At 48.0% G+C, this 69642-nt stretch overlaps 5 protein-coding genes across 11 annotated transcripts in view; 3 read left to right on the top strand and 2 right to left on the bottom strand.

The window, feature by feature from the left end:
- LOC136762798 (histamine H2 receptor) overlaps positions 1–2262 on the bottom strand; it is a 2707-nt gene extending 445 nt beyond the window's left edge. The window contains exon 1 of the mRNA XM_066716337.1: positions 693–2262. Coding sequence (XP_066572434.1) covers positions 693–1816 — 1124 coding nt within the window. The 5' untranslated portion in view covers positions 1817–2262. The remainder of the gene's footprint in view (positions 1–692) is intronic.
- Positions 2263–9412: 7150 nt separating this feature from the next.
- On the top strand, positions 9413–48801 carry dock2 (dedicator of cytokinesis 2). The gene is made up of 51 exons (XM_066717138.1): positions 9413–9591; positions 10720–10803; positions 12635–12675; positions 13876–13931; positions 15460–15556; positions 15820–15968; positions 16399–16534; positions 17458–17615; positions 17759–17840; positions 18229–18364; positions 18528–18603; positions 18832–18908; positions 19289–19539; positions 19662–19760; positions 19862–19934; positions 20240–20343; positions 20600–20786; positions 20886–20983; positions 21134–21223; positions 21375–21475; positions 21888–22022; positions 23309–23417; positions 23629–23699; positions 24725–24831; positions 26112–26272; positions 26471–26566; positions 38745–38840; positions 39228–39322; positions 39999–40077; positions 40280–40380; positions 40621–40679; positions 40859–41007; positions 41188–41273; positions 41386–41542; positions 42231–42271; positions 42972–43062; positions 43309–43428; positions 43524–43613; positions 43707–43811; positions 43945–44086; positions 44368–44449; positions 44942–45026; positions 45164–45250; positions 45365–45541; positions 45794–45877; positions 46081–46218; positions 46428–46552; positions 47084–47267; positions 47398–47500; positions 47900–48057; positions 48241–48801. Exons 1-51 carry the CDS (start codon positions 9549–9551, stop codon positions 48298–48300), a joined length of 5511 nt encoding a protein of 1836 aa, XP_066573235.1. The 5' UTR covers positions 9413–9548; the 3' UTR covers positions 48301–48801.
- LOC136763267 (inhibitory synaptic factor 2A-like) lies at positions 26774–35784 on the bottom strand. Its single transcript, XM_066717140.1, has 4 exons — positions 35131–35784; positions 30805–32575; positions 29566–29640; positions 26774–27736 (listed from the first exon to the last, which is right to left on the bottom strand). Exons 2-4 carry the CDS (start codon positions 32025–32027, stop codon positions 27541–27543), a joined length of 1494 nt encoding a protein of 497 aa, XP_066573237.1. The 5' UTR covers positions 32028–32575; positions 35131–35784; the 3' UTR covers positions 26774–27540.
- Positions 48802–52060: 3259 nt separating the features above from the next.
- Positions 52061–58702, top strand: LOC136763264 (eukaryotic peptide chain release factor subunit 1). Of its 5 annotated transcripts, none has more exons than XM_066717137.1 (11): positions 52061–52168; positions 52571–52679; positions 54003–54178; positions 54952–55091; positions 55347–55485; positions 55564–55754; positions 55923–56052; positions 56306–56461; positions 57547–57611; positions 57739–57886; positions 58137–58702. In XM_066717137.1, exons 2-11 carry the CDS (start codon positions 52594–52596, stop codon positions 58217–58219), a joined length of 1314 nt encoding a protein of 437 aa, XP_066573234.1. In that variant the 5' UTR covers positions 52061–52168; positions 52571–52593; the 3' UTR covers positions 58220–58702. The 5 variants fall into 5 exon arrangements, with proteins under 5 accessions (XP_066573234.1, XP_066573231.1, XP_066573232.1 ...); XM_066717134.1 differs by having other exon boundaries at positions 52084–52172; XM_066717135.1 differs by having other exon boundaries at positions 52111–52214.
- Positions 58703–60919: 2217 nt separating this feature from the next.
- Positions 60920–69642, top strand: part of LOC136763263 (F-box and WD repeat domain-containing 11-B) — a 9045-nt gene continuing 322 nt past the window's right edge. The window contains exons 1-14 of one of the 3 annotated variants that reach the window (XM_066717130.1): positions 60937–61043; positions 64039–64140; positions 65498–65560; positions 65653–65872; positions 66098–66284; positions 66461–66551; positions 66690–66827; positions 66975–67093; positions 67205–67454; positions 67569–67687; positions 67787–67897; positions 68010–68088; positions 68558–68722; positions 68856–69642. The exon at positions 68856–69642 is cut by the window's right edge and continues 322 nt beyond it. In XM_066717130.1, the coding sequence (XP_066573227.1) occupies positions 61005–61043; positions 64039–64140; positions 65498–65560; positions 65653–65872; positions 66098–66284; positions 66461–66551; positions 66690–66827; positions 66975–67093; positions 67205–67454; positions 67569–67687; positions 67787–67897; positions 68010–68088; positions 68558–68719 (1680 nt within the window). In that variant the 5' untranslated portion in view covers positions 60937–61004 and the 3' untranslated portion in view covers positions 68720–68722; positions 68856–69642. Of the gene's footprint in view, positions 61044–64038; positions 64141–65497; positions 65561–65652; positions 65873–66097; positions 66285–66460; positions 66552–66689; positions 66828–66974; positions 67094–67204; positions 67455–67568; positions 67688–67786; positions 67898–68009; positions 68089–68557; positions 68723–68855 lie in introns of all 3 variants that reach the window. The other 2 variants (XM_066717131.1, XM_066717132.1) reach the window with 2 other exon arrangements.

Below are 69642 nucleotides of genomic sequence, written 5' to 3'. Positions count from 1 at the left end.
AAACCAAAGAGCCCCAAACTGTCCGGCTCTGCAAAACTTAATTTTACAAATGCGTGAAGGCTTTTTTTTTTTAAGACAACACTTACTGTGACTGACTGGGACTGAAAATCAGCCCTGGCATTTATAATACACTGGCGCAGATTCAAGCTCTGGGCACTTTTCCAAATTATGTTTCTATGCTTAATTATGTTTTTTTTGTTGTGTTAGCATACACATTTTTATTGTATTTCAGTTTGTATTTGTTCTGATTTGTATGTGTTATTTATGACATTGTAATGTTACTAATTCACAAGAAGCCTTGTTTATTAACAAAACTTCAGAAATGTCCACAGAGAGGGTGGTCAGTTGCGGAATTGTCCCCTGGGGGGCGAGCACATTGCTGAGGGGGTGTCGTGGAGAATGAGGCTGTGGAGTTTAGGAAATCTGAAATCTGTAACAAAAGCCTCGGGAGAAAATGACACTAAATATAGGCTGGGATTAATAAGAAATTTGACATTAAATTTAATGTTTTATTATTTATTTCCCAGCAGCCCTTGAATCCACTGGCCCTTCTGGCATTTTCCAGAAAAGACAGGTGGCCAGTCTGAACCTCCTTACTGTTTAAAGACAATTTATTGTAGCTTAAATTTAAACTTAAAAACTGATGGAGTGAAAGAGACAGAAGGAAAGATGGACAGGAGAGAGGCAAGTACCTGTATGGGCTGGTCTTCCTTTTGCCATTCATCTCTCCTAGTATGAGGCCCCTTTCCTCTGGCAGGCCGTCCTTGCAGCCTGGGCTGTGGGTTTGCAAGCTGCCCCAGAGAGGTTTTCCCTGGCTGGGGGGATGAGAGCAGGCAGGGGCTGGGCCCACATGTCTGCAGCGCAGAAGCCTGCTGTAGGCCAGGCGAAAGTCCCGGTTCAGGGCAGCGTACAGGATGGGGTTGAGAGCAGAGTTGGCGTAGCCCAGCCATAGCACCACAGTGTAGGCTGTCCCGGTGTCCAGCTGCTCCCCCCGCAGCCCCTTGTATGTAAAGTGTGTGAAATAGGGGAACCAGCAGACAATGAAGGCCCCCAGCACGGCTGCCAGCGTGACGGTCGCCTTGTGCTCGCGCAGAGCGGGGGTGCTTGCAGCGGTGCTGGCGGTTGGGGCAGAGCAGCAGGGCGAGGTGTTGATGCGCTTGGCCTGCTCCCGTGCAATCCTGAAAATGCGGTAGTACGTCGCACACATCACAGCCAGCGGCAGGTAGAAGGTGCCGAAGGCATCGACCAGCACGTAGCCCAGGTTCAGCTGGAAGATGCACTTGCCCTCGCAGGCATAGGGGCCCCAGTTCTGTACAGTCAGGTTGCGTGTGTTCCAGCCCAGATGGATGGGCAGGAAAGATACCATGAGTGACACAGCCCAGATCAGGCTCATGGCCAGTGCTGCACGCCCTGACGTCACCAGCATGGAATATCGCAGCGGAGCTGTTACGGCAAAGTAGCGGTCCAGGCTGATGCAGAACAGGTTGAGGATGGAGGCAGTGCACAGCATGACATCCAGGCTGATGTAGATGTTGCAGAATTCGGGTCCAAAAGGCCAGTGCCCGAGCAGCTCCGGCACGGCCGAGAACGGCAGCACCAGCAGCCCCAGCAGCAGGTCGGTCACCGCCAACGACACAATGAAGCAGTTGGTGACACAGCGCAGCCGGCGGCTCACGCCCACTGCCAGACACACTAGCACATTGCCACAGACCGTCAGCATGATGACCAGGGCCAGCACCACGGACAGCAGCGTGGTGAACAGCACACTGTGTGGGGGGGGGAACCCCAGGCTGCTGTAGTTCTGGCTGCTGTTCATGCTGCGTGCCCAGGTGCTCCTGTCCCACACGCTCTCCCAGGCATTGGGCTGCTGGCTCTGCAGTTTTTACCTGTGCTTCCTGGCAGGACTCAGCTAGACTGAGTAAGGGATGAATGGATGTCAGTGGGCCTCAGAGCTCCTCTGTGCTGAAGGGTGCAGCAACTCCACAGCCTGTATTCACAGCAAGCAGCACACTGGAGGGAGGTGGAGGGGGTTCTCAGTGGCCTCGGTATCCCCCTGTTTTCTGTAGGGCTCCAGGACCAGACTGGGTAGAGAGAAGAACAAGGGATACATTTTTCAGAGATACTGAGAGAACAAGACAGGAGTCTCCTGATGTTTTACTAACTGGTATGAAGGTCTAGACTGAAAACCTCAGAGCAAACCCTAGGGTCTCCTTACGCCACCGGTTCTGGTCTCCTGTGACTCACACACCTGTGTTGCGCACCTACCTCCACACAGCCACTCTGCATTCCACCACAGCACTTGTGCAACTGCCCTCTGGGAATAAAGGTATTTATTCTGCGAAAGTCAACACATTTTTAAATTCTTATAGATAGATTTAATCTGGCCTGTTTATGTTATACAACAGAGATTGGTAAAGTGCAAACAGATCTTGGCTCAAGCGGAAGGAAAAAGTGGTCTGTGATTTATTTACTGACTTAATCTGTAAAAAAAAAGCTGTAATGTATTAATGGAAACTTTGGCACAGCTTCTGCAATGGACTCTGGGCTGAAAGATGTTTGCCCTGGTGCAGAATTTGCTTTATCTTTAATTTTCTAAAATTCCCAAACAGTTGTTGAACTTGAAAGATAGATAATTTTAAGTTACTCTTTCTTTGAGAGAATTAATTTAGGAAAATAAAGCTACTCCTAACTGTCCAGAGCTGCTGAGCACAGAACAGAAACTGTACTACCTTATTTATCTATTTTCTTTCAGTAAAAACTTTCTGTAACTCAGGGAATATCTGCTCACTGCTGTAAGAGCCCCCAGGCCCCCTTCCTGTGGACACTGTTCAGCCCCTGAACTGCTCTCTGTTGATATGACCAGAGTGCATGTACTTTTCCTCCATTCTTACATTCACCAGATCCTGTCCTTCCTTTTGAAAGCATAAAAGATCAACCATAGAGACAGGCTTGAGAGCCCTGTGCCCTAGGCCCCAAGAGACAGGTGTGAAAGCCCTGTGCCCTAAGAGACAGGTGTGAGAGCCCTGTGCCCTGAGAGACAGGTGTGAGAGCCCTGTGCCCTGAGAGTGGCTACGCTGCAGGAAACTGGCTCAGTGTTAACCCTTGACCCTCAGACCCCCCAGCTTCTCAGGGACTCTACTGGGCCCAGATATAGCTAGCTGAGCTGAGGTGGGAGGCAGTCAGTGACTAGTGGCCCCTCAGCGACACAGAGGGTGTTACTTTGGGGACTGTCCTTGGCAATCACACACTGAAGTCAAACGCAGTGGCTGCATCACCGACTTGCCCAAGTAGACAGTGTCAGCCAGGAGAGCAGGTGTGCATGTTTGATAGTCAGAGTGATCAATGCAGTGCTGACTTCTCCCACTACACAGAGGAAGGAGTGCAGACTCTCAGACGGGAGTTTCATACAACCAGGTGAAGGAATGGCTGATTTTGTTCAACCTCCTTCTCACAGTGAAACAATTCTACAGACACAGCCTGGCCTGTCAGAGGGGCCCGAGGACTGTGAGATGAGTCTGGATCCTTTGAGGCTGAAAGCAGTGATGTTTTAACAGAACACACCGACAACAAAGCTACTGGCCCAACTTCAACCTCTGAGACTGGCAAGCATCAAACATGGACAATTTGGCCTGTCAGCAGATCAGTCTGCCACACACAGCCACACTCACCCCAGCAGGAGACACTCTGTCCCCCTGAGGCACTGTGGCACCCAGACACTCCCGATCAGTAACTCTGCCACCATTCTTATACAGAAGATGGTCAAATTACACAGCAGCAAACTACCATTCCTGCCTCATGCTTTCGATGGGTTCTGCACTATAGCTGCACTTTAGTGGTACTCTGCACACTCAGGCACGGACAGGCTAGAGAAGGTGTCATTATCAATCCTCCATAAACATTGAGACAGCCATCCAGGTAACACAGGGTACACTTCAGTAGTAATGTGGATCTTACCCCAGTGTGGCCGAGTAGTGTGATCTCGCAGTGAAGTGGCAGCAGGGTTGCAGTGAGACAGACACCATGTAGCCGAATGCACTGACACAGAGGAAAGTCACAAACTCCTCTGAAGGAGAGAATGAGTTGAGAAATATTTTAATTCCCACTCTGCAGAGCTCAAGGGCAACACTCAACCTCTCCATTGACTTTATTCAGAGTTAGTAAAACAAACAGCGGGAGTGTTTATTTTTCATCTTGCCCAGAGATCAAGGGCAGATAGTGATGGAGGTGTGATTGTAAAATTCCTGCACACTTTCTACTGCTCCTCAAAGCAGCACAGGGAAGTGTTGGAGAGGGGGAGAGGAGGACATTGGATAAAGGTCAAGAGACACAGCCCCACACAGTCTGTGAGACAGTGAGTGTGAGTTTGCAAGGTGGTGTGTGGATGTATATTGTGCGGTGTTGTGTGGTAAATGTGTACACTTGTGTTTTGTCCACATTTGGAGCTGTGCAACACTGTCCATACTGACCAGAATACTGTCCCCAATGTACACTGACCAGTATGCTGTCCCCACTGACCAGAACACTGTCCCTACTGACCACAACACTTTCCCCACTGACCACTGACCAGAACACTGTCCCCACTGCACACTGACCAGAACACTTTCACACTGCACACTGACCACAACACTTTCCCCACTGACCACTGACCAGAACACTGTCCCCACTGCACACTGACCAGAACACTTTCACACTGCACACTGACCACAACACTTTCCCCACTGACCACTGACCAGAACACTGACCCCACTGCACACTGACCAGAACACTGTCCCCACTGACCACAACACTTTCCCCACAGACCACTGACCAGAACACTGTCCCCACTGCACACTGACCAGAACACTTTCACACTGCACACTGACCACAACACTTTCCCCACTGACCACTGACCAGAACACTTTCACACTGCACACTGACCACAACACTTTCCCCACTGACCACTGACCAGAACACTGTCCCCACTGCACACTGACCAGAACACTGTCCCCACTGACCACAACACTTTACCCACTGCACACTGACCAGAACACTGTCCCCACTGACCACAACACTTTACCCACTGCACACTGACCAGAACACTGTCCCCACTGACCACAACACTTTCCCCACTGCACACTGACCAGAACACTGTCCCCACTGACCACTGACCAGTACACTGTCGTACTGCACACTGACCAGAACACTGTCGCACTGCACACTGACCAGAACACTGTCCCTACTGACCACTGACCAGAACACTGTCCCCACTGCACACTGACCAGAACACTGTCCCCACTGACCACAACACTTTACCCACTGCACACTGACCAGAACACTGTCCCCACTGCACACTGACCAGAACACTGTCCCCACTGACCACAACACTTTCCCCACTGACCACTGACCAGAACACTGTCCCCACTGCACACTGACCAGAACACTGTCGCACTGCACACTGACCAGAACACTGTCACACTGCACACTGACCATAACACTGTCGCACTGCACACTGACCAGAACACTGTCCCTACTGACCACAACACTTTCCCCACTGACCACTGACCAGAACACTGTCCCCACTGACCACAACACTTTCCCCACTGCACACTGACTAGAACACTGTCCCCACTGCACACTGACCAGAACACTGTCCCCACTGACCACTGACCACAACACTCTCCCCACTGACCACAACACTTTCCCCACTGCACACTGACCACAACACTGTCCCCACTGTGCACTGACCAGAACACTCTCCCCACTGTGCACTGACCACAACACTGTCCCCACTGTGCACTGACCAGAACACTGTCCCCACTGTGCACTGACCAGAACACTGTCCCCACTGTGGGGAGCTCCTCATCACGGTACTCTCTGAATCTCTACCTGCCCCAGCTACTCCAGCCTGAGCAATTCATTCAGATAATAAATCCTTCTCTCACAAAAATGATCCTGTTATAGAATAACATGAATAAATGATCCTGTCTAGAATAAGCACTGACCAGAACACTGTCCCCACTGACCAGAACACTGTCCCCACTGACCAGAACACTGTCCCCACTGCACACTAACCAGGACATAGTCCCCACTGTGCACTGACTGATATTTAAACCTATTCAATAATACATAATGCAGTACTGTCACTTCAGATACTTTTAATTCTAGATTTTATTACATGGCATTCAGATTAGCAACTAGTCTTTCCATTGAACTTTGAAACCCCATTCTGTCTCAACACGTCCAGATGACCATCAAGCCATATGCTCACCCTACAGTTATCTATATTAATGGACATTGTATATATTCCACACTTGTTCGTTAGACACTGCTTATTATTCAACTTCCTTTTCTATTGTACACAAAAGAGTTAAAATAAAAATACAAATAATGTTACAGCACATTTTGGGCAAAAGTAAATGAAACGTCACACTTTCAGAAAATCATATTTATATTTCCAATTGAACACACACACAAACCCACTCTCTCACCGACACTCACAGACTCACTCACACACACACTCACCCATGCACACACACTCACAGACGCACACACAGAAATATTCACACACACACACACACACACACACACGCATACACACGCACACACTTTCACAGACACTTACAGACTCACACACTCGCACACACTCTCATACACTCACCCACTTACACACGCACTCACACATAGACACACACATACTGTTATTTATCTCACAAAATACACTGGTAGTTTGTCAGTGCTGACATACGAATGACAAGAAAAAATCGAAACTAAAACAACTCCTCTCACTCTTGCCTTGTCTTGCTTCCTCTCTCTCTCTCTCTCTCATTCCTGCTCCCTCTCTCCCTACCTCTGGCCAGACCTGCAGTATGCAGTCAGATGCCCTGTAGGCATCTCAGTCTCCACTCACCTGTCAATCCCTGGCAGTAACCTGTCCCTGTGCCTCTGTCTGACTGGACGCTGTCAGGGCTCTCTGAAGCAAGCGTGAGAACGGTGTAGTGTGTGTGTGTGTCCGTGCGTCTGTGTCTGACCACCCCCCTTCTCTCCAACCACTCTACACAGAGTGTGTGAGTGTGTGTTTCCAGCGCCCCCCCCCCTCTCTCCGCAGCCCCTCTAAACAGGCAGAGTTTAAATTGGTTCTTTATAAAAGCAAAGACTCTGCACTCTGATTGAAAACAAAATAAAGAAAACAGCAAGGGAGCAGGAGCTAATCTTTAAGCCATGAAGGGGAGGGGGGGGCATGGGAAGTGAAAAGGAAAGTGCAGGAGAGAGGGATGTGAACGTAGTGATGTACAGTGCTGAGAGGAAGTCAGGAGAACAGACTGAGCTAGTGGAGAGGGTAGGAAGCGATTAAGCGGTGTTCTCAGTTCCCCATGTGGGAGGAGAGAATGCCTGAAGAGGAGCTCTCGTTTGGAACACTAATTGCAGAATTTATCATCCTACCAAACTCCGCTTCCCATGCAATTATTTGTAATGTACTTCTCCGCAGGAGCGTCTCTGTAGACAGCAGCTGACCCACTCCAGCAGCCCCTGGATGAATTCAATACATTTGCTCTCGATTCAGCCCTCCGTGACATCACCCAGCCGGAGCCAGGGGACAGGGGGAGTGGCTGCCTGTGTAGTGCCCGGCTCTGTGGAAGTGTGCACGGGGTATGACATACAGATTTTGCGTATGAGTGTGTGTTTGAATGTGAGTGAGTGTGCGCATACAGGTGTGTGTATGTGAGTGAGTAAGTGAGTGTGAGTTTGCATGGTGGTGTGTGGGTGTATACTGTGCGGTGTTGTGTGTGAATGTGTACACTTGAGTTTTGTCCAGCTCCTGGGAGACTTACATTCCTGAATGTCTGCATGCAGGACTGTGCCCTCTCCCAGGCTGCCAGACTTCAAGGCAGCCCAGTCCTCCAACTGTTTGGTGATTGAGTAGGATAGACTGAACCTGATTAGGCTGTGGTATCCATGGTGAAGCAGAGATGTGCTGTATGTGCAGCTGGTAAAGGATTTCACTGGAAGGCTCTGAACCCAGGCTTCTCCCCATACCATAACCCCATACTGTCTCAGCCCTGACACACTACTCCCCACTGTAACATGCACTATTGTCCAGCCCTCATGGGTCTGCTGGGTGCATGCTGCTCTAAATGAGGAAGCCCTTCTGTGTGAACCAGCCAGCTCCTGTCAGCAGTGATGGGCTGTGATGAGTGATGATGCTGTAAACTGGGCTATCTCAGTCTGACAGCACACTGCCCTAGAGACACAGCACTGGGACAGTCAGTTTACAGTGCTGTGTGGCTGTATCTGTTTCTGCTCCTCTCCAGCTGTGCTGTTTCCAGTCAGCCGTGCCGTGATGAACAGCCTGACCCTGACCTCTGACCCCCTGTTGTAAATATTTACATTCTCTCAGTTTCAATCCCAAACAGAGAACTACCCACTTACACTGTCCTGTTACTTCTGTCAACTACAAGGGAGAGAGAGAGAGAGAGAGAGAGAGAGAGACAGTGAGAGAATAATAGCCCAAACTATTATAATTATTTATTAGTAAACACCCTTATTAACATACATATTGACACACAAATGGACACATTGAAACACATACACTCATACACTGTCACTCACTGAAACACTGACACTATTTGTCACTAAGCAACACCAGTGTCCTTCACAGTGAGTAGCTCAGTGCAGCTCAGCTCAGGCAGACAGCGAGAGGCAGACAGCGAGAGGCAGACAGAGAGAGGCAGCCTGCCACGACATGAGGGACAGTGTGACACCCGGCCTGTTACTTTTTAATGGGGAGGAGAGTGGTGGATTCTGTATATTATATTATTTTGTTTTTTGATTGATTGATTGATTGATTGATTGTTTGTTTGTTTGTTTGTTTGTTTCCAGTATTTCTGTGGCTGGAATATTTGTTGTAAACTTTGGCAACACCAGAACATCATACCAATAAAGCTCATTTGAATTTGAATTTGAGAGGCAGCCCCCTCTGCTGGTCAGCCTTTGCCACAGCAACACCCATGCTTAGTGAAGGGGAGTTGCTTCCTCATTGAGGATCTCCACCCTGCACATTGTTGTCACTGCTGCTGCACCCCGCTCACACACACACACACACACACACACTCACATTAACACACTCACACACACACTCTCACTAACACATACACACAGAGAATGAGTGTAGAGTGAGCGTGTCTGTAATCCCAGTCACAGGCTGATTGAAAGCAGGATGCTGCAGTACTGCTTCAAACACAGGGCAGCCCAGTCAGTGCAACCAGAGCAGCTGTCATGGTCATCAGATACTGAACCACAGATTTAAAATAAGTAGCCTATGACGAGCTACCGGGGGGGCAGAGAGAGAGAGAGGGAAGGAAGAAGAGGAGGAGGGACATCTCTCAGAAAACACAGAAGTGAGGCTCAGAGAGGCGGAACGGAAACTTGTCACAGAGAGAACGAGTGAGAGAAAGAGAAGAGGAGAGAGAGGAAGAGAGAGCGAGAGGAAGAGAAAGATTCGGGGGAGAGAGAGAGAGAGAGAGAGAGAGAGAGAGGAAGAGAGAGTGCTCTGGCTCTGGCTTTTACCCATCATGGCACCATGGAGCTGCACCACCAAGCAGAGACTTGGCGTAGGTAAGACTGCCCGCCTGCTCTCACCCGCTGCTGCTCCGTCTCCAGAAAGTTCTGCTTCTCTGCAGCACTTCCTTGTGCACAGGATGTGGGCAGGTGTGGGCCAACTGAACCTGGGGCTCTGAGAGAACACAGTGATAGAGTGGAGCAGGGCCGTGGGAGCGTTGTGTGTGTGAGTGGATGGGAGGCACTGTGTGTGTTGGGGGGATTGTGGTGGGTAGGGTAGGGGCAGTCAGTTTATCAATCAATCGATCAGTCAGTCAGAGTAGACTTTCTGTAGACTGATTGAGTATGGACAGATTGAATGTGGACATTTGAATGTGGACGGAAGGAGTGTGGACAGTGTGAATCCTGTGAGATACAACTGGCAGAGATGTCAGAGCTCGGGCTGGGTGCCAAATAGACAGACACTCACAGATTGCCAGGCAGCACAGAGCACTCCCTCTGAAGAAAGACAGACACTCACACAGCCTGCCAGGCAGCACAGGGCACTCTGAACTATACCTCTAGAGCTCTCTACACTCCACACAGCTGCTGCCATAGGCTCCTATTGAGGAACAGAATCAGTACAGCTTGACAGTATCATAATACATTGCATTACTTTACAAATGCAATGCAATACACACTCACACACTCTGTATACTACTCACATAATGTACACTAAAAACACACTGTGTACTACACACATACACACACCAATCTGTACACTACACACAGACCAATTACTTTACACTATACACAGACACATACACATTTAATACTATGCAATGATACACAGACAGAGACTGAACACTGTACTCACCCACACTCACTGTACACTATACACCAGTACACACAGAGAGAGACGCACAAAGGCATACAGACAGGCACACAGACAGGCACCCACCCTGCGCGCTACAAGCTGCGCTGCAAGCTGCGCTGCACAGGAAGTGATAGAGGAAGTCAGTTTCACTCAAAGAAAAACAATCCGACACTGTGTACGCCACACATTACATTCACACTGCACACACTACACTCATACTACACACACTGCACTCACACTGCACCACATACAATATGTGAGTGTGGTAAGAGAGGGAGAGTGTAAGACTTAACATGAGGCTGTGTCTGACTCTGCCCTCACACTTTCAGCAACATACAACTTCAGAGGCTCAGGGGAGAAGCAACTGTCCCTGGAAATTGGGGACACCGTCCACATCCAGGAGACATGCGATGGTGAGTGTTCCTCATCCACAATTACACCTGTGGCAACTGCTACTTATTCTGATTCTATTTCTGTCTGATGTTTCTCATTATTGTTGCTGTTATTTTACAAAACTCCTGAATGTGTCTCTTGAATATGTTTATTTAATACAGTTTTTCTCAATTGCTTAGACAATTCCTGGAGCAACTCACCATTTTCTCAAATCTTCACACACAATTTTAAAAACTCACACTCAATGGTACAAACATCTAACTTCTGGGTTCCAATACAAACTGCCTTCAGACAACACACACAAGCTGTCAAAAACACAGACTACATGACTGTTTGTTACACTCTCGAAGGATTAATTCAAAACACTGCTACCAAAATGTTTAGAATAGGTTTTCAGAGAAATAGGCTCTCCACCGCCATGCTGAGAAAAATTCCTCAATTCCTCGATTCAGAAATGGGGAATATGCTGGCAAAAAAATTATGGTGAACCTGGGGTGGTCATTAAACCAGGCACGAACCAGAGCAGCCCGATGGAAACTCACGTTATCCCAAATGACAACATATTGGGTTTGCTCTGGTTTCCCTGGCTTCCCTTCCTGTTGAAGAATGTTATTGTGCAGCTGATCTAGAAAGCCGTGTTGTATGGACCCACTTTGAGATGGCGGTGGAGGATACCACGATTGCTGATGGTTGCACATAGGGTGACGTTGCCTCCCCTCTGGCCAGGAACCCTGCCTCGTCGATGAAGATGTACTTCTGTGGGTCAGTCATGGCATCCAGCTCAAATATTCTCTACAGAAGTAAAAAAAACACATATTGTACTGTACTGCAAATACAGTACTGTAGTGTACTACTGTATTGGAATGAAAGATTGTGTACTGCAGTTACTGTAACATTACTATACAGTACTGTATTGATATGCTGGAGAGATGGGCCATACTCTACTTACTGTACAAATTCTGTAGAGTATAGCAATTACCTGCACATATTGGAATCATTGCTCCTTAACTCTGTTTGAATTCCTTTCAAAGGGCACACAGTACAGCTGCTTTGTCCTTATGTGGTTCTTCTGAACGATCCGGTCAATGGTGGAAATGCTGATGCAGTCAATTCCTTGGTAGACTTCCTTGGTAGACTTGGTAAATGGATGGCATTATTGGCAATCATCATATTCACCAGGGCAGTCTCCTGCTCAGCTGTGACAAGTCTCCGCCTACCTCCAATAGATAGCCACCTCTCAGTTCTGCAAAAATTAAATTTGACCATTACTGACCTATGGTCATCCATTACTGTGGTAAAAACTACACTGAGAACAAAGTGGAGATTCGTATATGCACTACAACATTACATGTATCACAGTAACAACAAGGCAAATTACTTGTTTTCCCTTCTGAAAATATGGACAGTCCTCGTCCTCGTGTGTGTGTTTTTGGGAACAACGTAAGAGTTTGTGTTTTTGTGCTACATTAACCAGTTATTGTGTTTAAGCAATCGAGAAAAACTGTAATAAAATAAATAATTTTCTTTTTTTTAAGTAAATGAGGACACCAGGCGAAGCAAGGAGTGAAAGAGACAAGGAGACAGATGGATGAGAGTGAGAAATACAGGGAGTCAGAGAGGAGAGACTCTGAAAGAGATAGGAGAGAGAAATACAGGGAGTTTATGAGGCAATGAGAGAGAGAGAAAAAGGAAAAGAGACAGAGATAGATAGAGAGAGGGGTTGATAAGAAGGGGCTCCTTTTAGCGTTGTGCTGCGTGGTTAGCATGTAGAGGGGGCAGAGTTGGGGTTGGTGTTGGGCCGTGGGGGGTTGCGTTCCTCCCTGACTGACTGCCCTTATCTTGCTGTTTCAGGCTGGTACAAAGGCTACCTGGCCAAGAACAAGACCCAGAAGGTGAGTCACTCTATGCCTCAGTCACCCGGGTGTGAGGGGGCAGTCATCTAAGTATAGGTGCTTTGGGTGATTGGGCCACTATCCAGTGTCACTGTCCAGTCTCAGAATCGGCCTGCAGTATTGAGGGCTGTCCTGTTGGGATAATATTGTCTGTGTGTAGCTGTGCTGGGAGAGAAACTGTACTGGAAGAGACTGTGCTAGGAAAGCGGCTGTGTTTGCTGACTGAATTGCAGAAGTGGTATGAGGTGAAGGCTCTCACAGGGCAGTTATTCACAAGCAGTGAGTGGGGAAACATGTGGCTGTTCTTCCACGGCTGTTAGGGAGAAGGACAGTGGGGCTCCTGTCAGAGGTCACAGGGGTCAGCACTGGGGGAGTTCTGTAGCCCTGGAGGGTGGACATTGTGCACAGCAATGAGATAGAGAGGTGGATGGATAGTGGCTACACACACATACTCTCACACTCACACATATACTCTCACTCACACACACATATTCGCATACACACTCTTACACACACACGCACACCTACATTTTTATACTGACAAACTATAGATTCTATCCCCTAACCCTAACCCTACCCCTAAACATAACCCTCATATAAAACTTTCTGAATTATTACATTTTCAATAAACCATCATTTAGTATGTTATTTAAGCAATTTGACTCATGGGGACTCTTGACAAGTCCCCACAAGTCACATTTAGATCATAATAACCTTGTAATTACCCATTTGTAACCTAAAATGAAGTCCCCATAAATCACGAAAACCTGCACATGCATTCACACACACACACACTCACACAGACACACTCACTCACTCACTCAAACTTATCTACAGGACAGGAAGGCAGTGTATTAATAGAGTATTAATAGAGGCCACGGTGTCGGTACAGAGCAATTCAGCAGGCAGCTCTGTGGTCTGGTCCTCAGTCCAGCCCAGTTCTCCTCTGTGCATCTGAACCACAATGTTAAATTGAAGGGTATGTAGAAGCTGAGGACTTTGCTGGCTGCTTGGCTTGCTCTGTGGTGTTTAGTGTCCTGTACCATACTGGACTCTGTCTGGAAGGGACAGAGAGGTGAAGGGAGAGGGACAGGGAAGGAGAGGCAATGAGGGAGGGAGAGAAAGGGTACACGATAGCAAGAGCAGGGGCAGTCTGTCAGGGTGTCTCTGAGGGCAGTGTGACAGTGTGTGTCTCTGCAGGGTGTGTTTCCAGCCAACTACATCTACCTGAAGGAGGTGATCATCGAGAAGCGTGGGTGAGCATCAGCACACTACACAACACACACAGCATTAGGGGCGCTATGATTGGGCTATAGCGGGCCCTCCCGGTTTGATCACTGCACAACCCTAAAATGATGAGTGCAAAAATGTTATTTCAATATTAGAATCTCTTGAATAAACAAAACAAATGAAAATGTCTCCTATCAGTAAATACAAATATTAGAAAATAAAAATTAATTTCATATTGACCATTCACAAATCACACACAACCGTCTTAACCAATCACAAGAGTTGTTTGTTTACTAAAAGATGGTTCAATATTTTCAACATTCTCCCAAGCGTACAAAACGAATGCTGGGGGGGATGGGGTAACGCATCTATGCATTTCAACATTATTGAAAATGTCGATCCACATCAATATAAATATTAAAAGCGACGACGTTTATTCATTGAACTTAATTAATACAAATCTAACCAAACTAAAAAGTGACTTCTGCGCAGTAGGTGACCTTATACTTCCAGCTACAGTGGCGCGTCTCTCCCTCTGCATTCCTACTTACAAACACCTGTCAGCTCAGACTTTACCTGGGAACCCGTTCATTCCTGCAACAACATTGACAAGTAGATTCAATTCATTTCACTAGCAAAACTTCAGTGGATAGTAATTATGTCGAAATGTTTTCCTTATATTATGTATAGGTAAGTAGTTATTATTGCTTGGTTGTATCAGTCTGGCAATGCACTCTTATGTTTATGTGTAAAACTATTTAGAGTTTTCGGGTGATAAATGCGTGACATGTAATTTAAATTAACATATTTAATATATTGGTCCATTTGACCTATTTTGGTGCTTGTGGCCTAATTTGAAATGTCGGCGCTTCTAGTTAAACCATAACAGAATAAGTAGACTATTAGACATTTGATATATATATATATATATATTGAAGATCGCTGTCGGGTGCAGCGTTGTTAGCCTAGTCTAAAGAGCCGCAGTTTGCCGACCTCTGGTCTATCTATGAATTAGATCTGAGCCCACATTTAGCGATAATGAGGTTAATTTAATATGCGATTTAACGTCATATTGACATGCCATTGTGTCTTTTAGTATTTCAATAATAATGTATGCAATATAATTAAATATGAATTCGATCTTTTTATATTAAGAAAATCTAGTAGACAATAGAACATCAATATTTGGGGGGGTGCAAAAAAAGAGTACCATGTGTACGCTTGGGGAAATTGAAAATGTTGAACAGTTCCAACACACACTGATATTTTCGACCAATTGCAAACGATCACGCATTGGAGGCAGTCGGTATAATGTTCCCTATTGATTTGTATCTTATCGGATTTTAAAATAGGCTAAATATTGCTAAATCACATTTTGAAACTGAATCAACATATTTCAATCTTGAATTCCTCTGTCCCATCCTGGCACCACTTCTGACACACAGTACACAACTCACATACAAAACCTGTGTCTACAAAACACACAGACACAAACAATGCACAGGGTCAGTTGTGCTGCTATCCCAGTGCTGTGATGCCTGTCTCTGCCTGCAGGGGTCAGGATGTGGTGTCCTCAGCAGAGATGCCCCTGGTGCAAGAGGTGACCACAACATTGCGGGAGTGGGGCAACATGTGGAAGCAGCTGTTTGTGGTAAGAGCTCCTCACACTAACACCTGCCAGCATAGTGAACACAGAGAGACAGGCAAGTCTGTGTGTGTTTGTTAGGATATTCTCAAGTTGTTGTTTTTTTGTTTTTTTTTTGTGGTTTGTGTTTTGCAACTATTATGATTACCTGAAAGAGAAAAAATAGCAAAGTACAATGCCCTGTCATAGGTGTACTGTGAGTAAACTGATCACTTACCTCTGATCACTGACCTCTGCTCTGACCCTTGACTCCTGACCTGTGCCCTCAGGCCAATAAGCAGGAGAAGGTGTTGCAAGTGCGCAGCCTGCTTTGGGAACTGGCAGAGTGGCGCTCGCAGCTCCTGTCGGGCACGCTGCCCAAGGACGAGTTCAAGGAGCTCAAGCAGAAGGTCACGTCCAAGATCGACTACGGCAACAAGTACAGTTCCCTCTCTCACTCCCTTCCTCTCTCGTTGCATCTCAATCTCTCTGTCCAGGTCTGTGAGTTTGTGTGTGAGTATCTGTGTGAGTGTTTTTGACTGTGTGTGTCTGTGTATGTGTGCAAGAGATTGTGTGTCCTTTATGTGAGAGAGGGGTAGTGTTTGTGTGTGTGTGTGTGTTTGAGATTGCACGATGGATCGAATGGCCTCCTCTCGTTCGTAAACTTTCTTATGTTGTGTGTGTGACATAGTGTGTCTGTGAGAGAGAGAGAGAGAGAGAGAGAGAGAGAGAGAGAGAGAGAGAGAGAGAGAGAGAGAGAGAGAGAGTGTGGGTCTATGTGTGTATTTGTCTTTTGCTAAACAGTGAAAATACTCACATGTAACAGAGTTCGCCCTCTGCCTCCCCCTGCCCCCCACCTCCCATCTCAGGATCCTGCAGTTGGACCTGGTGGTGCGTGATGATGATGGGAACATACTGGACCCTGACAGATGCAGCGTGATCAGCCTGTTCCGCGCCCACGAAGTCGCCACCGCCAGAATCGCAGAGCGAATCAAGGAGGAGATGGTACTGCAGCGTCCCCTACAGGGCATTCTGCAATCTGCACCCACACAGACACACTGACACTGTCACATTGATACTCACATACACTCAGACCAGCTGTCAATCACCCTTAAAAGTAAATATCAAGTATCAAATAGTAATTACAATTATTTACAATATTTCTTGATTTATTGTCAGAAATTGTACTGTGAAAAAAATCTAATGATGTCCCTGAGTCCTGGCTTTTGGACACAATGTTATCTTCTGCAAATGAGCCCAGGTGTTTCCACAGTGGTGATGTTATTTGATTGGGCTGTATTAAGCACTTTTTTGCTGAGTCATTGAGGAAAGTAAAGTAACTCCAAACTGCGCACTAAAATGGCATTTTAAAATCTGCTTTTATTAACTTAATACGATATTGAATCTGTAATTAGATTGAGAGACTGGAACTAAGAGCCTGGGTTCAGTGATTTTATTCCCCCTCTGTATTGACTGTTGATTGTTTTACTACACTCCTTATTGTTTTATTTCCCTGTCCTGGAGGCTCTCTGGGTGACTTGGAGGCTGCAGCACTGCCGTGATGGACACTTTCTCTGTTTTTTGTTTGAACGCTATTAGGGGACTCACTCGCGTGGAGGAGAGTTTTTGTGCTGAACCACATTTACACAACTCAGAGTTTCCATAATAATGTGATTCAGTGGGGAGCTGCCATTTCTGTGTGTGGGAGACTGTCAGCGCAGTGGTGTCTTCATATTTTGTATTTGCACAATTTGTTATACTGTACGCTTTCGGAAGTCAAATTCTCATATTTAAGTACCAGGTTTTGTTAATGTTTGTTAATGTTGTTAAACACTGACATGTTTGACACTTCCCTCTAAATTCTCTTCCCCCCCCACCTCTCTCTCTCTCTCTCTCTCTCTCTCCCCCTTCCTATCCCTCTCGCCCAGTCTAATGTCCAAGCCGATCACTCTGGTATGTCCGCACGGATCCAGTCGTCCCCAACCCACAGCCTGTATGTGTTTGTGCGTAACTTCGTGTGTCGTATCGGTGAGGACTCTGAGCTCTTCATGTCTCTATACGACCCACAGAAACAGACCATCATCAGGTCAGAGAACACTGTCTGTCTGTCTATCTGTTAGTGTGTGGTTGTTTCAGTCTCTGTGTGTATATAAGTGTGATTGTGTCAGTGCCAGAGTGGCAGTCAGTGGCAGTGAGTCTGTGTGTAAGTGCCAGTGTCTCTCCCTGCAGTGAGAATTACCTGGTGCGTTGGGGCAGCCGTGGTTTCCCCAAGGAGATCGACATGCTCAACAACCTGAAGGTCGTCTTCACTGTGAGTAACCAGCAGGGGGAGATAGCACACTCTCAGCCCACAGGGTCGCAGAGATATAGGGTGACTGAGTGAGTGATAGTTGTGAGTGGGTGTCAGTGTAAATGATAACATCAATAATGAAATCAAGTAAACATAAATTTAGATTCAATTATGACATTTGACCTGGAATATTGAATATGAAAAGGACAATGAAAAGGGTGAGCGACAGCTCCCTGTGGGCCTGTGTAGAGCACAGTGCCTGAGCACTGGACATGTCTGTCAATGCTTTGGCAACACTGATGTCAATTAATCATGCCAATAAAGCACTGAATTGAAATTAATTGAATTGAATTGTGAATTGTGAATAATTGACTGACTGACTGACTGACTGACTGACTGACCCCCACAGGATCTGGGAAACAAGGACCTGAACCGGGAGAAGATCTTCCTGGTCTGTCAGATCGTGCGTGTCGGACGCATGGACCTGAGGGACTCCACCAGCAAGAAGTGCACCCTGGGACTGAGGAGGGCCTTCGGGGTGGCAGGTAGGGGCAAAGATTGTAGTAGTATATGTCTGCAGCTGTGAGTCAGTCGTTCTTGTCACACTGATAAAGGTTTTATAGAGTTTGAATTCAAATGTACTTTCTCCCTCTCTCTCTCTCTTACCCTATTTTTCTCTCCCCTCCTCCTATCTCTCTCCCCTGGCAGTGATGGATATCAGTGACATCATCAAAGGGAAGCTGGAGAGTGACGAGGAGAAGCAGTACTTCATCCCCTTCCACCCGTGAGCTCACCCTTCTCTTCATCACCTTCCCTCCCATCCTCCCTCCTCCCTCCTCCCTCCTCCCCTCACCCCTATTACCCCCTCCCTCTTCATTATATTTCCCTCCCCTCCCCTCCTCCCCAGCACATTGTCCACTGACTCTCTCTCTCTTCCGCTCTCCCTTTCTCCCTCTCTTACTCTCCCTCTCCCTCTCCCCCTCCCCTTGTCTCTTTCTCTCCCTCTCTGCAGGGTTGTTGCTGAGAATGACTTCCTCCACACACTGCTGAACAGAGTGACAGCCTCACGTGGGGACAGTGGAGGACAAGGTATCCCCATCTCTCTCAATTCAATTTTATTAAATTCCAAATGCCTTATTGGTATGACTCAATTAATTGGTGTTGCTACAATGCTACAATGGTAATAATAACATTCAAATTTAACAAAGTGTGAAACCCACTGTGCTCACTGTGGGCTCATGGTGTCCCTCAGGCTGGGGCTGGCAGACATATACTCTGCAGTCAGAAGAACTGAAACATTTTCTGGTCAGTCATTTGTGGGAAATGGCGGATTGAAATTCTAAGTTGATCAAAATCCCTGTCTCTCTCTCTGTCTCTTCTCTTCCATCTTTCTCTATTTACTCCACATCTCTCCCTCTCTGTGACATCATTACATCACTGCCTCTGTATCCCCCCCCGCCTTCTTTCAGGGCTGTGGGTGACGATGAAGCCCCTGGTTGGCGATATAGTACAGATCCGTAAGGAGTACCCCCACCTGGTGGACCGCAGCACAGTGGTGGCACGCAAGCTGGGCTTCCCTGAGATCATCATGCCTGGTGACGTGCGCAACGACATCTACATCACCCTGCAGGCCGGCGACTTCGACCGCTACAACAAGACCACACAGAAGAACGTTGAGGTCATCATGTGGGTCTGCGACGAGGAGGGCAAACCGGTGCCGGTGAGACTGTGTGTGTGTTTGTCTGTCTTTCTTTCTGTGTCTTAGTGTGTGTGTCTGTGAGTCACTGTCTGTGTATCTGTGCGTCATTGTCTGTGAGCCACTGTGTCCGTATGTCTTTGCAGAGCGCTATCTGTCTGGGAGCGGGAGACCGTCCGGTGGACGAATATAAATCAGTGATATACTACCAGATCAAACAGCCACGCTGGATGGAGACATTCAAGGTGAGAGTGAGAGGTGTTTGAATGTGTCATATTACCGTAGAGCAGTCCACCAGCTGCATCACTGTGCCTGTCTGACCACCATGCTCTCCTCCATCCACCAGGTGGCGATACCCATTGAGGAGATGCAGAGGATACACCTGCGCTTCATGTTCCGCCACCGTTCCTCCCAGGAGTGTGAGTGCAGCACACAGCCTCCCCCCTCTATAAATCTCTCTCTCTCACTCTCTCGCTCCTCCTCTCTGTCCTATCCATGTATGTGTCCATCTCTCTCCTTGTGTCCCTCTCTTCTTCTCCATCTCCCTGCCTCTGCCTCACTTGCTCACCCTCTCCCTCTGTCTTTGACTGGAAGGACACAGACTGTGTGTGTACACGAATGAGTGTGTGTATACAGAATTTTCTGTGTATATGTTATAAGTCTCTCTCCATCGCCCACCTCCCTCTCTCTCTTCCTCTTCCTGTCTTCCACTTTCTCTCTCCAGCAAAGGATAAGAGTGAGAAAAACTTTGCAATGGCGTTTGTGCGCCTGATGAAGGAGGATGGCACGGTGCTGCGCGATGGCCCCCACGACCTCACCGTCTTCAAGGTCAGCAGGATCACGACCTCTCACTCTGGCTCTCTCTCATCGCCACCTTTCACCTCTCCCAGAAACTCTCACACCTAAAAGTTACACAATCCTGTGCTCATTTGCAGCACTACACAAGTTTTGCATTCCTTCTTATGCTGCACTCTCAACTCTCCCTCTTCTCCCTAATTTCTCTTCTCCTATTTCCTCTCCCTAATTGCCCCTCTCTATCCCCCCTGCTTCTATCTCCTCTCTCTCTTGTCCCTGTCCTGCTCAGGGGGACAGTAAGCGGATGGAGGATGTGCACAGTTACCTGTCCCTGCCCTCCACGCGGCAGCAGGTGGAGCTCCACAAGGGGGTGACGCTGAGCCGCAGCTCCAGCAGTGTGGGGGGGCTATCCATCAGCTCCAGAGACTCCTTCACCGTGTCCACTTTGGTCTGCTCCACTAAACTCACACAGAATGGTCAGCTCCTCTCACCTCACCTCCCTCTCTCAGTGAAGCTGTATTAACTCTCCTGTCTCTCAATGGGGCTGTATTAACTCTCCTGTCTCCGTCTCTCAGTGGGGCTCCTTGGGCTGTTGAAGTGGAGGACTCGGCCAAATGAACTGAAGGAAAATCTGGAGAAACTGAAGATCATTGATGGGGAGGAGGTGGTGAAGGTCTGTGTGTCTGCTTGTGTGTGTTTCAATGCGTGTGTTTCTGTCTGTCTGTATGTTTGCTTGTGTGTGTGTTTCTGTCTGTCTGTCTGTCTCCACTCTCATCCTCTCCTCTTTCTCTCTCTGATCCTCCCTCTCTTTTTTCTGCCCCAGTTCCTGCAGGACACTCTGGATGCTCTGTTCAATATCATGATGGAACACTCCCAGACTGATGACTACGACATCCTGGTGTTTGACGCTCTGGTGAGTGCGTGTGTGTGTGTGTGTGCGTGTGTGTGTGTGGGTGTGAGTGTGAGAGTGTGAGTGTGCTTTGTCCATTGGGAGATAAAGTGCAACACAGATTTTTGGGCTATGGTGTTGTCCTTACACTGCTGCCCTGTCTGCTTCCCGGCAGATCTACATCATCGGCCTGATTGCAGACAGGAAGTTCCAGCACTTCAACACTGTCCTGGAGGCCTACATCAAACAGCACTTCAGCGCAACTTTGGCATACAAGTTAGTCCCTCTAACCATCTGTACGTTTGTCCATCTGTCTCAGTGCCTGTCCTTGTGTCTGTTTGTCTGACTATCAGTGAGTATCAGTTCCTTCCTTTTCTGATCACTCAGTTCTCCCTCTCCCTCCTGCTCCCTCTCTGGCCCCATCCCAGTCTCTGTAAGTGTGCAGTTCCCCAGGCAAGCCACAGAGAGGCAGTGATGGACAACAGATGACGGATGAGAGAAAATGAACACACTCTACTGCTGCCCTCTCATTGGATTTTTGGACTATATGAGTCCCTCTGTCCTTCTTTTTCTCTTTCCTTCTCTCTCTCTGTCTCTCTCTCTCTCTCTCTCTCTCTCTGTCCCTCTATCCATATTTCTCTCCCTCTCTGATGTTCTGTGTCTGTCTCTCTGTCCCTCCCTCTCTCAGGAAGCTGATGTCAGTGCTGCGTGCGTACCTGGACAGCTCAAGCCGTGGGGAGCAGTGTGAGCCCATCTTGCGCACGCTCAAGGCCCTGGAATACGTCTTCAAGTTCATCGTCCGCTCTCGCATGCTGTACTCACAGTGAGTGCCAGGGGTCAGCTGGGGTCAGCAGGTGTCAGCAGGTGTCACCAGGGTGTGAGTGAGTGTGTGAATGTGTGTAAGTGTTTTTGAAAGCGTGCATGTGTGAGTGTGTGTGAGGGAGTGTGAATGTGTGTGTGTGTGAGTAAATGAGTGTTTGAATGTGTGTGAATGTGTGTAAGTGTGACTGGGTGTGTTTAAATGTGTGTGAGTGAGTGTGTGAATGTGTGTAAGTGTGAGTGTGTGAGTGAATGTGTGTGTATGTATGTGAGTGTGAGAGAGAGAGAGTTTCTTTGTTAGTCTTTGTTAATTGGTGATGTAAGGGTGTCATGTAAACCCATGGGGGGGTTTAGTCATAGTGAACAAGAGCGGGGAGCAGAGCATGTGCTCTTATGTTTTAAAGTTGCCGTTCCTGCATTTGTTTTTGCTCAGGCTGGCCTAGCCTGAATAGCACTGCGAGAAACCCTGCCTACTTTACTGTACTGTAGTGTGTCTCTCCAGGACCAGGGCTGGAGACCCTTCTGTAGTGTACTACACTGTACTATAGATCTCCAGGACCAGGGGTGGACACCCATCCCGAACTGTACTATACCAGTGTTCAGTGTGCAGTGCTCAGTGTGAGGTGTGCAGAGTGTGGGCTTGCTCTCTGTCTCTCGGGCTGCTGCTGGACCCCTCCCTTTAGCAGCAATAATCTTGCTGGGATCAAAGCCCCCCTTCATAGGCCCTGCTCAACTCAGAGTCCAGGGGGGGCGTGGGGGGATTAGGAGGACAGTACTGCAGTAATCATTGAGGTGGGGGGTGGCTGCTGTAAATATTACTGAGTCTCTGTCTGTAATCCTCCAGGCCTGGAATCATATAGACTGACAGTAATGAACATCTGGACACAGTTAATACAACATAGAGAGAGAAGGAGATAGAGGGTTGGAGGAGGGATAGGGAGGGAGGGATGAAGGGGGAGGTGGAGAGAGACACAGGTATTATGTGTTCTTTGTATCTGTTGTGGCAGCACTGGTCACAGTCACGGCAGAACAGCCCCATGCTGTGAACTCAGAAGAAGACAGAGGACAGGAGAGGGAGGGAGGGAGGGAGGGAGATGGAGGAAGGGGATTAAACATTTTTACTGTCCTTACTACAGAACTGATTGTGTGTCTCTGTGCAAGCTGACTGATGCCCTCTGTGTGTCTTTGTCTGCATCTATCTGTGTGTGTGTCTGTCTGTCTATCTGTGTCTATCTGTGTGTGTGTGTGTGTGTGTGTGTGTGTATGTGTGTGTGTGTGTGTGTGTATCAGGCTGTATGAGGGGAAGGAGCAGGCAGAGTTTGAGGAGTCTCTCAGGCGGCTGTTTGAGTCCATCAACAACCTGATGAAGAGCGAGTTCCCCACCACACTGCTGCAGCAGGTGAGTTACTGCCCCACACTGCCCCCTGCAGGCCCAAACTAAACTAAAACTACTGACTGCCCCCTACAGCCCAACACTGCCCAGTACTGCCCCACACTGGCCCACACCGCTCCCTAGTGCCCCACACTGCCCCATGCTGCTGTTACTGACTGTGTACAGAACATTGCTACTAACCATGTCTTTCTCTCTGTCTGTGTCTGTGTCTGTCCAGGTAGCTGCTTTGAAGTACCTGCCCACAGTGTTGCATGATGTGGAGACGGTGTTCGACGCCAAACTGCTAAGGTACGTCACACTGACCACCACACACTTTAGCACTGGAAAAGGGCATTTGTTTGCCAGATATTTAAGCTTGGTAAAGCGGAAGTTAGGCGTGAGATTGTGTCATGACATACAGGGACACAGAGCACCCGTGGTGGACAGCGCAGGGCTAGTCTGAAAACCTCCTGCTTAAATAAATTTTCTTTCAAGAATTACAACACATATGAGGCAGACATTGACCTTGTGTTCCTGCTGACCACATTGCTGGAGTCAAAATGCAGCCCCAAGCTCTCCCAGCACACTGTACAGAGGACACTGCAGAGACACACAACATGCAAGATTATACTGAAGCCCTGTAAGCTTCAGAGCTTTGGAAAGTATGAATGTATTTAAAGTATGATTACGCAAAAAGGATTTATCCTTCCACTAAATACTATAAGGTTGTAACTTGCATTCTCTAGTATTACAACTACTAACCTGCATACTGTATCACTGCATTTGACCAACTTACAGCCCCTCAGTGTTTCACTCTGTCTGTCAACTTCAGTTTCATTAAAAGGTGCTTTATTGGCATGACTTACAATTAGCAGTGTTGCCAAAGCAATTATACACTACATACACACATACAGTATAAATATAATATTTCACAGATAAAGTAAAGATAAATAAAAACATTAAAGGACAAGAAAAAAACAAAAGAACAAGATAAAGAAGAATTAACAAAAACTATATGAGGGCATCTGCTAAGAAATAAATAATACATTGAATGGAAAATAATCTTGTTGATAAAATAAATAATAATCAAATAATTAAAATTATATATATACAGGCACACATACATATACATACACATACATTTCCCTTTTTTTCATTAGCAAACACAGAAGTAATAAGAAAATACATCACACTAATAATGCAGTGACTATAAACCGCACATTTCCTCCCCTCCCAGGCTCTTGTGCAGAGTGTCTCTCCCAAAGTTGAATACAAACTTGGCATAACTAAGCTACATCAGTATTGTCAAATCATTGTCTCTCTCTCTCTATCAGTCAGCTGCTATACGAGTTCTACACCTGTGTCCCTCCTGACAAGCTGCAGAGGCAGAAGATCCAGTCCATGACCGAGATAGTGGGCAGTCGACTCTTTAAGAAGCAGGGTGAGTGTGTGTGTGTGTGTGTTAGCTGGAGTGCTGGGTGTGAAAGCCATAGTGACAGCCAGGGTAACAGGCTCTGACAGCAGCTGCAGCCGGAGCCCCAGCTCTCAGTGTGAGTCAGCGTGGAGGAGGGGGGGCAGCAGCAGCATCCACCTAACCCCCTGTTCTCCTGCACCTTCGACCAGCTCTATTGGTATAAACAGAGAGAAGGAGAGAGCAGACACACTTAATCATGGAACGTCATGTAACAACAAACTCCCAATCTCTCATTTCAATACACACACACAAAGTCACGCACACTCACTCACACATACACAAACTCATTCACATACCTCACACACCTACACACACACACAGAAAGGAGGATAGAAGTTCTGCTGTGTTCAGTCCCTCTGTCTGAGAGCGGCTGCTTCTCTCCATGTCTGACCTCTCTGTCTCCCCATCTGTTTCTCTGTCTCCCTCCCTCTTTGCTCCCATTTTCTCTGCCTGTGCCATGTCTATTAACAGCTGTATATAAACACTGTCCCCCTCATGCTCCTTAGATTGCAGCCAGGGGCACAGTCGTCCTGCAGAAGGCTGTGTTTATACTGCAGGGCAGGGAGTGTAATGGGCCCTGTAATGGGGGTGCTGGGAGGGTTGAGGGGGCGGGAGTGGTTGTGGGGTGTGAACATAAATAGGAGGGGTCTTGGGGGGGGGGGGGGGGGTTGTACTGTGACTGACACTGGTGGCACAGAGCTCTGGCACAGAGGAAGTGTGGGTGGATGAAACCCTGGGCGGGCAGATACAGCCAACCATGTAAATCCTGGCATGGGGCTCAACTCTGCCGGTCTCAGCACACAGAGTTCCATGCAAACAAAGATATTCAGATATCTGGACATAAATATGCATAGCTCTATAGCTGTATATTGTGCCTCTGCCACTGTGCCAGTCTATGTGGGTGATCTGTGCTGCACTGTACTCTGGTGTCCATAGTGTCAGGGAATCCAAAACTGGAAAATACTTGCTTTCTGTGTTGCTGTATTTTGGGAACAGTGCAGTGGGTGGGGGGGCCGTGCCAGTGCAAGATGTGTCTGGGGTGGCCCAGAGCGGCGACTCACACCCCATAACGAGCCGCAGCTAACAAGCTATCTCCTGCCTACTGACTGACAGTGCTTAATGACTGATCGGCATGGCAACGCTGGCAGTGGGGTTCACGGTTGGCTGACCTGTCAGAGAGAGAGAGGGAAGGGGGGTAGAGTAGTGCAGTGTGTCAGAGTGTATTCAGTGTTGTTGTCTGTGTGCAGAGTGCCGTGACATCTTGCTTCCCATGATGCTACGGGAGCTCAGGGTGGTTCTGTTGCGCCGGGAGGAAGGGACAGTAGAAAGTGGGCGGAGCCTGGAGGACGGGCGCAACTGTGTGGCATTACTGAACAACATCCTGGAGGTGCTGAGCGGCTCTGACGCGGTGAGACCACAACACACTGACACACAAGTGTAACACACTGACATACAGCTGTAACACAGCTGTAACACTCAGTAACACTGGCATACAACTTTAACACAACTGTGTGTTTGTTGACCCGTGTATGTTGTGTTGTGTGTTGTTGACATGTGTATATTGTGATGTGTTGTTTGTTGTTGACCCATGTGTGTTGTGTTGCAGGGCGAGACGTTCCAACACATCCAGGAGATTGTGGCTCATTTGTTGCCCACTGTGAACCGCACTGTCATCACCATGGGCCGAGAGCACGCTCTCACTGTGAGTAAACACACACTCACACACACATACACACTCACCTCACACACCATCTCTCTCTCTGAGTCAGACCTCCCAGCTCATTAGCAGGGACAGAGACAGGCCTGTGGTGCAGCACAGCGGGGCTGAGCTGGTGGGGACTGTAAAGCTCAGCAGACACACAGACACACAGCCTTACAGACAGACATAGCACTGGGCTCCCAGTTCAGGTGGTTTGCAGATACACTTTATTGGACATTTTGCTTCAGTAACAACCAGCATTCAGAACGCCCTCTGAGTGACAGAGAAAAAACTAGTCTGTGAAATCGCCTATAAAAATACAAGGACCTATGACTATAAAGCCTAGGTACAGTTTCTGTGTCTCTGCCTTCCTGGTTACCAGTTGCCCAGGGCACCGACAGGAGAGCATGGAGACAGACTGTGGGGGAGGCAGACACATACTACCTGCCCAGGGCACAGACAGGGCAATGCAGGGACAGACTGTGGGGGAGGCAGACAGATTGTCTACCAGGGATATGTAGTATAGAGTAGTGTGTGTTGTATGTAGTGTTTATTCTGTGTATGCAGAGTGTAGTTTAGTGTGTATTCTGTTTGAAGAGTGTAGTTTTGTATGTATAGTGTGCTGTGTGCAGTGTGTATTCTGTGTAGAAGAGAAGGGCAGGTGTTGGTAAGTTAATGTCTTTGCCTGGCCTTCCGTCACTGTGGAACCAAAGTTACGTGTCAGTCATAGATTTCACCCGACCGTCAGTCAGATGTGACGCTGTGGGGATCCAGCACAGCGTGAGTCAGTGTGGGTGACTCCACTCCTTGTTCCACAGCACAGTGCAACTCTGCCCCCTCTCCCACAGTGAGTCCTGTGGGTGCTCTCAATTGGGGTCACCAACTCTTGGGAGCCTCTGAGTATTCTGCTGTCCAGACCAACAGATAGGCAGACAGACAGACTGGCTCTGTGTTCATTCCTCTCGAACCTGGAGCATCTAGAGCCACCAGAAGCACTTCCTGCGTAGTTTCTTGGCTTTGCTCTTGACTCCATGGGGGGCGGTTGGCGGGGGGGGTGGCGTCGGTGGTGAGGGTGAGGGGGGAGGTTGTTTGAGGGGGCCCTCTGCCTCGCCCATCAGACACTGCAGCACCCCCTGGAACCGGCCTTCCTGCTGCCTGAAATCATGCTCCACACTTAGAGAGAGAGAGAGAGAGAGATCAGATATATATCACCAGAGATGCCTCAGTGGTGTGTGAGGCAGAGGATGAGTGAGAAGCTGCTGTTCTTAGTGGGAAACAACATCCTCTAATTATCCACCTGTGCTCCTGAAGAAACTGATGGGAGAGAGAGAGAGGGGGGGGGAGGAACAAAGGGGGAGGTGAAATAGAGGATGAGAGAGGGACAGGAGAGAGGGATGTGTGGGGAGAGGTGAGTCCTGGTGGGAGACAGAGAACGAGAGAGAGAGAGAGAGAGAGAGAGAGAGAGAGAGAGAGGAGTTGAAAGGACCATGTGTTAGGCAGGGTCACAAACAGTACAGCTGCACACACACAGCTCCACACACTACACCCTACACACTACACACACAGCTGCACACACTACACCCTAAACACCACACAAACAGCTCCACACGCTACATACCATAGGCACAGCTGTACACACTACATACCACACGCATAGCTGTACACACTGCATAACACATGCACAGCTCCACATGCTACACATCACACACACATGCACATGCTACACCCTACACACACACACCCCACACACAGTTCTACATATCACACTTACATTCGTCTCTCTCAACCGCAGTGTTCCCAGTCTCCAGTCCCCCAGTCCTTCCCTCTCTCTCCCTCTTTCTCCCTCTCATTCTCTGTCTCCCAATCTCTCTCCCTCTCGCTCTTGGAGGGGCTGGTTTGGGGGCGTCTCCGTCACACAGATTTAACTCGAAATGACAATTGAAAAACATCCCTAGGCAGCCAGCATCAAACCCTCGTTTCTGAAGCTAAAAATAAATTTCAGATAAAGTGTCCTGGATTGTAAGTTTCTGTTTTTTCCTCTACTTTGAATTTGGCCTGTTTGCAATTACTGATCTTAATGCTATGTCTGTGTGGCCAGGGGGGTCTGTACAGCACTGTAATAATCACCCCCTTCTGTGCTAAAAGACTCAACTCCTGGATGACACTTTGAAGCACAAACTGCAACACCTGCACACCTATATGACACAGGAATATTGCCTGGCTATTGTGTGTGTGTGTGTGTGTGTGTGTGTGTGTGTGTGTGTGTGTGTGTGTGTGTGTGTACTGGTCTGATTACATTTACATAAACACATGAGCAAACATGGATCTTTAGGCAAGAAAGGGGGGGCAAAAAGAGAGGTATGGAGAGCAGGGGGTAAAGAGAAAATGAGATTCTCTGTGCTTCTCTCACAGTGCCTGTATCCCAGAGACCGGGGATAAATTCCCCACCTCAAGCAGAACAGAGTCAGAGCCAAAGAGACAGTCGGGTCAGGCAGGCAGCACGCCCAGATTAATCAGTAGTGAACAGAGCGTGTCGGACAGAGACTAGCTGTAGACAACACACTGATAAACAAGAGAGGGGTGGGGGGGTGGGGAGAAAGAAGGGTAAGGAGGGAGAGCAGAGCACAGGCAGGAGCACAGGCAGGAGCAAGAGGCATCAGAGGGAAATAGGGAGAGAGAGACAGAGAGAGAGAGAACATTACTGATCCTGGCTCTCTGAACACTGGAAGACAGATCAATTGTGTCTCTTTTACGTCTTCAGAAAAACAACAGAAGCTTTAAACTCCTTGGAGAGAAACCATTCTATCCCTCCAGGGGAGATTGAGGGGAGGAGGTTGAGGGACACAGCAAGTCTGTTCCTGTCATTCCTTCACACAGACACACAGTGAAATTGTCTGTCCATATAACAGTCAATCCGTTAAGTGTTAGTTAGTAAGTCAGTCAGTGTGTAAATCAGTCAACCACTGTGTTATTCAGACTGTCAGTGTGTCAGTCAGTGTCACCTGTAGATGATGCAGGCTGTTTTCTGGCAAGTTGGGCAGTTGTTAAGGTCCTGGCCAGTCCGGTATGAACAGCGTCTACAACATAGAATTCCAAATTATACTACAAGCGACACCGCTCCCATCTTACAAATTTCTGACAACTTCAATCTCCATGGTAACCGATACAAATATTTTATATTTCCAAAAAACTGCAGCAAGAGTGTGCAGTGTATGGTTGCCATCGAAAACCAACAAAACAGACAAAGCAACAGAGGATGTCTATCCATCATCCAACGTGATTTTAAACCCTTGAAAATACTAAGCCATATTTATACTCATTAAATTATTTTTGGGTAAATTAAAACAGTCTAAATTACATTTTATCAGTTGTATCAGTGTAGTTAATTTACATCTTTATTGATGCAAATAACCTATGCAAGATGGTGGCTGTGCACCTGAGTTAAGAGCCACAGCACTTCTATTGTTCATTTCTATGGTTTACCACATAAACACACTGTCACTACAGTACAGACACAAACATACACTGTTTCTCTCTCACACATGTACACACTCTCTCTTACACACAGGCATCCATCACTAAAGCAGTTAGGACTCTCAGCTGGTGACATGCTAGGCTTGGGAAGTTCTTATGACAGCAGTAATTACACATCTGATATGATAATCTGTCAGGGATTAGCTCTCCGTGCCACAACACACAGGCCCAGGGGGCCTCAACAGCTATATCTGAGGGGACAAGTGCTCAAAACTGAAAGAGAAAGAGAGCTGAAACTCAGCACTCTGTTCTCTGTTCTCAGTTTTATTTTTTATTAATTTAATGTATTTATTTAATGTTATTAAAAAATCTCCGTAAAATATCATATTCCCATGTAAGTATGTAGTGTATAATTGCTTTGGCAATACTACTAATTGTAATCATGCCAAAAAAGCACCTTAAATAAATATTGAATTGAATTGAGAGATAGAGGACAGAGAGAGAAAGAATCCTTCTTTTCTGCTATCTGTTGAGTGTAGTCTGTAGTGCTGTGTTGAGCAGTGTTGAGTAGTTCTGCTGTGTTGAGCAGTGTAGTTGTGTTGTATTGGGTTGTGCAGTTTCAGGCCATGCATGTGTGTTGTTGTGTTCTGTCACATTGACTTCTCTCAGTGATGACAGTGGCAGTCGGGATGTGCTATAAGTTTACTGTAGCTCTTATGTGCATACACACTGATACACAACATACACATTCACACACACACGCTCACCCCTGGTTCAGAGCCTGGTTCCTCTCCAGGTCCTGGATCACATTCAGCAGCACCCTGATCTTCTCCTGATTGGACAGCAGCCTCTCCTCCACCCTCTGCAGTCGCCCATGCAGACCCCCCTGCCCCCTCTGCCCCCCCCGGACACGCTTCCCCGTCAGGCCATTCTGCTTGGGGAGTGGGGGGGGTGCATGATCCATTTTGGGGGGGACTACCTGTATGGGGTGGGTGTGTTCGTTTGTGTGTGGAGGGGCAGTGCTGGGGTGGTGGAGGTCTCTCGAGGGCAGTTTAGATTGGTGTGTGTTCCGAGGAGGGGCAGATTCTCGTGGTGGGGTGGCAGTGGGGTGGGATGGGCTCTGGTCTTGGGGAGCACTGTGTGTGCTGCAGGTGGTGGACATGGGGGAGGCACCATTCCTCATACGCCCCCCCCTTCTGCGGCAGTGCAGCACCAAACAGGGGGGGGGCAGGGATTGCTTCCTGCCACACTGAGCGCAGCTTCGGGGGGGTGGGGCGCAGGGGCTTCTGCATGGCGGGGGAGGCTCTGCTGCTCGTTCAGCGGCCCTCTTCTGCCCCCCTGCACTGTGACTCTCTTCAGATCCACCATCTTTCTTTGGAGTCCCTGGGGCCCCTCCATTGCCATCACTACAGACTCCCCCCACTATCTCCGGGCCAACCACACTCCCATTGGTGTACCTAGAGCTCCGCTTCGCTCTGTCCAGAGAGGCCACTCCACGTGTTGCTTTACCTGGAGCCCCGCCCCCTTGTGGCTGGGAGCCCCCACCAACAGTGCTGTAGACTCCACCCACTGATCCCTCAACAATATCTTTCAAAGCCCCACCCTCTTTGGTAGTAGAGGCTCCTCCCCTCTTGAAGTCACAGTGGGTCACGTCCCTTATGTCAACCAATGACAAGCCCTCTCTGACATCAGCAGAGAGCCTACGACCACAGTCCCCCGGTGCGATGTGATTGGCTGATGGTGTGGGGTGTTGTGTATTGGGGGGAGGTCTGAGGCCAGGGGAGGTCTGCACTCCCACACTGCACAGCCCAGGAAACGTTAGTGAACCCCATTGCTGTGGTGACCCCATCACCCCCCACCCCTCCAACTCCCCCTGTGCCCGCTGCCTTTGACCTTTCACCTCCCCACCCGCCTTCCAGCCCTGGCCCCCAGACAGCGGGAAGCCCAGAGCCGGCACGGGATACGAGGGCTCAGCTGCCCGTCGCCCCATCACTGGCCAATAGCACACCGACCCTCAGCCCCCTGGGGAGAACGGGGTGGAGGGACACTGTGGCATGACACTGACAGGTGGTGGAGAGAGTGAGAGTGAGAGAGATAGAGGTGGACGGGAGAGAGGGATACAGAGAGGAAGACAGATGTGGTCTGATCTCAGAGTGGGGGAGTGTATGACACTGTGTGACAGTGTGTGAGTATGTCTGAGTGTCAGTGTTCCATTGTGTGAGTATGTCTGAGTGTCAGTGTTCCATTGTGTGAGTGTGTCTTATTTTTTGTCAGTGTCTGAATATATCTTAGTGTGTCTCATTGTGTCTCAGTGTGTGAGTATGTCTTGGTATGTTTCATGTGTGTCTCAGTGTCAGTGTCTCATTGTGTTAGTGTGTGTCAGTGTGTGCTTATGTCTCAGTGTGTCTCTGTGTAAAACTGTGTTAGTTTGGGGTGACACATGGGGCAGTGGATTGCTGAAGAGGGGGGAGTCTGCCCTCTTCAGGGGCAGTTTCTGCCCTCAGTTCTAGAGTGGTCACTCCCAGCGTCACACTGGGCCTGTGTTTAGAGAGAGAGAGAGAAATGAGAGGGGCGTAAAAGTGAGACAGCAAATAGACAGACAGCCAGTGGACAGACAGATGAAGAAATCGGTCTGTTCAACATCCTGGTGATGTAAAGGGGCAACAGCAAGAGAAACAATAATCTTTAACTACACAGGCAGGCAGTGAGGAGCTGCAACTGTCGGGCTTTGCTGTAGAGTCGGGGTGTCCTGCACTGTCCTGAGGGCAGCAAGAGTGTGAGATCAAGCTTCTGGGAATAGAGATGAGAGAAATTGACCTTCTCACACACTAACATGCTGGCACCTTGACACACTGAGACACTAACTTGGCACATTGGCACACTGACAAACTGACTAACACGAGAGAAAACAGACTGACAGACTGACTGAAACACTGATGGACTGATAAACTGACTACCTCTTTCATTCTTTCTGTCCCTCTCTCTCTCTGTCTCTGGTCAGTTGCTGGTGGTAATTTATGCAAGTTTTCTAATGACTTCATTAGTCTGTGACAGTGCCTGGAGCAGCTGAGGCACAGACATAATTAACTGAGAGACTGACTGATGGACTGACTACCTGAGTGCCTGTAGTGCAATGGTGGCAGTAATGATGATGTATTAGTGAAAGTGGTGTTAATGTATTAATGACAGTGGTGTTGATGTAATAGTGACAGTGATGTTGCTGTAATAGTGACAGTGGTGTTGATGTAATAGTGACAGTGGTGTTGATGTAATAGTGACAGTGGTGGTGCTGTAATAGTGACAGTGTTGTTGATGTAATAGTGACAGTGGTGTTGATGTAATAGTGACAGTGGTGTTGATGTAATAGTGACAGTGGTGTTGATGTAATAGTGGCAGTAGCAGCAGCTCCAGCTGGGGATTAGTTTAGTGGGATTAGTGTACTTAAACAGGGTCTATTAATGAATACAGAGGGCGCTCAGATTAGTACAGAAAGCTTGTTAATTAATTAGCCCTGAGTGCTGCCAGATGGCATCACACCTGCTGCCTGACACACTGACGACATCGTTACTGCTGTCAGAATTAGTAATATTATTACTGCTCACATTATTATTATTAATATTATTTATTATTATTATTGGTATAATTATTAGTATTATTACGAGGAGTTATTAGTAGTAGTGACCCCGGTCTTCTGTATTAGCAGCCAGGCTGATGTCCTCCCTTCTGACATCACCCCCCCTCCCTTCTACACGCCTCCTGTAGGCAGTCCTATCCCTCTCTCCCTCTTTCCTCTCCCTATCTCTCTCTCCATCTCTCTCAAACACTCCCTCTATCTGTCTCTCTTTCTCATGGAATTGTGTTAGAGCAGCTGCAGAGTAGCCCACACTAATTTCAGTCTGAGACACAGTGTTTCAGTCCCACCACCGGACTGGCTCTCTGCTGTATGAAGTCTTCTCTCTGTTTTGAAATCTCCTGCATAGGAATTATTATCCTCCAGTTCTGCCTAAATCCAGATGGCTCCCACTGTCAGTGTCCGCTCCCTCTCCTTTTCCGGAGCACAATGCCTTTCTGCTAAATGTGCAGGATAATTCAGGATCCTTGGAAAACTGCAGGAAAATTGGCTTTACGATTTACAGTGTGTTTTCCCGGTCAATATTAGATATTAGTAACACTGGTTGACTTGTTCTGTGATGTCACCGCTTCAGTCAGTCCTGAAGCTTTTGTTTTGTCCTTTCTTTGGCACATGTTTTACTGAAGGGCCAGAGTGCTGTTCAGAAGTCCTACATAGCAGATATCACATCCTGATAGGATGACACCATTGACACTGAGAATCTTCCCTTACTCTCTCCCTCTGTCTCTCTCTCTCCCTTTCCTTCACACTATATATTCTCGTTTTCCTGCTGTCTCTCACTTCATCGCTCTCTCTCTCGCTCTCATTCTCGTGATCTCATTTCTATTTATATATTTTTTCGCCTTTTCTCTCTTTCTCTCTGTCTCCACCCATCTCTACACCAGTGTTGCCCAGCCCCGGTTCAGACAGCCACAGTGATCCTGGGGTCAGTTTTATCCAAACCCGTTAACTAACTTAATTGATTTAGTTAACAGGCTTAATTATCCTGGGCGGACTGTGAGTGACTGATGGTCTGGAGAGGCCTGTAAACCTGCTGGACTAGGGCTGGGCTTTCTCCCCCTCCCTCTCTTTCTCTCTCTTTCTTTCCCTCTCTCTCTCGTGAGAAAGTACAGAACAGAGTGTGGAGTATGCCTGGAGTACAATATACATATGCATATATTTCGAATATATATTTTACTTTATGGTGTGAAAATATATGATAATGTTAAATTCTACAATATAAATTAAATATATGAATTAAAGACCAAAATTTAAAATGTATCTCATATGAAAAATAAAAGGATCTCACATTTCTTGAACAGATTAAAAGTGTGTGTTTGTTCCCTATGATTGCTGTCGGCTTACCGACCATTTCTGTCCTGGTGGCCTCTACACCCCCACTCAACAGCTGACCCTAGTCTGGGATGGTTCAGGGTGGGAGAGGGTCAGGGGTTGCAGGGTTAACAATCAGTAACAGACTTACCGCTGGGAGCTGCCATCAGTGAATCAACCTCTGTCCACCCCTCCTCTGTGTCCTCTCATTCCACCTCCCTCACTCTCTCTCTGTCTCTTTGCAGGGTCTCTGCTTTAGTCTTTCTCTCTCTCCCAGACTGTCCTCCTGATTGCCCCAGATCTCCCTCGCAGAGTAGAGTGTCTCTCTCTCCGTCCGTCTCTCTCTGTGGGAGCTCTGGGACTCTGGTTACTGGTGTCCAGCTCACTATCTGTGTCGCACTCACAAACACACTCCTGTCATCACACTCACACAACTGTTAACACAATCACAAATAATCACTCCCACACCCACACAGACAGACACACACACACACTTGCTCCCACAGATGCACACACAGACAGACTGTCACTTACTCACACAGACACAAACTCCTCACTCTTCCCACTGACAGTCTTCTTCCACTCCTTTTCCTTTCTCTCTCTCTCTCTCTCTCTCTCTCTCTACCCCCTTTCAGTGCCACAGATGATGTGCTGAGCTCTTTTGCTTTCAGTCCTCTGTCTCTTTCTGTTTCATCTCTCTTCGTCTCTTCCTCTGTCTCTTTCACTATCTCATTCACTCGCTGCTCTGAGCTGCTTCTTTGGAGATGGAGTTGTGAATTGTTCTTGGAATCAGCTGGTGATGAGAGAGAGAGAGAGAGAGACAGAGGCAGGGAGGGGGGGGTAGGAAAGGTAGAGTGAGGGATGAAGGAAGGGAGAGGGAGGTGGCTCCATGTCTAATTGAAGGGACCATCTCAAAAGTGCCACAAGCCATAATATCTGGAGAAAAGAGCAGGAGGCAGCTGAGCGTCATTTGTGCTGCAAATACAACAGGAGAGAGAAATCTCACTGGTCCCTTAGCTCTGCCTTCTGCCCCACACTGAGGGGAGAGGGGGAGAGGGAGGTGGGTGGGCTGGAGGTTAGAGAGAGGGAGAGAGGGAGGTGGGTGGGGTAGTGGTTAGAGAGGGAGAAACTGAGGTGGGTGGGGTGGAGGTTAGAGAGACGGAGGTGAGTGGGGTTAGAATTCAGACAGAAACAGGTAATAGAGACTGCTTATATTTTGCATCAGTTACTTAGTGTGTTATTATTATTATTAATAATGATATTGAAATGAGATTGTGTTTATAGTGTATATGTCAGTGCAGGGTTTCCCACAGAAATTTGCATAGGCAACTGAATTTTTGAGTGGGACGGGGTCTCATAGACTGTCGAGCGGGCGGAGTGCTCGCGGAAGGGGTTTAGCCATGGCCAACCAAAGTGGGGGGGAGAGCATGTGCGCTTGTGCTTTAAAGTTTATTTGTATTGTTGTTTTTCCATTAACATGTTTGTTTGGCCAGGTGGCTTCGTATTTTGGCCAGGCCTAGCCTTAGCACTGCAGGAAACCCTGTTAGTGTGTGTATCAGTGTGTGTGTGTGTGTGTGTGTGTGTGTTAATCATTGTGTCTGTGTGTCAGAGTGTGTGTTCTGTGTGTGTGAGTGAGTGTTTGTGTGAGTGTGTGTGAGTGAGCCAGTGAGGGAGGCAGGGAGCTGGTCAGTCCCCCCCCCCCCACCACTACCACTCCTCGTTAATAATCTCCTCGTTACTGAGCCTCCTGATCCAGCGCTGTCACTTACTCGTTTTTAAATTCTGGACAGACTGGCGATCAGGAACTAATTTTTCCAGCTGACAGATTCACTGGGGGTGGGGGGGTGAGACACTGTCTGTAATCCTGACCCTGGTCATTATAAAAAAATCACAGGCACCAAAACAGTGTTTGTCAGTCAGTCATCCAGTAAGTGTATTAGTCAGTCTGTCAGTCAGTCAATCAGTTGGTGAATCAGTCAGTGAGTCAGTCAGTCAGTCAGTGTACCAGTGTATCGGTGTATCAGTCAGTGTATTGATCAGTCGGTCAGTCAGTGGTGTTTTAATCTTTCAGAGGAGTTTTATGATATCAACTGGATGCGTAGATAAGTATATTCACAAATGAACTTGTCATCTATGTATTCATTTTACTAGAATATTTCTGTGAAATATATTTTTTAATTTGTGGTTTGCTGTATGCAGGCCGCAATGTGTGCTTGTTTGTCTCTCTCTGTCTCTGCCTGTCTGGGTATAAAATGAATAGAGCAAGAAGTAAGACTCAAATCAATACTAATTGTGCCTTTGTTAGTGAAGCAGCTTGTTAGTGAAGTTGCCAGGAGATAATGGAGTGCTGAGATATATTAATGACTCTGAATAGCAGAAGGGGGTACAGCTAGTACAGCCCTATGCAAAACAGCACTAAACAGAACAGCACTAGACAGAACAGCACTAGACAGAACAGCACTACACAGTATGGCAATACACAGTACGGCACTACACAATACAGCACTATACAGTAGAGCACTATACAGTAGAGCACTATACAGTTCAGCACAATACAGAACAGCACTATACATTACAGCGTTATATACAGAACAGCACAATACAGCACAGCACAGAAGAACACTATATAGAACAGCACTATAGTGATAGTGATGGTGGGAAGGCAGTGAGGCCAAACCCATATGGAAGACTCACATATGTACAGTATATACATATGTAATTTATTATATTTTTATATATTTAGATTACAGTATAAATTAATAAATAGATTTTATAAATATGTACGTTTTCAATATCCCCCAGAACAGAGAGAATATAACAAATGATTGGAAAGAAAGAAAGAGTGAGAGGGGGAGAGACGGACACCGACAGAGAGGGAAATTGAGAGAGAGAGAGACACGAAGAGAGAGAGGGAGTATTAACAAGATTAGTGTTGGGGGGTGGTGCTGCTGTTGTGTAATCTGTGCTACCAGGGTCTGTTGCACAGGGGTGGGGGGTAATTCTCTAATTCCTCTGAAAACCAATTAGGAGGAAAGTAGGGCGAGGAGCACTGAGACCAGCCTGCCCGACAATCAATACATGTGATCCACAGCACCGATACCACTGATCGATACCCCTGATCACACATTACCTGGCAGCTCTGCTAATGTGTTATGGAGCGTGCAGAGTCTCTCTCCCTCTCTCTCTTCTCTGTCTTTCCCTCTCTCTCTGGGAGGCTCTCTGACTTGTCCATCATTCAAATATTACTCCCCTTGTTCATTTTACTCCCATCCATCATCCCTTCATCCAAGAGCTTCTTGCCATCTCTTCCCTGGTAGGTGAAGAAAGAGGGACAAAGGGAGAGCAGTGTAGTGAAGTACATTATAGTGCAGTACAGTTTAGTATAGTGTAGTGCAGCATAGTACAGTATAGTGTTAGACAGTATAGCATACTACAGTACACTACAGTATATTATTATTATTATTATTTTTATTTTTATTTTTATTTTTATTTTTATTTTTTATTTTTATTTTTATTTTTATTTTTTTTAGTAGATCCAAGGTGACTTACACTTTACACCAGAAGCATTTTAAAGCATTACAAAAGTGCAGTAGTACAATTAAAACAAAATACAATAAGCATACATCCTAGTACCTAGTAGTATAGTACAGTATTGTATAGTTCAGTATATAGTGTAGTGTATTACATTACAATAAACCAGCTAAACCCTCAATACCTGTCTGTTCTCTCCCTCCCTCTTTCCCTCTCCCTCCCTCTCTCTCTCAGAGTCGAGTTGTGGCCTGTATGACTGCTATCCTCAGTCAGATGGACGATCGCCATTACTCCTCCTACCTTCATACCTTCAGCCGGACTGACCTGGTGGTGAGAGACATGCACTTACCTCTGCACTGACTGCTGTACAGACTGCTGCAGTGTTGATTCTACTGACCAGTATAATGACCACTGCAGTGGCTATTGCACATGACAAGTACACCAAAAAGACAGGAATGCAGGCAGGCAGGCAGGCAGGCAGACAGACAGACAGACAGATAGACAGACAAATAGTCAGACAAACAGTCAAACAAACAGATATACAGTCAGACAGGTAGACCGATAGATAAACAGATAGACAGGCAGTCAGACAAGCAGCTAGACAGGCAGACAAACAGTCAGACAGATACGAACACAGGCAGGCAGACAGACAGACAGATAAAAAGGACCGACAGACAGACCAACAGATATACAGACTGACTGATTGTCTCTCTGCAGGATTTCCTAATGGAGACGTTTCTGCTGTTTAAGGATCTGATCGGGAAGCATGTGTACCCATCTGACTGGGTGGGCATGATCATGGTGCAGAACAGGTGACAGAGAGAGACACTTAATTGAGTTCCTTCACAACACAGGGCTCCATGTTGTGCAGCTTTTCAGCTTTCATTTTTTGTTTTCTGTTTCTGTTTTTCTTATTATTATATATATATATATACTTGCTTAGGTGATATATATACATGTCTGTTGTTGTCAATAACCTTTATTTCCAGCAAAAATCTGCTGAAAGGGCTCTTTTCCCTGCTTAAGCATCGGCTCTAGCCTGTGGCTGCAGCAACAGCCAGAGAACTTGCTTCCACATTTCTCCCAGGGCTCTGGGACAATTGGGTGGCTTCTACCTTGCTCCTTCCGCTTTGCACAGCTTGAGCCATATTTACCATCTCCACTGCTCACCAGTGTATCCCAATGTAACCAGCCCAGTGCATTTCTGGTGCGACACACACTTGGTGTTCTGGTGAAGTGTTTTGGTGGCTGATGAGCCACAGACCATCCTGGTGCCACACCAGCTGGCACTGATAGTCACCTGACTGCAGCACACCGCTGACCTTGCCCAGAAGTACAGTCTCTGCTACGATAATTATTATTATACAATGTATGGTGTTTAAATATATGTTCTATATATATTGCTATTAGTTTGTTATATATCTTCTATACTGTGCCTCTTCCCTCCCTTGATGGAGCATGTGGGGTCTCCCTCTCTCTCTCTCTCAGGGTGTTCCTCAGGGCAATCAACATATTTGCTGACACCATGAACCAAACCTTCCTGGACAACAACAGCTTTGAGGTGCAGGTGAGTCCCCCCCTCCTGCACATCCCTCCCTCCACACACTCCTACACACCACCCCCTCCACTCCTTTATCCTCCCATCCCTGGCCTCTCTCTTACAGTGCAGTGCAAATTGTCTGTTGTGTCCAGTCAGTTCCTTTTTATTAACATCACTCTTTCTCCCTCTCCTCCTTTTCTCTCTCTTGGTCTCCCTCTCTCCCTCTCAGTTGTGGAATAATTATTTTCACCTGGCTGTGGCCTTCATTACCCAGGAGTCTCTGCAGCTGCAGCACTTCTCCCCAACCAAGAGGAACAACATTGTGGCCAAGTGAGACACACTGACACACTCACCTCACTGACACACTCACCTCACGGACACACTGACATACTCACCACACTGACCTCACTGACACACTGATACATTCACCTCACTAACACACTTCAATTCAATTAAAGAAAGCTATATTGCCATGACTAACTGACTTCAGTGTTGCCAAAGTATTGAAATAAGTATGTCCAGTGTTCAGGAACAGGGCAATGGGAACAATAACTTACTTCTGTCTCACAGGTATGGTGACATGAGAAGGCTGATTGGTTTTGCTATCCGGGATATGTGGTACAAACTGGGTGAGCCTATCTGCAGTCAGCATCTCCTTCCCTGAGTCCCTCTATGATTTTCTCCATCCCTCTCCCTCCCTCCCTTTGTCTCTAAGTCTATCTCTCTATATGTCTCAGTGTTTCAGCATCTCTCTCTCTCTCTCTGTGTCTGTGTGTCTGTCTCTCTCCCTCTGCCCGTCTCTCTCCAGGTGTAAATAAGATCTGTTTTATCCCGGGGCTGGTGGGGCCTGTGCTGGAGATGACTCTGCTGCCGGAGGAGGAGCTGCGCAGGGCCACGCTGCCCATCTTCTTTGACATGATGCTGTGTGAGCACAGCCACTCCGGACACTTCCGCAAGGCAAGATTTGTCCCACACTGACTACACTTTGAGCACAACCACTCCGAACACTTCTGCCAGGCAGTGTTGTGTTCTTGTGTTTCAGTGTGTAATCTTGTGTTGTTGTTTTGCAGTGTGTTATGGTTGTGTTGTGGTGTGCAATCTTATGATTAGTAATGTTGTGTTGTTTTGCTGCTGCAGTTTGAGAACGAGATCATCCTGAAGCTAGATCATGAGGTGGAGGGGGGAGGAGGGGACGAGCAATACATGGAACTGCTGCAGAGCATGTGAGTGTGTCTGTCCCACTGTCCATTGTTTTTCTGTCTCACTCTGTCTGTGTGCGTGTCAGTGTATTGGTTGACTTTATTCAGTGTATACCCTGTGTGTGTGTGTGCTCAGCCTCCTGGAGTGTGCAGCACAGCGCCCCCAGATGGCCCCTCTGGTGCAGCACTTCGTAAGCCTGGTGAAGGGGCTGCTGGAGAGGCTGCTGGACTACAGGGCTGTGATGGGCGATGACAGTCGCAACAACCGCATGAGCTGCACTGTCAACCTGCTGGTACTACACTGCATACTGCACACACTGCATACTGCACACTGTACACTACACACTGTACACTACACACTGCACACACTACATAATGTAAATTGAATTTGTAATGATTGATGCCTTTATTGAACTGTATTTTTGCACTTTGTTTTGCACTTATGTTGTAAGACGCCCTGGATAAGGGCGTCTGCCAAGAAGTAAAAATAATAATAATAATAATAATAATAATAATAATAATAATGCACACTGTACACTGCATACTGCACATACTGCATACTGCACACTGTACACTGCACACTGTACACTACATACGGTACACTGTACAGTGCACTATGCACACTGCTCTCTGTACACACTACACAATATACATACTGTACACTGCACACACTACACACTGTCCAATGTACAGTACACACTATATACACTATACACTACACACTGTACACTGTACACTACACACACTGCTCTCTGTACACACTGCACAATATACACACTGTACACTGCACACACTACACACTGCACAATGTACAGTACACACACTGCTCTCTGCACACTCTACACAATATACACACTGTACACTGCACACACTACACACTGCACAATGTACAGTACACACACTGCTCTCTGCACACTCTACACAATATACACACTGTACACTGTAGACATGCTACTGCAGAGCCTGTGTTCTATTTTTCAGAATTTCTACAAAGACATCAACCGAGAGGGCATGTACATCAGGTAACATCATCATCAACTTCATTAGCATTGTTATTATCACTATTATTATTACTGTTGTTGCTCTCCCCCTGCTCCATTCTTGGTGCCAGGGGCTAAGATATAGTTGTGTTTGTTGTTGTGTTGGCTACAGAGAGAGTGGTGGAGAAAGAGAGAGGGAGGGAGAAGGAGCTGGAGAGAGAGAGGGAGAGAGAGAGAGATTATTTCTGTGTTTGCTTAAATGTAAATGTATGTTCATGTATATTACAATAATTATAATTTATACATATATATACCTTCCTTTTTCCTGTACTTTAGTATATTTTATGAAGCATTATGATTTATTTATGTGTTTATTTATTTTTCCATACATATATGTAATGTTCAATTGCTTTTGATTTAGTTTGTCATGCCAATAAAGCTCCTTAAATTGAAAATTGAAATTGACTTGAGATAGAGAGAGACACAGGGAGGGGAAGGAGAAAGTACTGTGAATTGAATTGAGACCGGAGAGGGATGGGAAATATCTCTTGCAGAAGACTGGTATCTAGTGGCATCTACTGCACACTGCACCCTACCTGCCTTCCCATGGAAGCAGCAAATGAAGCTCTTATAATAGATAGAGCCTCAATTCATCCTGTCTGTGTTTGTATGTGTTTGTGTGTGAGTGAGTGCCTCTGTGTGTGTGTAAGTTCCTCTGTGTGACTCTTTGTGTGTCCTTCAGGTACCTGTACAAGTTGAGGGATCTTCACCTGGACTGTGAGAACTACACTGAGGCAGCCTACACCCTGCTGCTGCACACTCGCCTGCTTAAGGTAGTGAGACTGGGGGGGAGTTGAAAAGGAGGCAGGAGTGAAGGAGGAGGGCACAGGGCAGGAGATCAAGGAAAACACAAATGACTGAAATGTATAACTCACCTCCTCTTTCTCTTTCCATGTCTCTCCTGTCCCCCCTTGTGTCTCCTTTCTCTGCCTGTCTCCCTGTCTCTCCCTGTCTCTCTGTTTCCCTCTTTCACTGTGTCTCATTGTCTCTCCCTGTCCCCCTGTCTCCCTGTCCCGCAGTGGTGTGAGGATCAGTGCAGCCCCCAGTTGATGCCCAGCGATTTCCGCAGCTCTCAGACGCAGCGGCAGCTGAAGGAGAGTCTGTATGACACCATCATTGGCTACTTCGACAAGGGCAAGGTCACTGACCCTCTTACACACTGACACACTGACTCACTGACAGGTCACACAATGATTAAATCACATATCTTTTATATTTCTCTCTCTCTCTATAGATGTGGGAGGAGGCAATCTCTCTGTGTAAGGAGCTGGCAGAGCAGTATGAGCTGGAGGTCTTTGACTACGAGCTGCTCAGTCAGAGCCTGGTAACCCCAACACACACAGTACTGACAGGGTCTCTCTCTCCTACTGTGTTGGGGGTCAGTACTGACAGTGTCTCTCTCTCCTTATTTCCATAGCGACAGCAGGCCAGGTTCTATGAGAACATCATGAAGATTCTGCGTCCGAAGCCAGACTACTTTGCTGTGGGATATTATGGCCAGGGCTTCCCCCCCTTCCTCAGGGTAATACTGACCACTGACCACAACAGGCCACTGACACACTGTACACACTGACACTACGGCCAGGGCTACCCCCTTCTTCAGGGTAATACTGACCACTGACTGTTAACACTGACCCCTCTCTCTCTCTGTGTAGAACCGGGTGTTTATCCACAGGGGGAAGGAGTATGAACGCAGGGAAGACTTCCAGAGCCAGCTGATGAGCCAGTTCCCCAGTGCCCTGCGGCTGCAGAGCACCAGTCTGCCTGGAGACGACATCTGCAACTCACCCTTGCAGTGTATCCTGTTACAGTGTGTGTGTGTGTGTCCAGTGTGTGTGTGTATACACTGTCTAGCATATGTGTGTGTACAGCATACATTATGACTTTACAGTATGCAGTGTCCAGTTTATACAGTGTAAAGTGTGTGTTTACAGTGCCAAGTGTGTGTGTACAGTGTACAATGTGGGTGTATACAATATGACTATACATTGTCCAGTGTGTGTGTGTGTGTTTACAGTACCCAGCGTGTGTGTGTACAGTGCAGAGAGAGCTATTCTGCCTTGACCATGTTCTGTCAGATATCCAGTGCTTCACAGTACAGCCGGTTCTGGAGATCCCACCCCGCCTGAAGAACAAGCCAGTGCCAGAACAGATCATCAAGTGAGCAGAACCCAAGGCTGGGACTTTGGGCTTGAGCCGGGCTGGGCAGAGATAGTGCTGCATTCTCCTACTAGACTGCCCCCCCCATAACTAGACAGCATCACAGAGACTCTGTGTCTGTGTTTTCGTGTCTCTGTATCACTGTGTCTCTGTGACTGTGTCTGCTACTGTGTCTCTGTGTCTCTGTATCTCTGTGTCTCTGTGACTGTGTCCGTTACTGTGTCTCTGTGACTGTGTGTCTCTGTGACTGTGTGTCTCTGTGTCTGTCCGCCTGCCAAGGTTGGGGTCTGTGTGCCACAAAGCTACACAAATACATGTGTACCCCACTGATTTTCATGTTCTTCATTTGTAGAACAACAGTGTTGAAAAGTCAAAAGTCTCTCTCCTTCTGTCTCTCTCCATCTCTCCATCCCTCCCTCCCTCTCTGCCTCTCCCTCTCTCCCTCTCTCTATTTATTTCTCAGATTCAAATTCTCTCTCTCTCTCCCTGCAGTTTCTACAAGTCTAACTATGTGCAGAGGTTCCATTACTCCAGACCTGTTCGTAAGGGCTCAGTAGACCCCAACAATGAGTTTTCAGTGAGTAACTTCATAAACATACACTACACTGCTGGTGCTGTTGTTTAAATGCATGATGCAATGTGTGCCGAAGGGTGCAATACCAAATAAACATGGACTGATTTATACTGACCCTTCTGTCTCTCGTTCTATCTCAGTCCATGTGGATCGAGCGGACCACCTTCTTCACAGCCTACAAACTGCCCGGCATCCTGCGCTGGTTCGAGGTCACAAACATGACACATGTGAGTCTGACTGATACACTAACTGCCTGACTGACTGATACACGACTGACACACTGACACACTGACTGCCTGACTGATCTTTCTCTGTGTGTGTGTCTGTGTCCGTGTGTGCAGTCCACGATCAGTCCCCTGGAAAATGCGATCGAGACGATGGAGATGACAAATGAAAAGATCCTGACCCTGATTAACCAGTACCAGGGTGATGACTCGCTGCCCATCAACCCGCTGTCTATGCTGTTGAATGGCATCGTGGACCCGGCCGTCATGGGTGGCTTCGCCAAGTATGAGAAGGTCAGGCCACCCTATGTCTGTCTCAATACTCTGTCTGTCTGTCTGTATATCCCGCTATCTGTCTCTATATCCCCCTGTCTGTCTCCATATCCCTTTTTCCTTCTTCTCTCTCCCTCTGTATCCCCCACTCCTTCCTCTCCTTCTCCCTGTGTCTCTCACTTCTTCCCCTTTCTCTCTCTCCATCCCCCAGTCCACCCTCTCTCTCTGTAACCCCTCTCTCACTCTGTATCTGTACACCCCTCTGTTTCTCAGGCATTCTTCACAGAGGAGTACACACAGCAGCACCCTGAGGATAGAGAGAAGATGAGCCGACTCAAGGACCTCATTGCCTGGCAGGTACTGACACTGTATACTGTACACACTAACACTGAATACTATACACACAGACACTACTGACACTGTATACTGTACACCCTGATACTACTGACACTATACTGTACACCCTGACACTGTTCTGACACTGTATACACTGTACTGTAAGCGCCTGCTGTGTATGGAAAGCTGTACTCTGATTAGTCGGCGGCTTGTCTCTCTGACAGATTCCACTCCTGGGTGCGGGGATTCGACTCCACGGGAAACGGGTAATGGATGACCTCCGACCTTTCCATGACCGCATGGAAGAATGCTTCAAACAGCTGAAGACGAAAGTGGAGAAAGAGTATGGAGCGAGGGAACTGGTGAGAGAGAGAGAGAGTATTTAAGTGGGTACTTTCTTTATGTGAGGAGTGATGGGATGGTGGGGTCATGAATGTAAAGAATGATATGTTGTGGTCATTAGTGTGTCGCATGGCTGCCTTAATAGGTGAACACCACTCATTTTCTTCATTTGTAGAATAAAGGTGATTTAAAGTCGTCTCTCTCTTTCTCCCACCCTCTCTCTCTTCAGCCGGAGGTGGATGAGCGTCGCTCTAGTCGTCCTCGCTCAATGCTGCGCTCATATCGCCAGTCTCTGATCTCCATCTCCTCGCTGGGGTCAGAGTGCAGCACCCCCACCAAACCACACCCTGAAAGGTACAGCACCCCAACCCCCTCTCTCTCCCTCTCTCCCTCTCTTTCCCTCTCTCCTTCAAAAACAAGCTTTATTGCCATGACCAGTTCAAACTGGTGTTGCCGGAGTGTTTACAGATACAATGAAATAAATTAATAAAATAGAACTTGACTTTATATTACGTCTCCTTCTATTTTCTTTCCTGCTGCTCCTCTCTTCCATCTTGTATTTCTGTTCTACACAAATTCTCTAATAAACAGTTACTAATAAATCTATTCAAAAGAAGTCTCCAGATTTTGTGAGTCTAACTGTGATTATTTACGGTTTTGTTTAATTGTACCATACATAGTTTTAAAGTTTGTTTATTTAGTTAATTTAATTAATTAATGTTTGGGGGGCTCTCAGTAAATCTCTCTTTCTCCATCTCTCTACCTTTCTTTCATATTCTCACTCTTTTCCTCCATCTCTCTCCCTCTCACTCTCTCTATCCATCTCTTTCTCCCTCTCCCACCCCCCACTCTCTTTCTACTCTCCCCCCCACCTCTCTCTCTCAGTTTCATGCCCCCTGAGTCCCCAGCTCCCCGTGTCCAACTCAGGCGGGAGGATGCAGGGATGCTGGCAGAGGAGGGAGGAGAGGGGGAGGTGAAGCTGCGCAAATCCAAGAAGAGGAAGAAGAGGAGCAGCGTGATCTTCATTGGTGAAGAGAGAGAGAGACAGAGCACCCTGAACACCAAGAGAGTGAGAGAGGGAGGGAGGGAGGGAAGGAGAGAGGGTGGGGGCAGTCAGGCAATGTCTCAGTGTGTCCGTGCTCTGTGTCCGTGTGTCCGTGCACTGTCTCAGTCTGTCTGTGCTCTGTGTCGCCCCCTAGCTGTCGAAGAAGCAGGAGTTCCGCAGTGATACAAACCTGTCAGAGCCCAGCGACACACCCAGCCTGCACAGTATCAACTCCCGCTCCCTGCCCACCATCACTGGTACTGCATGTAATACACCCACACTCTCTACACACACTATACTGCACTGAATATGCACTATACTACACTGAATATACACACACTGTACTCATTGAATATACACTATACTGCACTGAATATACACAAACTGTACTAACTGAATATACACACACTGTACATACTGAATATACACAATACACACGATACACTCTGAATATACACACACTATACACACTGAATATACACACAACAATACTGCACTGAATATACACACACTGTGCACCCTGTACTGTACACTGCACTGCACTAAACACTCTGTACCCTCTCTACACCCTGTACTTCACTGTCCACTTGGTAACACTGTACTGTACACTCTGTTATACTACTGTACACATACTCTTTCTGTGCCCTTCTGTGCAGGCTTGTCCCTGGCAGTTTTGCCCGGCCCTGAGTTGGATGAGGGAGTAGACACCTCACAACGCTCCCGCCGGGACAGCAAGTCCCTGTCCGTGTGCGTGAGTGACCGCACTGCTGATCGCCGTTCAAAGGGTGTCATCAACCTGCTGTTCAAGAGCAAGGTCAGACACGCACTCCATCTGTCTACTTGACCGTCTGTCTGCCTATTTGTGTCTTTGTCTGACTGTCTCTCTGACTGTGTGTCTTGTGTCCCTTTCTTTTTCTCTCTCAGTGTGTCTGTCTCTGATCTGCAATTCAGTGCTCTGTTTACTAAATAACATTATCTCTGTGTGTCTGTACTGCAGCTGAGCTCCAAGTCCTCGGAAGAGGCGAAGCCGGCACCTGAACAACCCACCCACTTCTGATCCCTCCCATTCTCTCCCTCTCCTCTCTGTCCACAAGACCAACACAGGACAGTATAGTGCACAATAATGCAAAACAGGAAAATACAATGTATGTTCCAACACAAGAGAAACTGAGTGAGAGGAAGATAGGGAGAGATGGGTGAAGTGGGACTGCACTACACTCTCTCCACACAAACAGAAAATGTGTTTTTCATAGTGGTATCTGAGTGTTGTTGTTTTTTTTAATACATCCATTTTTTAAATATTTTTTATATGGTTTTAACTTCTTTCGTAGACTGTTTTTTATATTTTTAAAGGGTTTCTATTGGAATAACCAATGCAGTGTTCAGGGAACTGGGGGGGTGGGGGGTCTGCTACACACTGCTGTACTGACACTGTACTGACTGCTGGACTGTTTGTCACAGGGAGGGGTTACTGTTTTTGTACTAGGCCCAACTGTGAATGCTGTGGCAAAAGTGGCTCATCTTTCAAACCAATAAAGCTTTATTATTTTAATCACAATTTGGAATAAGAATGTGAAGAAAGAGAGTGTGAGGTGTGATGAAAGGGGGGGTGAGGGGGAGGAAGACCATAAGGAGGAAGAAGAAGGAAATTTCCCACATTCTAGCCCTGCAGTGGCGAGGTGGCATCACACGGGGGCGACAGACATACAGCACTGCGAAGGTGGTGTACAGGAGCCCATTTCATGGAAGCTATCTGAGAGGAATTGCTCTTGCATCGGCTCCCAAGTAAACTCTACCAAACATCTTCTATCTACCTTAGACAGAAGATCTTTGACTTTAATGTTTCCCATCATTGCAGATAACCCGCTGGTATGTGACATCAAAGCAGCAGAAATACACAGCAGGTCGACATTAGAAGGGGAGAGTCTCACTTTGGCAAGATTGGCATTGACATGTTGAGAAAAATAAAAAGCACGACCAGCGATCCCTAGATCTTTTTTCGCTTGTGAACTGCTTTTTTTTTTTAGGGAAACCACCATTTCTTCTGGATTGCAGACTTGTATCTCTTTTGATAAATCGTGCTTTTGTTACATTTTATCAAGGGTGTGAATACATTTGGAGGCAACTGTATATAAAACAAATAAAACCATATAATAAAACACAAGTTATTAAATAAAAATGTATCAAGAAAGTGAAAAGTCCACGTCAGTGGCATAGGTTTGGTTTCAGAATGGGGGTGGGGCTGGGGGAGGGGGTGAAATCTACTGGGAGCCAGTGATGAGAAGTTAATACTGGAGTGATATGTTCATGTTTTGTTGTTTTAGTTAAGATCCTTGCAGCAGCATTTTGAATTAACTGAAATGCAGAAATAGCTCTATTTGTGCTGCCTAACACAGTGGCAGTATAGTAATCCAATCTAGACGGCTTCTACGATGTATCAAGTCCAAACCCCTGGAGAAAACTGTTTTTTTCAGACTCTGTTCTTCTAGGTATCTATAGCGCAGTACCGTGAGACTAAGATCGTGAGAAAGTGACCTTGTTTACATACATAGACACACAGGGAAAGACATGCAGTTCTTCAAAAGGCATACATTCTGAGTACTGAGAAAAATACAAATTTACAATCATGGCCATGGTGTGGCAGACACTTGATTGAAAGTTTGGTCAAAATAACGACCCAAAAGCAGTACTGTCTTATTGTCCATTAACAAAACAAAAAAATCCATAACACTTTGAATTGTCTTTTCTTGATTTATTTTAGTGTGATGCTGCCTCAGTTTGTAATAAAACTGATCAAGTACAAATGATGGCTTCTTCAATATGACTACCTGTAGATTTGGTTCTAATAAAATTATACATTGATGCCAAACCTAACCCACAAAAAACTATATTTTGTTGTCTTTTTTAACCACATCATTTAATTATTAATATGAATATATTTTTAAAACTCATCAGTGTCATCACTGCACAGTACAAGTGTTTCTATCATGCAAGATTCCACACTCATTAGACGCATCTAGTTTTATATCAATCATTTTGTATTTAGTATAGCACCCTTCGCTGGGTAGCCACAGAGTGCTTTACAGATTGAATATAAATAAACAAAATAAACAAATAAAGAACAAATAAATAAACCATACATAATTAAATAAAACAAACATTAGGCACAGAGGAGAGAAAAACAGAAACTCCTATAGGATGGCAGGTTGTTATTGGAGAAAATACATCTCTATGGGTCCACAGCTTAAGGCCTAGGCCTAATGGCTGCCCCCCCTGCAGGGCAGTATAATTCTATGTTACAGCAGCAAGAAGATCAGAAGTGGTGCTGCTGGCTGCGGCCTTCCCTCTGGTGGCGGCCCCTCGCCGGCCCTCAGTGGGGGGTGGAACATAATCAGCCCTTGGGTGGGGATGACTCAGCTCTCAGGGGTGGGGTGCCTTGTCAGACCTCCAGGGTGGGGACAGGATGCCTTGTCAGCCCCTTGGATGCGGGCTATTGCTGGAAGACAAAAAGAGAGAAAATTCTGCTCAGCAACTGATAGTAAAATGCAGGAGATAACATAATGCATTGCACATAGCATTTCTACGGCACACTGGCGAAACTATGAGTTATGGTGGCTAGACCACCAAAGATTAAAAAGATGAGTCCTCAGCTCTGATGTAAAGGCAAAGGGGGCTGCAAGATCATCTCTCAAACAGATATAAGATAATTCCACAGTTTTGGGGCCCTAAAACTAAATACATTGTAAACTGTTGTCTGGACCAGACTGCGCCGAGCTACCTTCAGACCCTCATCTCTCCACACATCCCCTCCGGACCGCTGCAGTCTTCCTGCGCCAGAAGACAAACTTTGCCTCCTCTGCACTCCCCTTCCTCCAGAGCCGCTCCTTCTCATCCCTGGCACCTAAGTGGTGGAATGACCTTCCCACTGAAGTCCAAATAGCAGAGTCCCTGACCTCCTTACAGCGATTACCCATGACACATCTTTCCGGACTCTACTTGTAATTTAGTTGTTTTTTCTCCTGTAAAAATGCAGTTATACAACATTTTGTCATAGTTCTTGCTTTGCATTACTAGTACTTGTATTGTTTATTTTGATTTGATTTCCCCTATGTCCACTTCCCCTTATCTTTTAACTGTGACTTCACATCTTGTTTGCACTTACTGCTTACTGTATATTTCCTATACACTTGTGTAAATTGGAATTTGTACGTTGTTTTGAACTGTACTGTATCATTGCACTTTGCTCTTATATTTTGTAAGTCGCCCTGGATAAGGGTGTCTGCTACGAAATATATAATAATAACTGTGGTTTTCTTGTGTAATTTTGGAATCACCATATAACTGTCTTTCTGGGAGTCCAATGGCAGACCTGTAGTCTACTCGATAAGGTCTATTAAATAGGGAGGTGCCAGTTCCTTTAGTGCTTTAAATGCTAAAAGGAGGACTTTGAAATGCATCCTGTAGCGCACTGGGAGCCAGTGATGAGAAGCTAATACTGGAGTTATATGTACATGTTCCTGTGTTTAGCATTTTGAACCAAATTAAGTGCAGAAATAGCTTTATGTGTGCTACCTGGCACAGTGGCATTACAGTAATCCAATCTTGACGTAGCAAAACCGTATATCCATTTCTCAGTGTCATGTACTGAAATTATCTCGATAACTGGATCTGAATATATATCTATATGAACAATGACAACTTCAATATATATATAGTTATTAATCAACCGCCTCTATGCAGCTTCCCGGAAGTGATCTATCCCGGAATTCTCTCGGAGCCCCGCCTTCCCGCCGCCCCCACGTGAGCCCCATCTCACCACGCGCAGGGAGAGCAGGCCGGCTCGAGGGGTGACGTCACACAGCGCCGAGGAACCCGCACGAGAGGCGCACGAGACGCAGAGACCGAGCGGAGCGGCGGAGCCAGAGGCAGGTACCCGAGCCAGGGGAGTACAGAGCCGGGCATAGCGTCTAGGCGAGTCTGGGGATCGACAGGGGCCTATACAGATATAACCCACAACGCTGCTCTTGTAAAAGGGGAGGGAAGCCGGTAGGGCCTGGCTGTGGCGAGGGGAATAAGGAGGGAACACAGTGGACTTTAGGGCCTGGGAGATATTGCAAGGCCTGGTCGAGCAACGTACTTTACTACGAGTCATAGCCGGGCTGGCGGGCCTTCATTCTCGGCTACACAAGGTAAGCCGAGTGGGAAAGAAGACAACGAATAAGGCTGTGGCGGTAGGTTTGAGTGTGGAGGGCGACTCCTGTCCGTCTACTAACGTTGTGCTAACATCTGGCCTTTCCTCCCCCCCTCTCATCCCCCATCTCTCTCAGGTGCCGAAGCGATTACAGGAAAGATGGCGGACGACCCGAGCGCAGCGGATAGGAACGTGGAGATCTGGAAAATAAAGAAGCTGATTAAGAGTCTGGAAGCGGCCCGAGGGTATGAGAGGGGCCGGGGGAGAGAGGGAGGGACGCAGCGGGGAGACCGGGGCTGGAAGGGAGAGCAGTGTGAGGCCGGGTTACGGAGGCCCCGGAGCAGCCAGACACTTCATGCCGCACCGCAACAGCTGGTATCTGTGCTTGTGACACGGGGCGCACGAACTATTGAGCCGGGTGGAGGGGAGGGGATCTGTTGGGCTGGTGTTGTATTCCAGTAGAGTTTAACCTGTCAGCGGGCCTGGGGATTCGGGAGAGCGGGTGGACGTGTCTCCCCAAGCGTGGGGAGGAGGGAGAGCAAGGCGAAGGCCACTCTCAGGCCAGCGGACCGTAGTCTGTGTCGTGTGGAGATTCCGTTACGCAGTTCGGCAGTCAGTGGTGGTTGTGTACCGAGGGTAAATGTACACATGCCTGCGGGATGGGGGGGGTATTCCGGTCGCTCTTGTTTTTTCGCGGACTGCTGACGAGCCGGCCTGACTCGTGGGGCTTTATCTACCCAGAACAGCGTGTCGATCACACTCAGAGAGCCAGGACAATACACACACACTACACAATAACAGAGAATGTGAGAGACTGTATAGCAGAGTAGGGAGAGACAGAACCAGGAGAGAATGATCTCTGTCCTGTTTGTTCAGTGTGTCTGTGGCTCTGCAGCTCTCCTGTTGGGTGTTTTTGTGTCGTGTTCACTCTGGGTGCAGAGTGTGTGATATCTGTTGGTTTGTGTGAGTCTCAGGATGTTCAGGGTTTGTGTTCAGTGTGTGTTGTCTGAGTAGCCAGTTCAGAATGTGTGTAACAGTGTACAGTGTGTTCAGGATGTTAGTGAGACAACGTGAAGTCTCCATTAATGTACTGTGTGCATGTGTGACCGTGTCCAGTGTGCATTTGTTTTGTCTCTCTGTGTGAATATGCTGTCTGTGTGTTTAGTTTCTTGATATGTAGGGTGTGTGACTGTCAGTGTTAGGTTTTCCTGTGTGTACATGATAGTTTGTGTAGCTGGGTGTGTCACCATGTCGGTGTGTGTGTGCACCCTGCGCTGTGAACTGTGCTTACCAGTCATCTTCTCTTGCTGTCTGTATATAAACACACTGTAGACTAAACACTGATGTGCATTGTGAGCTCTGCACTACCCACACATGCTGGGCAAGGACACTGGACTAAACACTGCACACATGCTGAGCAAGGACACGCCCCTCCATCTCTTCCTCCAGTGTGGCACAAATATTGCATCACTGGCCTTCTGTGGTACCTGTCTCCAGCAAGGACAGCATGACAACATAACTGGCCCAGCTGTCTCTCTGACCCTGCGTCTGTCATTCTGTCCCTGCAGTAATGGCACCAGTATGATCTCGCTGATCATCCCTCCAAAGGACCAGATCTCCCGTGTGGCCAAGATGCTGGCTGACGAGTTCGGCACCGCCTCCAACATCAAGAGCAGAGTCAACCGACTGTCAGTGCTGGGGGCCATCACCTCTGTACAGCAGAGACTCAAACTCTACAACAAAGGTGGGTGTGTGTGTGGTGGGGGTACAGGCAGACAGGGGAAGGGAGTGAGATTCTGTCAGTCAGTGCTGGTAGCCATTACCTCTGTACAGCAGAGACTCGAACTCTCCATCTCTGCATCCCAAAGCGCTCCTTCGCTCCCTACACTCATTGGTAGGTGTGTACTGGATTGAGTGAGGGAGTAGAACCAGAAGCAGCGAAAAACACTCAGTGGGACACCCTTCAGCACTCACTCCCAGGCCTGCTGCTTTACTCTGTGAACAGCCCAGCATCTGCTGGATGAGCTTAAGTTTTTTTCCTCTGTCGCAGTGTTTTTTTGGAATCATAACTTTTAAATATATTCCTCACTTATCTTGGATAACTAATTAAATCTAATTTCTAATTCTACTCCCTGACAGCTATCGATAGGTATTTAAGATGCTTTTTTGCTGTACTTTTCTAACCGTGATGTGAATCAATAAAATATTTATTAACTAAGCCACTCCATAATTTTCACAAATTTGATAAAGAAATGTAGTACCTAGAATGTCTGCTATATTTCCCAGTTTTTTAACTTGTCTCCAATTTAACGTGAAGAATTCTGTGACTTCAGCACTAACTCTTCAGAGTTACACTATAGACGTGTACTTCTGTGTAATGTGGACATTAGAGGAGACGCACAACTCCCCTCACTTGACTAAATTTGTCCCGCAAGGGTAGGGAACGGGGAGCCAAGGAGCATTTGTGGTATTGTCTATCTAACTGTGGGTCTGACTCTTGAGTGTCTTTTGTTGCAGTGCCCCCTAATGGTCTGGTGGTTTACTGTGGTACCATTGTGACAGACGAGGGGAAGGAGAAGAAGGTCAACATTGACTTTGAACCATTCAAACCCATCAACACCTCCCTCTACCTGTGTGACAACAAGTTCCACACTGAGGTGATTCCCTCTTCCTATCTCTCTCTCCCCCCTCCCTCTCTCTTCCCTCTGTGAGGTGGTGACTGGAGTTTACCGGTTTTATAAACTGAATTCACTGACTTTTGCTCACCTCTATAGAGAGGGTCTCCAGCAGCTCCATCTGGGGCCAGAACTGCAGAGCTTCCCACTGAATCTACAGTGGGAGGTGGAATGCACTACCCTGGGTCAATGACCTCTCTGTGTCTGTCTCCCTCCACCACCTCCTACTCCTTGCAGGCCCTCACAGCGCTATTGTCAGATGACAGTAAGTTTGGCTTCATCGTGATTGACGGCAGCGGGGCGCTGTTCGGCACCCTGCAGGGCAACACCCGGGACGTCCTGCACAAATTCACTGTGGACCTCCCCAAAAAACACGGTGAGCAACATGGCATACTGCAGCACTGTGAGCCTGTTCTGTAATAGTGACTCTGACCCTGTGCATGTGCGTGTTCAGGCCGCGGGGGGCAGTCTGCGCTGCGGTTCGCGCGGTTGCGGATGGAGAAGCGGCACAACTATGTGCGCAAGGTGGCGGAGACAGCGGTACAACTGTTCGTGTCCAACGACAAGGTCAACGTGGCTGGCATGGTGCTGGCCGGCTCCGCGGACTTCAAGACCGAGCTCAGCCAGTCCGACATGTTTGACCCGGTACGTGTGCACTGACGCACCGCGGCTCACACACGCTGACACTGCACAAACGCACCGCGGCTCACACGCTGACACCACATTGACGCACCGCAGCTCATACACGCACACACTGGCACACATTGACACAGCACTGACTCCCTCCCCGTTCTTCCCCCTCTCCCTATACAGAGGCTGCAGGCGAAGGTTCTCAAGCTGGTGGACATCTCATACGGGGGAGAGAATGGCTTCAACCAGGCCATTGAGCTGTCAGCCGAAGTGCTGTCCAATGTCAAGTTCATCCAGGAGAAGAAGCTCATAGGTACAAAACCTTTGACACACCATGCACACTATCCACCCCTCTGCCTCTACCCTGATGCCATGTCCCTGCTCTTGACACACTGCACACACTGCCCAGACCCCTGTCCCTGCTCTTGACACACTGCCCAGCCCCTGTCCCTGCTCTTGACACACTGCACACATTGCCCAGCCCCTTGCCCCTTTTCCGACGCCCTGTCCCTGCCCTCAACACTGCAAGCTGCCCAGCCCTCTTGCTGACGCCTTCCCCCCTGCAGGCCGGTACTTTGATGAGATCAGCCAGGACACGGGGAAGTATTGCTTCGGGGTGGAGGACACACTGAAAGCACTGGAGATGGGTGCTGTGGAGATCCTAATAGTCTACGAGAACCTGGACATCATGCGCTACACACTGCGCTGCAACGGGATGGAGGGTACGCACTGTACTGACGTGCACTGGTGCACACTGTACTGAATCACTTATACACGCATATAGACATGACAAATTAAAGGAAAAACCAACATAAAGTGTCTCAGTAAGGTGTTGTGCCACCAAGAGCCGCCAGAACAGCTTCAATGCTCTTGGCACAGATTCTATGAGTCTTTGGACTCTACTGGAGGGATGAACACCATTCTTCCAAAAGATATTCCCTCATTTGGTGTTTTGATGATGGTGGTGGAGAGCACTGTCTAACATGTCTGTCCAAAATCTCCCAGCGGTGTTCAATTGGGTTGAGATCTGGTGACTGCAAAGGCCATAGCATATGATTCACATAATTTTCATACTCATCAAACCATTCAGTGAGCCCTCGTGCCCTGTGGATGGGGGGCATTGTCATCCTGAAAGAGACCACTCCCATCGGGAGAGAAATGTTTCACCATAGGATAAAGGTGATCACTCAGAATAACTGTGTAATGATTTGCAGTGACCCTTCTCTCTAAGGGACAAGTGGACCTAAACCATACCAGGAAAATGCCCACCACAGCATAACAGAGCCTCCGGACCCCCTGACTGTAGGGGTCAAGCAGTCAGGCCTGTTCCGTTCTCTTGGTGTCGCCACACATGCACTTGCCCCCTTGTTGAGAACATGGTGAAGGATGACTCATATCACTTTCTTCCACATCTCTGTAGACCAGTGCCTATGGTTCCCCAATAATGCCCCCTCTTTCAGAGTCATTTAGATCCTTTCCTTTTGACAGCTTGATCCAAAATTGAGGTCAACTGGACCTGCTCAGCATTTTTATACATGCCATAGAGCATGATAGGATGTTAATTGCTTAATTGTATCATGCAGTACACCTGTTTGGAGGAATCTGCATTCATAATGTACCTCTACTCATTTATTCAGGTTTTTCCTTTAATTTGTCAAAGGCTGATAATGTAGTAAAACTAGGACAGCACTGTAACACTGAACAGGATTGGGACAGCTGAGTGACACTATAGTACTGCTACATACTGTAATACACTGACACGGTAGCATTGCAATACACAGTAAAGCTTGCACTTTTTTGTCTGCAGAGGAAAAGATTTTGTACCTGACGCCAGAGCAGGAAAAGGACAAATCCCACTTCACAGACAAGGAGGTGAGCAGCCCACTCTTCCATTCCCTCTCCCACAGGATACCGGAATAACTAGAAAAATCATAATTAAAAATGTAAAATCAAACCGTACGAAGGGCAAACTCTAATCTACTACTGACCCATCGCTCAGACAGGGCAGGAGCACGAGCTGATTGAGAGCATGCCACTGCTGGAGTGGTTCGCCAACAACTACAAGAAGTTTGGCGCCACGCTGGAGATCGTCACGGACAAATCGCAGGAGGGCTCGCAGTTTGTCAAGGGCTTCGGTGGGATTGGAGGTGAGCTGGGCTGGACTAGGGGGGCTGAGCTGGAGGTGGGTGGGTGGACATGGAATGGTGCTCTGAAATGGACTGTACTGGGAGCAGGGGGTTGGGGGCTGGGGCAGCAGGTTGTGTATGGAATGGGCTATAGGATGACAGACCCAGAGCTGTCTTTATTTGCTGCTTGATGTTTGACTGGGACTGCTGTACATCAGTGACTCCTCCCCTCTCCATATTGCACATACTGATCTCTGCCTCCCTCCCTCAGGGATCCTGCGGTATCGAGTGGATTTTCAGGGGATGGAGTATCAGGGCGACGATGACGAGTTCTTCGACTTGGATGACTACTAGGTAGTCTGGACTGGGGCCCGACTGCTAGCTCGCTCTCTGTCTGTCTGAACCAGGGAGAGAGAGAGAGAGAGACACCATGAGAGAGAGAGAGGGAAATCTTAAACAAAAATGTACACAAAAAAACATTAAAAGAAAAGAAGCATCAACCTAAATATCTCCCTGCCTCCGGGCCCGGCCCGGCCCGGTGCTGGTCAGACCAACTGTGTGTCAATCCTCTGTCCGGCTGCCCCCCCCACAGCGTGTCTGGACTCAGTGTTACAGTACCCACACAGAGAAATGCTCTTCATCTTCACTCTCTCTCCCCTGCCCAGATTTATTCTTTTTATTTTTATTATTTCCTGTCTGCTCGGAGCAGCATCGGCTGCTGATGATGTTTTATAAAAAATATTTTTTTTTTTTTTTTTTTTTTTTTTTTTTTTTTTTTTTTAACCTGAGGTTCTGTAGAGAGCGACTGTGTATTAAATTTGAATCTGCTTAACAACATCACCATCGCGATGGTCCCGCCTTCCATTATACACTGACATTGTTGATTGACTGAACCATTGACCAGTCAGCTGCTGTCATCTTCAGGGGTGGACAAAATTACTGCCTTCCTTGGACAGAATTACTTGCCCCTCCCCCACAACAGGAATTTCATCATACTTATTGCCCTCCCTCACAATAGAAGCCATGATGGCATCTGAATAGTAATGCTGTAATTTTGTCCACAGTCTGCTTCCCTGTACACTCCTGTAGGGGCAGTTCCACATGGGTAAGATGAATGTGATCCTGGACCCCCAGAGTGTGAGGCTCGTGTCTGTCCCTCTGCCTGTCTCTCTTTGTCCTTCTGACTTTCTTCTGTACTGATCTGTTTGCAGCAGAGAGGTGTAGTGTTTCTCATAGAGGGGGATGGAGGAAATGGGGAGAGGGACACTGGGATGGAGAGAGGGGGGGGGGGGGGAGTGAGGGAGAGACAGTTCTGTTTGTGGGGAGGTTGGGTTTTAAATCCCCCTGCAGGGGAGTCTGGGGGGAGGGGGGGTGGTAGTGTTAAGCAAGGAAGTGGAGATGCTCTTGGACCCACTGATGAGGGTGTGTGCACGCCAGTGTTTCTGATGGTGTTGAGGTGTGGATGGGAATTTTCCCCTCCCCCATGTCCCTCTGCAGGTCCTCTAGCTGCAGCCAGCTCTGTGGATATGTTACCAAATTAATTTGTTAGCTATTTAACAGTGATTGGTTATCAAGATGGCTATGCTGAAAACCTGGGCTGGACTGAGCTGCACACCAGCAATTTGTATGATTAGACCGGAGCTAGGGGAGTGATGGGCTGTGTCTGTCCAGCACATTGAAGGACCCCCCTTCGATGCACAGCAGCCCCTCCAGGACATAGACACACTTCTGATTTACTACTTCCTTTTCCTTTTTATTTTTTTTTATTTTTCTTTCTTTCACTGCTATTTTGTATGAATCAGAGTTACTATAATTATTGGCCACAATGATTAAATGTTCTCTTTCTTTGCAAAAAAACAACAACAGGGGGGTGTGGCCGCTTCTTGTGAGTGACTGTTGCATTTCCGGTGTGTTGGTGGAGTGAGTGGTAGGTAATTCAGGGTGTGTGAAAATCCAGTCTTTATTTCAACCTGTGTCAATTGTGGTAAGAATCACAATTTTCTGATTGATTTTGTTTCTAACTGGATTGTTGTATTTACTCTGACAATGTTGCTGCTAAATTACAGCAACAAAAACAATACAACAATCAATCCAGCTAGATGTGAACCTGCTCATGAAACAGTTATTTCTACATGAGGCTGGTCCAAATTGTTGCTGCCCAGATTAACACTTATGGAATAAGTGGCCCCTTGGATTCTGTCTGATTTCTGGCATTGAATAAAAACCCTGAATGGTCTTCTGACTGACAGCTGACAATAATTAAAAAGGCCCAATTAAGACCTTTTAGTGAAATGGACTGAAAGCAGAGCTCTGCTGGCCAGCAGTACACTAGGGCTGCTGCCCTGCCATACCCTTACCTTCATTCAGCTGAGCTCTTAACAAATTATTTCAACTAATTATTGACTTGACTGGACTAATTCAGTGGCATCAGGACTGGAGACCTTGCTGTTCTGTACTGTCTGTCTAGGACCAGGGCTAGAGACCCTTCTGTACAAAACCTACAAACACTGCTACTAATCTACATACTCTAGTATCACTTCTTTTTACATACATATACTAACTTATATAGTATAATGGACACTAACCTATCACATGCTAGCATTGATGCATACTACAGCTAAACTAAATGCTACTACTACTTAGAAAGTAACCTAAAAGCTATCACTGATACAAACCTGCATACTACAAAACATATATATATATATATATATATATATAGTCAATAGAGAATTCAAAAAGTAATCTTAGGTAGACATAGTTTCTTCAAATACTTAAAATGATCGTTATTTGATACACCTGTAACTGTAGATGGTTATACAGAGGTGGGGGCACATAGCTCTTTAACGCACCTGCTGGACCAACTGAGAATAGTTCAGCCAGCCTTCACTGCCGCTTTGGCACCAAGAGACGGAGGACCAATGGGAGCGCTACTTCCATCACGCAGCGGGGAGAGCCAATTAGGAGACGAGCAATGGGAACGTAGCCTTGCGGAATGAGAAGGCGTCGCCATGCGTGGCTGTGGCGCGGTGACGCAGAGCGTCTGGGCAGGGTTTGTGTGCGGGGTGACGTAGCGTGACGTGCAGGCCGCCGACGCAGGGCTGGGTTTCCATTTTCGCTGCGAGTTTCGGGGAACAACAACATGGAGCCGGACATGGAGGACAAGACGCTGGAGTTGATGGTGAGTCTGTCCGAGAGAAACTGACTTCGCCGATGCAGGGGCAGCGGTGGGGGACTGGGGGGTACCCGGGGAGGGAGAAACAGAGGCCGAGGACAGAGAGCCGGGCGGTCGACGGAAAAATTATCCCGGATCGCGAAACAGAGAGAACGAGAGAGGAGGAGGAAGAGGAGGAGAAAGAGGGGGGCACGCACAGAGACACAGAGAGTGGGCCCCAGAGGTCGGTATTTCCGCCACGGATTCCACTCTCCTTTGGCCGTCGTAGCCGGACCGACGTGGGGTAGCGAGGTGCCTGTTGGAGCACTGCCTTTGCCCCGGGATCGAGAGCTGGGCCCGGGAGGGAGGGAGGCAGAGGGCGAGGACAAGGGAGGGGGGGCCCTGCGGCGGTGGAGGAGCTCCGAAATTGGGTTAGCGTCTCACTGCGTCGCCGCTGCGCCAGTCGGGCCGGGAAGAGTGAGCGAGAGACAGACGGCTGTGCTGAGTTATTATTACCCCCGAAACGCACACATCCTGCCTCGCGTCGGCGCCGTCTCTCTCAGCCCGGGTCGTCGGCAGCGCGCCGTGCTTACTGTCGTCTGTCGGTCAGAAATGCGCAGAAGGAAGTGAAACGCACCGTGTGTGTGTTCGTCAGGGTGTTGGATTTCTGGAAATAGACATAATTATAAAAACAAATTGTATATTACAATTTTGTATATCAATAACTATAAATGTGTTTGTACGTAGTAGGTCGATACGTGTGTGTATTCGTATTAAAATGGACGAAGCGTTATGTTGTAGTGATTCAAAATCTACACTAATCCAAATAAGCATGATTTTTAATTTATTAGCGGATTGATAATCTATGTATTGGTTAAGTTTAAGATAAACATGCATATAAATTAACCTTTGTACACTACAGACACTGAGAAATAATAATTGGCTGTGTAGAGCACAATATACAGCACTACCCCGATTTTCCAGACGCTGTCAATGTTTTAATACACAGTTCTCTATGAAAAAGCTCTTCCGTCCATTTAATCTATTTTTTAACACATCTGTTAAAAAGAAAGTCTTAATTTGAATAGTCTAACCTGCGGCAGCCCACAGCGATCCAAGAGCCCGAGTGTGACTGACCCCTGCATGTACAGGTACTACCCAATATCCCTGACGCTGTGAGCAGGACTCCTATGCACTGCTGGTCTTTGTACCTCTCGCTGTGAGTACAGCAGCCTCTCAGTGTTCAGGATGCTGTGGTGTTAATGTGCAGCTGTGCAGTGCTTTCTGGAGGCTTCTCGTTAGGCCGAAATACCAGTATTACTTTTTAATGTACCAGTACTTACTGTAAGCAGTATTAAGGAGAGTGGCAGTTGTTTCTGTGTATACCAGACCCTTCCTACCGAGCAGAATGCATCTCCCCCCGAGCAGAGTATTGATACTGTTACCATACGCAGCAGCCTGTCCCTCAGTCTCCCAGAGCCCCAAGTATGTTCATAATCACAATAGTGATTCTTCAGTATTGGGGACACCGTTAATATTTGACTATGCAGCGACCACAGTATTAATGTACAGGCTAGGCTCAAGGCAGAGTGAAAGGTAATTTACAAAATAATTGAAGGTATTGATTTCACTCTCCAGCACCTGACACACAACACACAGGAGTTCCTCTTTGTCCAACCAACTCTTTGACTATTAATATTCAGTTAAATTCAGAAAAGCTTTATTGGCATAAGTTACATCCTTCTTTCCAAATCACTGGTTCAGTGCGTTTCTGTGTCCCAGAGTGTCACCCACACTGACACTCTGGGTCTCAGACTACAGGGGGTGGGGGTTAATAAGTAACAAAGCAATTGCAATAAGTCTTCCCATCCTGGTTTAGTGCAGGCACTGATGACAGACAGACTTGCACACTGACACCTGCACAGTCAGTTCCGTCTCTGGAGTCTGCTCCCACCACGTGGTCAGTCAAGGTGTGGGTCAGCTTGTTGGTGCTTCAGGGTTCAGGCAAGCCCCCCCCCCCCCCCCCCCCCCCCCTCTCTTTCTCTCTACCCTTCTCCCTCTCCCTTTTTTTTTTTTTTTTTTAGATTTTTAAAAATATGCACACACTCACCCATTACCCCCCCCCCTTGTTGCTATGTCTGTGATACAGGCACACTATCACCTCTGAACTCTGGACACTGCCCTACAGGTGGTATGTGTGTTTGTGTATGTGTGCGTGTTTGGGTCTGTGTTTTATTTTATTTTTGTTTTTTTAATTGTGCCAACACTAAAAAAAGTACTAACTTAATATTTTGTTCTTGTATTGTAAGAAAGAGGCAGTGTGGGTAGTGAACACAGCAGAGAAAGTGCTACCTGCCCCTGGTAGTCATAGGGAGTAGAGCTTTGTATGTGCTGTGCACTGACCTCCCTCTTTTCCCTCCTTCCCCCATCAGGGGCACAGTGTGTGACTGTATGTTGTCTTTGTCTCCCACTCTATAATCTTTGTTTCTCTCTCTCTCTCTCTCTCTCTCTCTCTCTCTGTCCTGTCTATCACTCTTTCCTCCTCTGTGCTGTTTATAATTCTTGCTCTTCCCTGTTCTCTCTCCCTCCCTCCATCTCTCCTTGCTTCCTTCTCCTCCATGCCACTCCCTCTCTCTCCCCTATCACCTCACTTACCATCTTTTGCATTCTCTCTGCTAACCCCTCGCTCCACCTGTCCTCTCTGCCTTCTTGTGCTCTTTCAATCTCCACCCCCTCACTCACTTGTTCCATCCCCTCTCTCTCTCTCTGTGCAGCAGTGCTCAGTGTGGCTGAGACAGTGCTCTTGCCTGTGTGGTTATATCTGTAGGTGTGTATGTGTGATTGGGTTTGTAAGAGAGAGAGAGAGAGAGGAGAGAAATTGAGAGCGAGAGGTTGTGGCTCTAATGGCTGTTTCTCCCTCTCCTTCCCCCTCCCTCACTCTCTCTCACTCCCTCTCCCCTCTCTCTCTCTCTTTCTCTCCCCCCCCCCCCATTTCCCCCCTCTCTCTCCCTCTGTCTCTCAGTGCTCAGTGCCTCGCTCTCTCTGGCTCAGTTGCTCCTCGGTGGCAGAGAGTCTGTGTGCACTGAGGTGTCTGCGCAGCATTCCAACTGCCAGGGGAGTTCAGGTGCCCATCTATCCTCCTCTCCTCCTGCTCCTCCTCTTCCCCTCGTCCTCCTCTTGGCAGGGACTCTGGCACTGGCGCAGAGACGTGACGACCCCCCCCATCCACCACCATACACACACAGGATCTTTATCATCTAGGACAGGGTTACTCACTGTACTGTACAGTGTCTCTCCAGGACCAGGGCTAGAGACCCTTGATGTAGCTCCCCTGTGCCCAGCAGTCACTGGGGCTCCTGTCATAGTTAGTCTGTTCCCTCACTCTCAGCCCAGCCCTCCCCCCAAAACCTCTAGGTCTGGGGTTTGAGCGTTGCCTCAACAGTCTGGTCACTGTCTCTGCAGCTCTGCCCCTGTCTGTCTTTGCCTGCCTGCCTGCTTGCATGAGTGCCTGCTGCCTGACTTGTCTGTCTGTCTCTGTCCATCTCTCACACCATTGCTTTAGGTTGTCTGCATGTCTGTCTGTTCATACGCACCCCCAAACCCCCCCCCCCACCCTCCCTTACCAAACAGACATTTACAGAGAGGAGGGAGAGTAAGATGTGCACAGTGTGAAACACACACAGCTCCTACACTCATGCTACACAGTTTGTCTGCCCTCTCTCACCTTCTCTTTGCTCCCTCTCTGCAGTTCTTTACCTTCTCCCCCCTATCTTTCTCCTTCCCTCACTCCTTTTCTCCCATTCTTGCAGCAGGGATTGTATTGCCACTGGTGAGATACAGCAGGGTGAGAGAGAAAGAGAGAGCGAGAGAGAGAGAGAGAGAAATGAGTGAGCATGAGTCTTTGTAGTGTGCAGGCCCTGTTGTGGTCTGACACTCCTGCAATGTCCATTCTGTTAATTCTTGCTGCTGTATTTGTGATTAATCACTGTAACAAATGTCTAATTTCTGTAAAATGTAGTGTACCTGTGGAGCTGCACTCTGTCACTGACACCCTCACCTGTACACCCACAGAGCACTGCGTTCTTTGTTCAGTGTGTGTTGAGCGTGTGTGTTCAGTGCGCACGATCAGTGTGTGCATGTTCGCATTCAGTGTTTATGCGTGTTTGTGTTAGTTTTTTTTATCAGACTGGGTGAGGGCTGCGTTAGTGCCACACTAGAACAAACAGACCAGCAGGGGGCACTCAGGCTGAGCTAGGCAGTCTCCCTCTTTCCCCCCCTCTCTCTCTCTCTCTCTCTCTCTCTCTTGGTCTCTCTGTCCTGTGCCTGTTTGAGAGTCTGAGCTGCCTCCCTCTCCATCCCTTCATCTCACATCCATTCTTCTGCCAGTGTTCAGTTCCTTGTTATCATTTCTGCCTTTGTCTCTCTCTCTCTCTCTGTCCCTGTCCCTGCCTGTCTCACTTCTCCCCCTCCATTCCTTGCAGAACACTTCTGTTATGGAATCTCAAAATGAAGACCTCTCTCCAAAGAAGACCATTATGTTCAAGGTTTGTGAAGTCCACTACACTGCATTATACTACACACACTACACTGCATTATCCCCCTCTTGTCCACTCCCACCTCTTCTCTCCCTGTGCAGAACATTAACGGGCCAGTGACAGGTTCGAGGAAACGCCCATCGGAGGGCAACTATGAGAAGGAGAAGGACGTGTGTATCCAGCTGTTTGAGCAGTGGTCAGAGGCTGACCAGGTGGAGTTTGTGGAGCACTTGATCTCCCGCATGTGTCACTACCAGCACGGCCACATCAACTCCTACCTCAAGCCTATGCTGCAGAGAGACTTCATCACCGCCCTGCCAGGTACTCACACATCTGTACACTGACACCTGAAACCTGTACTCGTAAACCTGTACACGGACACACTGTACTCGCACACTTGTACACTACTTACACCTGTACACTCGCATACCGTACTCGCACACCTGTACACTGTTCACTGACATGCCTGTGCACTATACGCACTGTACTCACTCAGTCCAGTATTGTAAACGGTACAGTGCTAACACCTCCCCCACCCCCTCCCAGCCCAGGGCCTAGACCACATAGCGGAGAACATCCTCTCGTTTCTGGATGCGCAGTCGCTGTGTGCTGCTGAACTGGTGTGTAAGGAATGGCAGCGGGTCATCTCCGACGGGATGCTGTGGAAGAAGCTGATCGAGCGCATGGTCCGCACCGACCCACTGTGGAAGGGGCTGTCTGAGCGGCACCAGTGGTGAGACTGCTAACCACACACAGACCTCAAGACTGACCAGTTGACCCATCCACATACAATCAGCCCTACCAACAAACAGTCAGTGTTCTGTAACACCTTTCCCTCCCTGCCTCTCTCTCTCTCTCTCTCTCTCTCTCTCTCTCTCTCTCTCTCTCTCTCTCTCTCTTTCTTTCCAGGGAGAAGTATCTATTTAAGAATCGCACAACAGAGGTCCCCCCAAACTCCTACTACCGCTCTCTCTACCCCAAAATCATCCAGGACATCGAGGTAACTTAACATACTCTCCACTCCTCAGTCGTATTTCTTAGAGAGAGGTTGTTTCTCGTTTAACACTCTTCTGTGCTCATTGTCCCCATTTTCGATTCCACTTTCTCACTACCCTTCTCCCACCCTCTCTCTCCCCAGACGATTGAGGCAAACTGGCGCTGCGGGCGGCACAATCTGCAGCGTATCCAGTGCCGCTCGGAAAACAGTAAGGGGGTGTACTGCCTGCAGTATGACGACGACAAGATCATCAGTGGCCTCAGGGACAACTCCATAAAGGTCAGGGGACAGGGAGGGAGAGAGGGTTGGAGGGGAGGAGCGGGAGGTTGGGAAGAGTGAGGGAGAAAGAGAAGGATGGAGAAGAAGGTTGTGTGTGTCTAACTGGTTCAACTTTTCCCCTTTCTCTGTTTCCGTGTCTGTCTGTAGATCTGGGATAAGCAGTCTCTGGAGTGTCTGAAGATCCTGACAGGCCACACGGGCTCAGTGCTGTGTCTGCAGTATGATGAGAGGGTCATCGTCACTGGCTCCTCTGACTCCACTGTGCGGTGAGAACATGCATGCACACTGCACACATGCCTGCTGTACATGCACTGCACCCAGTGCTCTCTCAGGTGCTGAACACGCTGACGTTGACACTAACTCACTCTCTCTCTCAGCGTGTGGGACGTGGGCTCAGGGGAGGTGCTGAACACGCTGATTCACCACAATGAGGCGGTGCTGCACCTGCGCTTCAGCAATGGGCTGATGGTCACCTGTTCCAAGGACCGCAGCATCGCGGTGTGGGACATGGCGTCACCCACTGACATCAGCCTGCGGCGCGTCCTTGTGGGACACCGTGCCGCCGTCAATGTCGTGGACTTTGACGACAAGTACATCGTCTCCGCATCTGGGGACAGGACCATCAAGGTGAGGGAGGGAGGGAGGGAGAACAGTTTGCATGTGGAGACAGGACAGGAGCTTATGGTGTGCTGGCTGATTTGATTGACACATTCCCCTCTCTCCTACCCCCCCACCTCTCAGGTGTGGAGTACCAGTACGTGTGAATTTGTGCGCACACTGAACGGACACAAGCGTGGCATTGCCTGCCTGCAGTACAGAGACAGGCTGGTGGTCAGCGGCTCCTCGGACAACACCATCCGGTCAGTTTGTCCCTCTATCCCAACATCGGTTTAGTCTGTCACTGTCCTCACTGTGCTATAGTGTAATAACCCCCCTCCCCCCCTCTGACGCCTCCTCAGGCTGTGGGATATCGAATGTGGAGCGTGCCTACGGGTCCTGGAGGGGCACGAGGAGTTAGTGCGCTGCATCCGTTTCGACAACAAGAGGATTGTCAGTGGAGCCTACGATGGGTGAGACTGACCAACTGACCCATAAACTGAGATGCTGACTGACCAACTGGTGCACTGACAAAAACTGATACTTTACTCTTCAGTGTAAACTTCTCTCCCTCTCCTTCTGCAGTAAGATAAAGGTGTGGGACCTACAGGCAGCCCTGGACCCTCGAGCCCCAGCCAGCACTCTGTGTCTGCGCACACTGGTGGTGAGTGAGTCTGTGTTGTTGTTTTTTTAATTCCCCCCCCAATTAAATGTCTTGCATGTCTTCAGTTAGTGCAGCTATGGCAACTAACCAGTCACAGTCCTGAATAACCCCAGAGTGTGTGTGCTGGCCTCGACCAGCAGCCTGAGCCCCAGTCAGCACCACATTGTCATGCTAGGCCCCTACAGAGCCACACCTCCGGCAGCCACTCGGGGGAAACGCAGCCTGGGTTCACTGGTGACTCGAACCCTGACCAAAATGCCTGACCCTGATCACTGAAATGCAGTACTCTCTAAATAACAAGTAATCACTAGACCAGTGGTCTCCAACCCTGGTCCTAGACGGTCCCTATCCTAAACCTTGTATTACCAGTTGATAAGCACTTGTGCATGTATAGTGATGCCACTTTGTGCATGCGTGGGTGGTGCAGTGGTGCCGCGGTGTGTGGGGTAGTGACTCTGCTGTCTCTCAGGAGCACTCCGGCCGTGTGTTCCGGCTGCAGTTCGATGAGTTCCAGATCATCAGCAGTTCCCATGACGACACCATCCTGATCTGGGACTTTCTTAATGTGTCGTCAAACGGACAGAGTGAGGGCCGGTCGCCCTCCCGCACCTACACCTACATCTCCAGATAGCAGGTACGCACACTGACTCTACACTTGCACACTCCTTTAGCTGCATCTGCAGCTCTGCCACGGGCTTTTAATACCTTGAGTCTGAGTTGTGCTCATGCTTTCTTTGAATCCTGACACCCCCTCTCTCCCTCTGTAGGGTGTGTCCCGTGTGAGCCAGGGAAGAGACTATTTCTGCACTGGGGGAGAGACAGAAGAGGGGGTGGGGTCCTCTACTGCTGGGGGAGGAGGGGGGGGTCCACACAGACGCATGGACTTCTGAACACAGCCCCTCCTCCTCCCCTCCCCTCCCCTCCCCTCCCCTACCTCTCACCATCCCTTGCTCTTCGGGGGGAGGGGAGTGCATTGGGGACAGGGTGTGGAGGAGAAAAAGGATTGTAACCAATGGCAACACCCCGCACACAAGCCTGCCCTGAGCCTCACTTGAGTGACACTTGACCTTTCACCTCACAGTCTCTCCCCCCCCCCTTCCCCATCACCAACCCAACCACCGGAAACAAGGATGGATTTTGACCTTTGACCTCTCGTCCCCAGGAGCGAATTCCTGTCTCCTTTGTTTTTGTTCTTTGTGTCGTTTTGTTGGGGGAGGGGTGGGGGGGGTCATAACCGTTGCCCCCTGTTTTGTTTTTTTGTCTCGTTCCGTCAAATCTGTCCACCCTGGCACAGCATCCCAGACAGACTTGTAGACAGGAGACGGATGGACACTCCCCCTAAGAGACTGGAGAGACAGAGAGACTCTGGACTCTGGCCCCAGGGACACTGCAAGAGTGAGGGAGAGGAAATGTAGGGATGAGTGGGGGGGTGGGAGGCCGTTCACCACCCCTCACACACAGACTGAGCCCCCCCGTGCTCTGTGCCACGGATTTCCCCTGCAGGACAGCTGTGTTTTCACACAAGAAGCTAAACGGGAGGGAAAAATGCAAACG

The sequence above is a fragment of the Amia ocellicauda genome, chromosome 11 (assembly GCF_036373705.1).
Source record: "Amia ocellicauda isolate fAmiCal2 chromosome 11, fAmiCal2.hap1, whole genome shotgun sequence".
Lineage (NCBI taxonomy): Eukaryota > Metazoa > Chordata > Actinopteri > Amiiformes > Amiidae > Amia > Amia ocellicauda.
This window is presented reverse-complemented; position numbering and strand designations above follow the sequence as displayed.

Excerpts from the sequence above, each read along its gene's own strand:
- LOC136763264 (XM_066717137.1), top strand. The coding sequence starts at position 52,594 with ATGGCGGACGACCCGAGCGCAGCGGATAGGAACGTGGAGATCTGGAAA. Across the intron at positions 52,680-54,002 it reads AGTCTGGAAGCGGCCCGAGG|TAATGGCACCAGTATGATCT; the intron begins GTATGAGAGGGG and ends CTGTCCCTGCAG. Across the intron at positions 57,887-58,136 it reads GGGCTTCGGTGGGATTGGAG|GGATCCTGCGGTATCGAGTG; the intron begins GTGAGCTGGGCT and ends TCCCTCCCTCAG.
- dock2 (XM_066717138.1), top strand. The coding sequence starts at position 9,549 with ATGGCACCATGGAGCTGCACCACCAAGCAGAGACTTGGCGTAG. Across the intron at positions 18,909-19,288 it reads TGGGGACAGTGGAGGACAAG|GGCTGTGGGTGACGATGAAG; the intron begins GTATCCCCATCT and ends GCCTTCTTTCAG. Across the intron at positions 19,761-19,861 it reads GCTGGATGGAGACATTCAAG|GTGGCGATACCCATTGAGGA; the intron begins GTGAGAGTGAGA and ends TCCATCCACCAG.
- LOC136763267 (XM_066717140.1), bottom strand. The coding sequence starts at position 32,027 with ATGGGGCGACGGGCAGCTGAGCCCTCGTATCCCGTGCCGGCTCTGGGC. Across the intron at positions 29,641-30,804 it reads AACCAGGCTCTGAACCAGGG|ACGCTGTTCATACCGGACTG; the intron begins GTGAGCGTGTGT and ends TCTATGTTGTAG. Across the intron at positions 27,737-29,565 it reads ACAGCCTGCATCATCTACAG|TGTGGAGCATGATTTCAGGC; the intron begins GTGACACTGACT and ends TCTCTCTCTAAG.